Here is a 65,886-nt window from a genome sequence, read left to right on the forward strand (position 1 = left end):
TTTGGTTGGATAAAACTGACGTAGAACTTGAACAGGCCAAACTGCTGAAGCCATCGTCTACCATCCGAGAGCTGGAACAAAGAGTGAAAGTGCTCAAGGTAGATAAGTTTATAATCGTATAGGATTTATAGGAACATTTATTGATCAGCTGAAATTCTCCCTGATACAATCTCTCAGTAAGGCCTTATTCACACAAACGGACCGCACACTGACCCATGCAATTCAATGGGGCTGTTCACACGTCTGTTTCTTTTCACGGAGCTCTTGTCTGTTGCAAGAAACTCACGACATGTTCTAGTCTGGTCCGTTTTTGCAGACCAGACTCACCCATTAAAGTCTGTGGGTGCGTGAAAATCAAAAATGGATATCACAAGGACAACATCCGGGGGCTGTCAGTTTTTCACGGATCAGTTGCTAAAGAAATGCAGAAAAAAAGTGAAACCCGGAAGTGCTTGCAGATGAGAAAAACAACTGAAAAAATAGATGACGCACACAACAAACCTCACTGACGCAACACAGACCTTCATATGCAGAAAAAATAGTCCATCTTTTGCACAAGCAAATCTGACACGCTCGTGTGAATACGGCCTAAATATACTCTGGTAGACACTTGATATCGTCCTGTTTAGTCATGTATGGGTACAAAGTGCTGGTAACCTCTACGATCTGGTTTTTAATTGGTTTAGTTGATGGTAAAGACTTTGACATTAATGTAACAAGCTTGGCATTTATAGTCTCGGCATTGTGCAGGTGTATTGTGAGCGTTGTGGCCATATTTCTATAGGGCATCTGACAAAAGCCTTAAACTGGTTGTCCTGACCCATTATTTCGATGCCCTGTTAAACTACTAGGAATCCCCCAAACAACTGAACAGAACTACTGAGCTGAGTTTGTGTTACCGGCAATGCCTCTGTAAGATACAATGATGCTTTTAATGGTCCATCTATAGTTAATCCATCGAACCATAATTGTCCATTTGGTGTAATATGGACAGACTTTACACAGACTTAGGCCTCATGCACGCGACCGGGTTTGGTCCAGGATATACGGACCGTATGTCGGACGAGTTTCCCAGACCGAAGACCGTTCAGGGAGCCGGGCTCCTAGCGTCATGGTTATGTATAATGCTAGGAGTCCCTGCCTCTCGGCAGAAATACTACCCCGTACTGTAATCATGTATTCTGTACGGGAAGGCAGGGACTCCTAGCATCATAGATAACTATGATACTAGTAGTATGGCTCCCTGAACTGGAAATGCGGCCAACATATCATAGACCAAATAGTAGTTGTGTGCATGATGCCTAAGTCCTTTAAAATAGTGCCACTGTTGTACATACGGTTGAGTGTGTCTGGTATTGCCGCTCAACGGCGCTCCATGTCACTTAAATTCTGCAATACCACACAGAGCCTTTAGACAAAACGGGAGGCGGTTCTTTCATTTTATTAAGTGACCTCTTTTAAGGGTGTCTTATAGGGACACTAAAGTTGAAATAAATAAAAAGAAGGAACATTTGCCCTATCGCAATGCAAGTCTCCTCTATGTGACCCAGGAAGCATTCTTTTGGGAGAAGAGGTGGTACTCGGACCACTTTATCTCTGACTGGGAGGCAGCTTGCTGCAGCAGAAACCTCACCACTGCTCTAATTCAGTAAAGACCAGGCAAGCTAAACCCTGCCTCCTTGGCCATTTCCTAGCTGTGGATGGAAGTAACTAAGAGGAGACCGGCCTATGCTGTTTCTGCCAGATTTCTACCAGACTACATACGCATTTTATATAATCTTCTTCAAATTGTTCCTAGGTTTAGTGTCCCTTTAAAACTGATCCTCTAAAAATATAATTTATTACAAAGCCATGCTGAGAATCCTCTATACGTTTTTTGTTTTTTTTCACAATTCCTTGTTTATCATTATTTTAGAACTTTTTAAAAGAGTTTGATAATTATAAAGCCGTGGTTATATCTGCAAACCTGAACAGTAAAGAGTTCCAGCCTGAGGAGGATGAGACCGAAGCTCGGGATGTCCTGAATCGACTTCACATGGTGAATGTGCGCTGGGAGCGAGCGTGCTGTGAACGAGATGGCTGGAGGGAGACATTACAGAGTGACCTGCTTCAGTGTGAGGTGAGCTTTATTGTCCACCAAGAAATCATTACCATCATTTGCCACTTGTATATGTTCCCTAAAATTTTTATGCCCAGGCTGCAGGGCAGCTACAGCCACATTTTCCCAATTGAAGAGGACTGTGTCACCAGATTCATGTGATACAGTTTTTGAGAAGCCCCTCCACCAGTTAGGCTGCTCTACAGATGTAGCAGAGCACGTTTTTACCATTTTTTTGGGTGGCATTGTTAATGTATTCGGGCACATGACCGATCCCGAATATGGTGCCCATACTGTTCCTCCCTATGCCTCCAATTTTCCAGAGAATCTGTGAGGAAAATATTTATGGCATGGGCTTATACTTATCATATTCCACATGTATTCTGTATACTTCTAGAGTAGAATATGTTGCCTCACTAAAGGGCCAAAACCTAGATCAGTAAGCACTCCGTGTGCAGCCGTACAGGTCCATGTACATGACGTTGCAGCTTTAGGCTCTGTTCACACCTGCGTCCTGGTTCATAACGGAAACCAGGACCCAGTGTAGGATCCTGATGGACTCCATTGACTTATAGTAAGGACTTTGTTTTGACGGGAAAAATAGCGTTACAGATGTGAACCTAGTCTTGCCTGAAGTCCTATGTGAAACCACATAAAACAAAAATCTATCACAAGTTGTGCTAAATGACACTCTACTCTACTACATCTATAGGTCATCCTGATGTGACGTCTTCGAGTGCGACCAGGTTAAAATAAATGTTCCGTTTCTTACATACTAATCTTCGCATTACATGTTATGTAGGAATTCCAAGAGAGGAGCGATCAATTGTTGTGGTTGACTGAAGCTGAAGAACGTAGACTCCAATACCGTGTGACCGATCTCCATGCAGACCCGCATGTCTTTCTGGAGAGTCAGAAGAATCTAATGGTAAGAGTCCTAATATAGGATGTATAAACCCAAACACCTCATAGATTTCTCCCTTAAAGAGTTATTCCCCTCATCTTACAAAGTAATGGCATATGGTTAGGGTATGCCATAACTTTGGTTGTTGGGGGTCCTACTGATTGTGAGAAGGGGCTGCAGCGCTAATCTAGAGCCACGTCCCCTTCTAAGTTTTCTCTGCACATCGGCCGTCCACTTGACTGGTGCCGTGCTGCCGTCGTTTGCACTGCGGGTGACCAGACTGTTCAGGGAGACAGTAAATGGGACGCAGCACTAAACCAGTGCTGCAGCCCCTCCGATCTCTGGATTGGTGGGGGTCCCTGAGGTCAGGTCTCCACCCATCATAAAGTGATGGCATCCTAGCGATATTACGCGGGTTTTGTGTCTCAAAGACACACACGCAGTACCCGCTCTTTTAGCAGAGCCGTCCGTTCAGCTGAACTGACGGAATCCGTTGGGAGACTGATACAGCTTCTATATATACAGGACACATAGAAAATGTATTGTAAAAAGTAAAAATTTTTAAAAAAAGTCCTTAACACAAAAACATTGAATTTATAAAAAATCCCATTCAATGGTGTACGGAGACTTCGGGCATTTTTTTGTACTCTGTAGAGTTTGTGTGTGGTCCTCAGTGATGGTTCTCCAGGCCAGAGTTGGTGAGATGACTGCGCCAGCCCCATTACTGGATGACACATGAGAAGATTGTCTTTTAATAAGCTTTGTAATCGTATGAGAGTAAGAACTGTCAGGCCATGCTGGAATAGATGTAATCTCTTCCGTACACTGTAAGTCCTGCACACACACTGCTCGCTTTATATTCATACTGGTATTGCTGCAGAAGACATGACATTACATCCGCTATACTCATTACTGCTTCTCCTGGACATCGGGCACCCCCTGTGATTCAGCCTATTGAGGGAAACATGAATGCATATCTGGTCGCAGCGGGCACATCTTCACAATACATGTATAATAGATGGTCTGCAGACGAGCCGCCATATCCGGATGTCGCACTCTGATTCTCATTGACTTTAGGGGGTGTTCTCTCCAGTGTAAATGTTACAAATGAACATTGTCAAATCTATGACCAAAAGGTCTTACCAACTTTTTGCTTGATACAGCTCCAGTCGTTTTTTCACGGTTAGTAGGTTTTCAGCTGGTGATTGGGGGGGTAGCCAAAGTCAGAAGAGCCATTCAAGTATATTACTGGTGCATGCCAAGGCTGGGACAAGGGGTCGGCAGCAGCCTATATCACGATGGGGTGTATGTATTCTACAAAATGCTACCGCTTAATAGGAAGAGAGGACGCGAAGAAGAGTGAATAAATGGATTGCTCATCGGATGGTCTCTTGTGATAAATCTGCAGTTTATAGATTGTTCGCTGTCTAGGACTAAAAGAGCAAACACTTAGAGCTTGTCCACACGTAGCTGAATTGCAGATGGAAAATACGCAGCAGAATCCAGTAGCAGCAAAGTGGGTGACATTTAACAAATCTCATCCACACGCTGTGGAAAAATTCCGACCAGAAATTCACCTGCGGTGCGTATTTTTCATACCGCAGCATATCAAGTCCTGCTGCGGAAAGTGGACTGAATTGCTGTGTTTTTTAGAGATGTCACCATCCCCCAGCACTGGGAAAAACGCCGCAAAATCCGCCCCATTTTCTGCAGCGGAATGTCTGGTAGTTTCAACGGAATTGCTGCAGAAGTTTTCTGTGGACAAGCCCTTATTGTGTGAACATCGCAGGTAGAAAATTTTGCAAAGGTGGCAGTGTTACTCGCAAGGTTACAGGACTAGTAGACATCACATTGGGACCCCCAGTTTTCGTGTGTGTAGCAGAGCTGGATATGGATTGTGGATATTTACAGAGAACGATTTGTCGTTGATAATTCAGTAATAAACTGGTTTTATTCTATTATTCAGCAACTGAAGGAGCAGCTACTGGAGAGACAAATCGAAGCGACCTCCCTGGAGGGTTTGTCTAGCACCTTGTTGAGTAGTACGTCCGCTGCTGGTTACGTGGAGGCAGAAGAGAGAATCCACGTCACCGAAACCAAACTAAGACGGCTGCTACTAGACGTTTCACAAGACTTGTCTGCAGTTCAGGAAGCGCTGGTGAGTACACCGGGACAATACGTTTATAGCTTTCCCTTCATACACACCTAAAACTCTTCACAGCTGTGGTTATGCTACAATGTTCTGTTCCAGCCTAAGCAATCCTCTGGGAGCTAAATACGTCAGCAACACAAATCTCTCATCCCAGGTTTGCTGCAATGTATCGGTGTAGATAGTGTATTCGCCTGTAGTCCGGGCTGTTGGGTACAGGCTCACAGATGCGAGTGAAAACCATGTGGATGTGCTGCTCGGCTGAATGGCCGCACGGTTTTCCGAGTAAAACTGCCGTGTAACTGCGAAGTTGTGCATCCATTAATGAAAAGACCCTGAACATGACAAAATTGTGCGCCTATTAACACCAGATTTACTCGCAAAACCGCACCAAATAACATGACCACGCGGTCTTCAGCTGCATTGCGGCCGCTACGTAAGACCGTACCCTCCCGCTCAGTGGTTGCTAAGTATTATGTTCGTGAGGGTTTTCATCCGCTGAATAGTGGACTGTTCTTGTTCACATCCAGACAGCAAGCAGAGATCTTACTTTGGTTTGAATTCACTATTTTATGTCTAAAGTCGCAGAACTTTTTTTTTATACAGTGATTGGGCTTCATTTACATAAGACTGGACTGCCCCTTAGAGGAATAATACAGTTAATCATATACCGGCCAAAAATCCTGAAAATGTTTGCAGTCCCGTTCTTTAGGCTAGAGCTCCACATGGTCACGGTGTCGTAGTTCAATGATGAGATGACCATGTCGGCTTTTCTGCATGGAGGTTGCAGCTGTCCCATAATTTTATGATTGTCCCAGTCTTAGACAGCGCCCCTGCCGGCACTGATACCTGCAAGCTGCTGTACCACTTCATTATGTATCCGATTACAGAGATCTGCATCTTATGTAGGTTTTCCTCTGAATGAGTTGTGTTTTTTTAATCTTTCCTCCCGTACAGGACACTTCTGAAGCTGATGAGGTGGATTCTCGTATCTTCTCAACCACTCACAAACAGGTAGGACCTCAATATCCTTCATTATAGTACGGCCATTGGTTGTTGTATCCTTTACTAGCAATACATTAAAGTGCAACTAAACTTTAAAAAAACTTCTTACGTGGCAGAAGTTTTGATCGGTGGAGGTCTGAGCACGGAGACTCCCACCGATCGCTAAAACAAAGCGGCAGATGCGCTGAGCTGACTGCTGAACCGCTTTTCTCGGCTCACCTAAGCGCTTCTGCTGCTTCGTTTTAGTGATCGGTGGGAGTCTCCGTGTTCAGACCCCCACCGATCAAAACTTCTGACGTCTGAAATATTAAAGGGGAACTAAACTTTCAAAAAAATTATATGACCTATTAAATACAGAAGATCATTGTTCATAATGTAAAAACATTGTAGAAGTCAAACCTTAAACTAATGTTCTTTACTTCTTACAGACTGCAGCTGGAGGAGCGTCCAAAGACTCTACCAGGTACATTGATTTGGGTAAAATGTCCTGTATTCTAGATCCTGGTCCTTTATACCTTATTAAAGGAGTTCTTCATTTCGGACCCTCTTGGGTTTAACTTGGATGGGGCGTCCTCTGTAGGGCTGATCTTACACAGCTGCATTCCTGCCTGAGGAAGCCCCCCCCTGATCTCATAATAAGGGGGTAAGAGGATGTCCATGGGTGAACTACGACATAAATCAGTGTATTGCAATGAGGGTTACCCAGTAGACAGCAGCTGTTGCCATCTTTACAGTAGGGATAGCTGAATTTTTTTCAGCTTGGCCTGGGAAAAAGGCACAACTGTCATCAAACCATATCCAGACTGTAGATGATAGAAGAATTTAGCTACTTGAACACAAAGTTTAGAATGGGAGTACAAATTTGGTTTCGGGGGTTCCCCTATGACGATGGTGGGAACGACTGACGTGCATGTAAACCTCCTGTAGGACACTGTTTTGACTCCTCATTAGTGAGTGCGACTGTTCAAGCCATGAAATATGTAAAGGAAAAAAAAACCTAAGTGATTGAATTCATATTTTATTTTTAACTCCTGTTTTTTGATCACAGGACGAGAAGACAAGACACCGCCCAGGAGGCATCTAAGAGGTCTTTCTTCTACAGAGTGTTGCGAGCCGCTTTCCCTCTACAACTTCTCCTGCTTCTCTTGCTCTTCTTCGCCTGCATGATTCCCGTCTCCGAGGAGGACTTCAGCTGTGCCCAAGCTAACAATTTTGCCAGGTCTTTTTACCCAATGCTGAGATATACTAATGGCCCACCTCCGACATAGTTACAATTCCTGTATATTTCTGCCCCAACCAAATAACATTCCAATTCTGTGTCCAGAGTAACGCACCAGCAAATCACAGGATAGATCTAGTGTAGGGGTGCACAACCCTCAACTCCCATGATCCTTCATTTCACTTTGACGGTTTAAAGCCCTGCCCTTAATAGCGTCAAAGCTGCAGGTTGGTGCTTCACGAAACGGGTTGCAGGAAGTTCCCTCATTTGCATGCACATAGTAACTTTATATCTATGTACTTGGTGGAAGTTTATAAAGATATAGCCATTTTAAATATTTTTAGATTAAGCAATAATGTGTTTCCTTTCCTATTTTTACTTCCGACTGGAGAAAATTTTATCGCATGGCTGTGGCTTTTATTATTTTTTTTTATTTATGTGAAATTTAATTGTTAATTACTATGTAAATTAGCACATTTCGTAAAATTAAGGGCCCATTCCTATTCAGAATAATTCATAATGTTGTACAGAGCAATTTGGTTTTCTACAGATTTCTGGGCGAATGTCTTTGTTGTACAGTCAGATTTTTTGGGCTTTTTTTTAATGTTTCCTTTTTAAGCCATTTTTGGAAATCACGAAAAACACTGAAGTGTTGGACTGAAGGTCATTTATTGTTCAAGATGTATCTTAAAAGGGATTCTAATATATTCTGTAAGATAGTATTACACGTCCCACCAGCTGCAAATGTTAAAGGTGCGGTGGGATATTGACTCAATAAACTTCATATGACCTTTATAATTCATGGCCCGTTTTTCATCATTGTGTATTTGTTTTTAAAGTTGGACAGACTTTTTAATGGTATTTTTCTCCAATGTGGTAAGGAACGCAACTATTGATCGTTTGATTGTCTGAGGAGTCCTTCTATTTTAAACAAGTAACGGCATATCACTAGGATCAGTGGAGGTCCGACAGCTGGGGGCCCCCACCGATCCTGAAAATGAGTGGGCCGAAGCCCCATTGGCATTTTCTCTACACATCAATGTTCTTGTCAAGGCGCTGTGCAGAGAACTGGCTCCATTTAAGTGAATGGGGATGAGTTGCAGTACCTGTGTAGCGCCTGGATTGGAGTAGAGTTGTGCAAAGAAAAATCAGGAGTTGTCGCGGTGCTTCGGAGAGCTGCAGTCACTTGCTTAAACAAGATTGTACAGGATTAGATAAACATGGTTACTTTCTTTTAGAAATGGCGCCACACCTGTCCACTCCATTGAATGGGGCCAAGCTGCACTACCACCGACAACCTGTGGGCAAGCATGGCACTGTTCTTGGGAAAGAAAACAACAGCTGTTTTTCTAATCCAGTACAATCTTCTTGAAGTAGGATATTAAATATTTGACACTTGGCACGACAAAGCCACCTTCCTTTTTACAGACTTCATGAACATGGCGTTTACACCAAAGATCTTGTTTTATGCATTTTCTAATCACCCTCATTGTCCAGACAAAACAGAATTTACGAACATGCAGCAAAACAAAGCATATGTCTACCCTGGAACACTATGAATTACAGTTTAGAAAGCTGCTTAATTCCATATGTTGATTGTAAATCTTTTACTGGTCTTAAGTTCTAGAATGGGGCTGCATTCAAAATTCTGCCGGCTTCAGAGCTGAAATTTCCCAACGTTCCTTGCTGGCTCAGGGACTGCACAGAATTTGCATTCAGGGAAGTGTCTTTTACACCAGGCACTGTAGGGAAATCTGAAAAACTAACATTTTCACAGCATTACAGAAGCTCTGTTCAGTCTGATGACAAATTTGTTGACTTTTTCCAATAGCAACCAGCAGAATTATGAAGGCAGCTCTTGGCTTATAATACAGGCTTTAACTCTGTACCAGATGAGCATCACAATGTGCTTTAAAAATTAACTATAGCTATATATTAGATATACACTATGTAGGACAGCGCTCACTGCCATTCCCATCCTTCCTGTAATAAAATGTTTTATTATAGTAATATAATGGCCTTGCACTAGATATAAAGGATTTACAATTCAATTATTCCTGCTTGTCGCCTTTAAGGCCACGTACCCACAAATATGCAGGCGACAAACACAACATTTGTTTTTGTGTGAAAACTGAGCTATGATCAGGTAAATTGCTTAGTCCAGTCCTATGTAAACAAAGGTAAAATCGCTGCAATGAGAAATTATGCAACTTTCTAATATACCTTGTGGTTCAATTCTTCACCATTTTCATTCTTTATCCATATTTCTTCTTGCTGTCAATATATGGAAGGATTCTTGCTCATTCAGAGGCTAAAAACTGCTTACTCTGAACTAGTGTAGCACTGCGAATGCGACACATTGGTGACAAACCCTCAGCAAAAGCATAACGATCACAATTGGTTTTCCACCTGTAAACCGAAATGTTGCAATTCACTGGTAGCAAGCAGAGATCTTAGCCTCTGTTCACACTGGGGTGGTATGTTTCCATTGAAATTTCTAGTAGCCTACTTAAGACTTCTACTTTCATTTGACATTGAACTACACTATGTAGGTTTCATTTCATAGTTAAATACCTTGAATATGATACAGCTGGCGCCAGTTCACACTAGAATCCTCAAGCGTTCGTCTCTGCAGAGCACAGGCACCTTTTTGGACACCATTTATTTTTTTTGAATGTAAGAGACACTGGAAAAAAAAATCTAAAAACAGTTCAAAGAAAAGCTAAAGACAAATTCAGACAAAAAGCTTTTAATTTCTTTACACAACCCACAGATCCACTGATATCCAAATGATCGGCACCAATTTATAAAATGAAAAATACAAAAGTCCTATTCAAAATGAATCCTATTTATGCAGTCCTTTCTCACTGTAGTAGTAGACAATTGTTTTATGAAAAAGTCATTTATCAGGACTGCTCCCTTTACAAGTATCACACAGGATTGTAGTATTAGGCATCAAATAATATAGACTACTAGAACTGGCGCCGGCAGGGATAGAGCGGAGAATTAAGTCATTACCATTGCTCCCATTATGAGCATCAGTGACCTTATATACTATGGGATCGCTCATAATACAATTTCCTAGTGCAATAGTTAAGGTGGCTCCAAACTGGATCTTTACTTTGAAGGGAGTGTCCACCCTTGAACGCCATCTTGTGCCAATTAATTGTAATCATTTCTTTCTGCATACGGTTTAGGCTTCGTTCACATCTGCGTCAGGGCTCTATTCTGATGTTCATAGTTTTGAGTTAAATGGTGACGGATCCGGTGCCAATGGTTTCCGTTTGTCTCAGTTGTGCAAGCGTCTTGATGGAATCAATACCGTAGTAGACTGCGCTATTCATTCCGTCAAAACGACGGAACCCTTACACAACTGAGACAAACTGAAGACTAACGGTACATTCACACGAGTGTGTGCGCAAAAAACGGACCATATTTCCTACATTTCATGTCAGTGTGCCATCATTGTGCTTTACGTGTGGCAACGGTTTTTCACATATGTGGTTACCCTCTGCAAGCACTTTTTTTTTTTTTATAAGAAAAAGTTGTTAGAAAGTTATCCCATTTATGGGTTAAAAAAAAAACAACAGTAGTTTAGCAGAAAGTATATTAGCAGTAAAAAGAATATTCTACCTCCAAACTGTGCAGGAAAATAAAAAATTCTCCCGCATAAAACAAGGCCCCATAGCCACATCAATGAAAAAATAAAGTTATGGCTGCTGAAAGGGAAAGAGGCAAAAATGAAAACATTTAGCTGGTTATTAAGGGGTTAAAGTGGAGATTCACCTAAACAGTACAGGATGATAAAAAGTGAAATTCTGTGCGGATTTATTTTTTAATATATCTTTATAGTGGCCAGAGTTTTAATTTCTGATTCAGGGCTACAAATCCACTGCATAGAAAGTTTTAGAAGATAATATGTTGGTTACCTGCAGCCGCCACTAGAGGGAGCTTATTGTATATTGTTTTATTATTGAGTTCAATGTATTAAACCGTATGCTGTAAATTTCTTAGCTCCCTCTAGTGGCTGCTGCAGGTAGCCAGCATATCCTTTAAAACTGTTTATACAAGTGATTTGGAGCTCTATAAAAGCCTAATGAAAATCTTAATTTGAATTAATTTAGAATTTTTAACTAGTTTAGAGTAAAAAAAAAAACAAAAAACAAACTGGCGCTCAAGGGTAGACCTTCACTTTAAGGATCAAAAGGCACAATTCAGTTAAGCATAATAATATTAAAGGGGACCGTTCACCTGCCCAAAAAAACCAAAACGCAGTTGACATCGATTTCAGGCACCTCACAGATTCTGCTGCTTTTTATTTTTTTCTTCTAGCCCCCACCGTTCCTTTTCGTTCTGATGTCCAATGTTCAATTGAGGCCTTTGACTGTCAAGTGGGCAGTTACCCCTTATCAAGTGACAGGTGTTACCCACCCACTTAACTGTCAAAGGCCTCATTTGAATATGGGACATCAGAATCAACGGTCCCGATATCTCCGAAACGGTGGGGGGTAGAAAAAAAACAAAAAACGGCAGAATCTCTGAGGCGCCTCCAATCTAACAGAGGCCAGCAGCAGTGGGCAGGTTCTCTTTAAACATACGGTAAGTGTGTGTGTGTGTGTGTGTGTGAGATAGAGATATATATATATATATATATATACATATACACACACACACACACACACACACACACACACACATATATAATTATGCACATCCACTTTTTATAACTTGAATATACTTTTAACATTCACCAAAAATGACAAAAAGCAATACAAAAAAAAACCAAACATAATTGATATTTTTGCTCCTTGTCCCCAAAAAGCAGCTGAATCGAACATTTGTTCTGTACAATAGAGGTAGATTTGTCACAGCTGTTTTAGACATTCAATTAAAAACTAGTCTCAAATAAACTGCATTCTTTTAAATGTCTTTCACAATACAGTGTACAGTCTGCTAGAATCTCCAAAAAGCCGAGCATAATGCATCCTGATTGTTTAGGCAAAGTATCACCTGCTGGCAAGAGAAAATGCTTCTACAACCACTACCGCTTCTAAAGATATTCTTTCATGCGGTTGTCTTTGGGTATTTCAAGGCTTTCTGCCAAAAAAACATGTACGGTACATCATCTGAACACACTGACTCTCTACGTAATGGATTTCCAAATAGAAGGGAGACCAAAAAAAAAAAACAACAACAAAATGTCTGTACATTAGAAAATAAATAAATCCAAAATTGGCACAAAAAAATCTCCGTGAAGCTCTACTTTTTCTGATTTTTTTTTTTGTTATTTATAAGAGCTTTCAGCCCTTACACCCATACTCACCAGGGGGCAGGCTGGGCAGGGACGCACGTGCCCCTCCGGGCTGTTACCCCCGGTAGAAGTGTAGGGCCGCAGACGGCTATTGCTGTATATTTTAGAAAAAAAAAAAAAAACTTAGGGTAGCGCAGGGGACAAGGAACGGGAGCCGTTTAATGTAATCCTCTGTGTTCTCCTGCAGAGGCAGTGCGTGTCCTCCAGGTGGCTGCATTATACATCAGATGTGATGTCATGATGCAGCCGGCTGTTGGTCACACACACTGTACCTCTGCAGGAGAACATCATGGATTGTGTTGAAGTGTTTGGCCTCCTATTTATCTGGCAGGCAGCAGGGATGGAGGAAGAAAGTACAGCTCCTCTATTGCCCTAGACACAGCTTTCCTGCCCTCCTGCCAGCAACTTGTATAAGGGGGACTTTACTGAAACTGTTTTGTGAGGGAGGGGATTCTGTATAAATTGTTTTTCGGGGAGGGGGTATTTGACTGTAAATGCTATGTGCAGGGGAGGGGCACTTCTTAATTTATTATTTTTGGGAGGATAGGGGGACTTAGGCTGTGAATGCTGTGGGTGTGGGGGTATTTTTTTTTTTTATAGCATCCATTCATAGGTTACTGTGATATCGTATTTTTTTTAAGGGGTTTTTGCAAAACTGCGGCCAATGACATGGCTTTAAAGCAATTGCCCAAAAAACACTGCACAAATCATAGTGTGTCGCGTGAGAAGAGATCCTTATAGTTCATAGGATTGGGGCTTTACTGTAAACGTTATGTGGGGGAGAAGTTTAGTTATAGTTTTTGTGTGGGGGGGGGGATGGCTTAACTATTTTGTTCCCTTAGGGTATATTTACACATACCGGTTAATGTGCAATTAAAAAAAAATAATAATCTGAAAAAACGCACATGGTTTTTATCATGATTTGTTGTAATCTTGTGATGCAGTAATTGGGCACAGTTTTCATAGGTGAAACATATAAAATAAATGTTTCATTGAAAAAAAATGAGCAGCTAGTTATCGCATAGTAAAACCGCATGTGTTTTTTCAAATGCGGTTTTCAACCGCTAAATTGAAAAACGTGGCAAAACGCTGTGTGTGAAACAAGCCTCAGAGAAATACGGCTGCATTTCTGTTAGGGTATGTTCACACGGCCTATTTACGGACGTAAGTCGGGCGTTTTTGCCCCGAATTACGTCTGAAAATAGCGCCTCAATAGCGCTGACAAACATCTGCCCATTGAAAGCAATGGGCAGACGTTTGTCTGTTCACACGAGACGTATATTTACGCGCCGCTGTCAAATGACGGCGCGTAATAAAGACGCCCGCGTAGAAGAAGTGACCTGTCACTTCTTTGGCCGTAATTGGAGCCGCTATTCATTGACTCCAATGAATAGCAGCGCTAATTACGGCCGTAATTGACGCGGCGTTCAAGCGCCTGCACATGCCGGTACGGCTGAAATTACGGGGATGTTTTCAGGCTGAAACATCCCCGTAATTTCAGCCGTTACGGACCCCCGCCGTGTGAACATACCCTCAGGCTGGGTTCACACGACCTATTTTCAGACGTAAACGAGGCGTATTATGCCTCGTTTTACGTCTGAAAATAAGGCTACAATACGTCGGCAAACATCTGCCCATTCATTTGAATGGGTTTGCCGACGTATTGTGCAGACGACCTGTCATTTACGCGTCGTCGTTTGACAGCTGTCAAACGACGACGCGTAAAAATACAGCCTCGTCAAAAGAAGTGCAGGACACTTCTTTGGACGTTTTTGGAGCCGTTTTCTCATAGACTCCAATGAAAACAGCTCCAAAAACGGACGTAAAAAACGGCGCGAAAAACGCAAGTTGCTCAAAAAACGTCTGAAAATCAGGGGCTGTTTTCCCTTGAAAACAGCTCCGTATTTTCAGACGTTTTTGGTCACTACGTGTGCACATACCCTAACTCACAAACCAGCAGGTGTCGTTTTGGAGTCCTAGCCTAGATGCCCTGTGTCAGGAGAAAATTCTGTGTCAGTGGTGGGGGCTAGAGGTCCTTTGCGTATCATAGAATTTGAAAAATGCCTTGTATCGGGGTGAAAAAGGTTATATTGGGGCCTTGAACATTGAAGTGTATGGGGCACAAAATGTTATCATGGCAGCCCTGTCCCCAACATTCAATTTGTTGGAACAGGTTTAAAGAAAATCTCCAGTGGAAACACAACTTTCCATGTCTGTGCACCCCCCCCCCCTCTACACTTCTCTTATGTATACTGTACATACTTTGAACTGCTGCCTTGTTTGTGCTTTAAAAAGTCTCGATCTTGATTCTTAGATTTCCACAGCTTTCTCTTCCTCTCTGCTTTGCTATCAATCCCATGATGCTTCAGCACAGCATTACATGACCAGCTAAAGACCATAACATTTCTGCATGCTGGGGGACACTGTGATTATCATTCTCTCTATATTCTATAAATAAGCTGAGAAACCATAAGTATACAGACAGGGAGGCTACACTATATTCTTCTACATTATACCTGTGTGACAGAAGTATCAGTGGTAGCTGATGATAGAAGTTCCTGTCCACATTACACTGCGTGACTGGTCCCTTACCTTCTGCTGCCACAGTGGGATCTGCAATGGGCTGTAAAATACTCTCCAATTTACTGTACGAAAATTCCGTCAGGAAAGAGGTGAGAAGCCATCACCAAAATGTATGTGTGAAGTGTATACAGTATGTGTTCAGCATGTATATATGTCTGTCTGTATGTATATATGTATGTATAATGTGTAAATGCATTTAGGTAGTGAGTGTGCGTTTGTCTGCTTGTATTATGCAGTGACCACATATGTGTGTATTGTGTACGGTTGTATTATTTAGGCACTTTTTTAAAATTCTTCTAGCGCAATTTTTTGAAAGAAATCACCAACCAGTTTTAAAGGCTACGTAAGCCTTTGAAGACTTTTTTTATTATTATGTTTTTACTAAAAAGGGTATTTTAGCGCAACTTTGTCATTTGTTTTTAATTAAAACATTTTTGGGAAAAATCTGTTTTCAGGTACAACTCCTTTGTATTCTGAATACATAGAAGCTTTATCTTTTGCTGAAGCCCGAATCTTTCAGGTCAGCGGGACTGACTACTTCAGTGACTGCGGGTCCTGCGTGGATCTAGCGGTTATCGATCATATCTATGTTCATAACCTGTGCAGTCTGATCCTGCGATCACTCGTCTGTCCCCTACTTTTTACGAATCTTTTGAATGTATCTTTCCTTACCTATAAACATATGCAGGATCACCTAATGATACATTATAGGGATTGACTGAACCTTATCAAATAGCAAAAAGCAACTCCACATAATAGACTTTTTACACGCCGCAAGATAAACCCTCAAATAAATTAGATGAATCTGCCCTACAGGTTGTATGTTTCTATTCCTTCATAATTTTTTTTAAAAATAATACCTTTGTAACCAAGATTTAATGAGAATTCTAGCAAATCTTACTACTTGTTCATCAACTTGAAAACAGAATCTGCAGAATAAGAAAACAATTAAACACCAGGGGGCAAAAAAAAAAACCAAAAAAACAGGTCAAACTGTTACTGCAGCTATAGTGGGTGCAGAGTTAGACCCCCTCAAGCGCCACGGCCTGGGGGCAACTGCTAAGGGCCTTACTACCACATAAGACGACACCAGTATTATAAACTGCACATGGTAGTTGGGGGGCTGTTAAGGATTTTGCATTGGGTCAGGGGCTTCAAGTTACGCCTCTGGGTCAAACATTTGCATGATAATGGACAAATCTTGGGGCATACGCTAAGTAAGAGCGCTTCATAGCGGAGACAAAATACCTCCTTCCCCCTCCTTTGGCTGACTTACATCCTCAAAATCCCCAAATCCTGGGACTTCAGGGGTAGAAATACGAATCAACATCTCAAGGAGAGGTTGTGGGGCACTTGGGCCACTTCAAATTGGATGCTATAGCAAGTAGCCCACTGGACATACCCCTGGAATGTATTCTTCAAAGTTGTAGCATCACGTCACAATACACAGTGCAGACATACGTATAAGGCTTGGTGCTGCCAGTCAAATATATACATAAAAAATGCAAATTAAGCAAATCACCTGAGAATCCCTAAAAAAATGTTATCCTTTCAAAGTGACTATACAAAGTGTATTTCGGTTTAATTGGAATTTCATCAGTTCTGCTTGCATTCCCCAGAATAGAAATTGTGTCCATCATCTCCTGTAAGGAGGAGCTTGTAAACAGGTACAGGCTTTGTTCTACAACATCATTTCATATTACGCCAATACCTTGCTGGATTATTGAGGTGGCTGTGTCACAGCGTCCCTACCGTCACTTTGTGCTTTGGCACTATAGCTTGCTGGTGGCATCGGCTTCCTGTGGTCCCGCAGAGTATGTGCGTTCAGCATTTCCAGCAGTAGATCGTATACGGGCACCACGTTCTTACACTTCATGCTAAGTAGATGCTCCATTCCTTTGTTGCTAATAAAAAAAAACATATTGGCCCACATTTACTAAGAATGCTTTTTTTTTATGCCAGTGTATGTGGAAAAATAGTTGGTGATTTGCGCCGTAAAAAAATACACGCTTTGGCACATTTTTACCTGTCAGACAATTAAAGGCTATGTAAACCTTTGAAAAGGATTTTTTTTAAATAAAAAGGTCAATTAGTGTGATTGGTGCAACTTTATAATTAGTTATTAAAAAAGATTTTTAGTCTTTGGGATACAGCTGCTTTGTATTCTTTATACAGAGCAGCTGTATCTTATGCTGAATCCGTCAGGTCCGCGGGACTGACGGGTCCAGTGTCAGCAGGTCCTGCATGTGTCTGACACGCAGGATCGAGCTGTTATCGATCACATCTAAGTTCATAATTTAGATGTGATTGACACACGGGATCCACCTGTAATCTGAGACACGCAGGACCCGCTGACACTGAACCAGTCAGGTCGATGGGACTGACAGATTCATGATATAGCGAAAGATGCAGCTGCTCTGTATACAGGATACAAAGCATCTGTATCTCAAAAAGTTAAAATCATTTTTAATATAAACTATTTATAAAGTTGCACCAATCACACGGATTGACCTTTTTATTTAAAAAAAATCCTACATAATCTACACCTGCTATGAGCCACCCCCTTTCTTCTAGTGATAGGGGTCCCAGTTGTTGCCCCAACACCTGTTGTATATTCTAGGATTATACCATCAATGTTGAATCTCGGAAAAGCCCCTTTAACATATTTGTATTATTTGCGAGCGTCCATTAAGCCCAGTATATATAAATTAATTAGGGGTATTCGGTAGTAAGAAATACTTAATTTTTTTAATTAACATCCATCCAATAGAACGTGTTCAGATTGAACATAATCTTTGCCATTCAGAAATAACATTTTGTTCGATAAAACCCACTTCTTAGCAACTAATTCTAAAGAGCTGCTGCCTCAGCGCACGCGGGGTGATTACTGGAGATACAGACACCATTCAACTCTACGGATCGGTAAGACAAGAAATGTATTCATCTACTACTGACTGCAGGTCCATGGAGTTCAACCAAAGCCAGGAGTGTACCTGGGGAAGCAGGTGGCCAGGGGGGCATCACTGACACCAGCAGAAAGAGTTAATAAAGTCCTAATAATCATTCTAGATATATAATGGAAAAGGTCAGGTTGAAGACTGGGTCGCTGAACTAGAAACCCCTGTATTACTTTATGGGTCGTTCCAGACATTGTTCTGATAAAAAACGGACTTTGATTAAAAAGTTGATTGGAGATGGAAAAACATACAGAGAAGTGCAGCAAATTAATGGCTGCTCAGCTAAAAGGATTTCAAATGGCTTGAAGTGGCAACCAAAACATGAGAGACGCGGAAGGAAGTGGGGGAACTACTGTTCAAATGGAACGAAGAATAGTCAAAATGGCAAAGGCTCAGCCAATGATCTCCTCCAGAAAACCAAAGAAGATCTGAAGTTACCACTGAGAACTGCTACAATCAGAAGACGATTTAGTGAAGCCAAGTTACCAGCAAGAACTCCCCGCAAAAAAAAAAAGACATGTCCTGAATAGGTTAAAATTTGCCAAGGAACACATTAACTGGCCCAAAGAACAATGGCGCAATATTTTGTGGACTGATGAAAGCAAAATTGTTCTTTTTGGGTCTAGTGGCCGCAGACAGTATGTCAGACGACCCCCGAGAACTGAATTCAAGCCACAGTACACTGTGAAGACAGTAAAGCGTGGTGCTGCAACAATCATGATATGGGGATGATGCTCATAACCTGGTGTTGGGCCTATTTATCGCATACAAGGGATCATGGATCAGTTTGAATATATCAAAATACTTGAGATCATGTTGCCTTATGCCGAAGAAGAAATGCCCTTTGAAATGGGTGTTTTAACACGACAATTGACACTCCATTACCTCAACCGGATTGATGTAACAGAGTGGCAGCCCAATCGCCTGACCTCAATCCCATAGAGAATTTGTGGGGTGATATAAGAAATGCGGTTTATCAGGCAAAACCCAAAAATGCAGAAAAACTGTGGAATGTCGCCCAATCTTCCTGGACTGGAATACATGTTCACAGGTGCCAGAAGTTGGTCGACTCCATGCAATACAGATGTCAAGCAGTTCTCAGAAACAATGGCTATGCCACAAAATGTTAGTTCCGTAAAATGAAATCTGAAACTTTTTTTCAGTTTATATACATCTTTGAGCCCCCTGAACTGTGTTCAGTTCGGGAAATACGGCCATGTGAATCCGGCCTTACTTGGTAAGGTTAGCAGCCCATATAACAGCTGGATGAGATAGGAAGCATGTTAAAAACGGGTTGTCTTTTGGAGACAGCCCCTGTCCACATTAGTTAGGACAAATGGACGACATGGGGAGGGCACCCCTTCTGTCTATGAGCCAGAATGGAGAGCACTGTAAAAGTAGCTCATGCTCTGGTGGACTCGAGCTGTCCATGGACAGCCATTCATCTGCCATGTAATACAACATTTCTCCTGCAGTGGCCGCTGTATTATGGTCTCTTAATTAGATTCCATTGTGTACATACCTGGCATGTCTGACATGTGATAGGAGCATCAGTAAATTAGCCAGCCGGGTGGACTGTTGACGGAAAGGGATTCCACTCTTAGCGATGACCCAGACAAGTCCATCAGTGACTGTATTTAATAACTGGTGCAACTTCCGACTGCTCTCCGATTCCTCCTCTGAAGTGGATAGTGGAAACATGTCTGAAGGAAACACATAGAAGAAAGTGTGCAATAAACTATTAGTATAGATATCCCATTATAAAAACATGGCGTCGTTTGATTTATACTATGAAGCAGCTGTATACAATGGAAAACATGGAAAGTTGCACCAAGCTGGAGGACCTAACAAGGCTAAATTAAAGGGATTGTCCAGTTAAGAAAACCCTTATTCATTTAACCGGTTAGCGAATTCTGAGTTAATAGAGGGGAGGGGGGTCCTCTGTTCAGGATCCTCATATCCTGGTGAGAGTGGAGAGCGACTACAAAGAGTGTGCAATACAGGACAGAACATGTCCTCCAGATTAAGAGACAGACAGCCCATTCATATGAATGAGAACAGTGTAATGCTTCATTTCTCCTGTGGTGGCGCTGCAGGGAAATTAAACACTTACTGACAGGTTTTCCCACAGATTAAAGCTGATCTGTAGGGATCCCAGCAGAGGGACACTTTGTGATCAGCTTATTTTCAAAAGGACCCTTCCAACAAGTAGGGATTGTCCAAAATGGAGAACCTCTTTAAAGCAACCCACCGGTCCTGGGACAACGTTTTAAATACGATGGTGTATACAGAGTAATATTACCTCGTGTCCCCTAGTTGGGCCCCTCTACTGTGGATCCACCGTTTTATGGTCTCCTCTGTGCTGTCACAAAATGGCTGCAGCGCTTCTTGGACTACGAATCTGGGATACTCCCACTGTTCTCGGATTGGCCGGAGCTGCTCACGTGAGCAGTTCTGTCCAATCAGAGAACAGAGGGAGTTTTTTAGACTCCGTCTGAAAAGCGCTGTGGACATTTTAAGACAACACAGGACTCTAAAACAGCGAATCCACGGCATAGGGGGGCAACTGGAAGGCACCAGGTAATACTGCTCCATATACAGCATATTTATAATTTTGTCCTAAGACCAGAGGGTCGCTTTAAGAGCAAACAAAATGCTCCGAGCTCACCAGAAGGACTTACAGAAAGTCTGACACATACATGTGTGGTACAGATCTTAAATGCTCCTGTGCGTATAAGCCCTTAGGGTTATTTAGTATGTTTATCTGCAGTACTGCATATTTGAGTTAAACAAGATGACAAACTCAGCTCTGCTCCATCTGTATGTACACATTCTAATCTGACCTGTTCTTCAGTTCAGCCATATAACCAGCCTCATATGGTCCGGACATGGGTGATTTATAAAGAAATGTGAATGCAGTCTATTTTTTGCCATAAACAGTATGATCAGAGGAAAGACGGAAGGGAAGCCTCTACTATAGCATTGATTTCCATTGTAAATGATGCCAGGCCAGGGTTATTATTTGCTCATGATCTTTTCCATGCAATATGGACAGCTAAATCTGAGGGTCTACATTATTTGCTGAACTCATATCGAATACAAAAAGTGTCACAAAAAAAGGGCATAACTAGAAATAAGCAAAGTCAGAACTGGGGCCTCCACCTTATTGACAGTAAAGCGAACTGCAGCAATGCAAACAGCAGAACAACTATTTTATGCCAAGGCCCACTTGGCTTGGGGGCGATGGCAAACTGCTCTACACTTGCTAAGCTATGGTTGGGCTAGATATTGGGTCCAACTGTGACACTATCCCCCAAGTACCCACATAGAGCCGGGCGATAGCAGAAAGCCACAGCTTTGTTTTTTCCCCACTGACTTTCTGCTGGGCTTCTGCTTATACACAGCAGCCAATCTAAATAGGAAGAGCTGCAGTGTAAAACATGGGGAGCAGGACGGGGCAGGACGTGAATGTCAGACTACCTCAGACTCATATTAGACAATATAGCCAAGCTGAAGTCATTAGTCATAGTGGTGACATAATGGAGCAGAGCTAAAAAGCAACCAAGACCGAAGAAAATAAGCAAATACCTAAATGTACTATTTTTAAGACTTGAAGATCGGCTTTAATCTCATATATCCTCATTGTTCAGGACGCATGCTCCAGGTGCTCGTGAAAAAGTACAAGGTGGGTAGAGCTCCTCAACTGCTGGGAAGATTATCCCATACATAATGCCCTGAGTCAGCGCCCCAAGCGCTATACCTGGATCCTCGCAGATCTACTGAACATTTAGATGCTCATACAGTTCTATGGGGTTGGGGGGCTCCTATAAAACAGACTTACATCATTTTTCAACCCTACCAATAAAAACAGTTTGACCCAAAAACTTCTTTCTACCTCCTTGTACGCCGCATTCGATGGGTTGGACACACTCTATTTTGTCTGATTTTTCGACACAAGAATATTGGTGCAAGTTTAATGAAAGCTCCGACATGACATTAGGGATAATTTATACAAATACTCACTGGAATTAAGCAGGATGAGAACCTTCAGGCAGAGATATTCTCGGTGTTGAAGTTTTAACTCTCTGAATCTTGAAGTTGTAGCTAGCAGCATATCAAAGATTTCTAATATTCCCTCCACACATTTGCCTTCATCCCTGTAAATACACAGAACATATTTCAGCCATATCTACAGCGCACTATGATGGCAAAAGATATGGACAATTAGTGAATGAAATGATTATTAGCACATAAATAAAAAATGGGGAAACCTCCCAGACTCCCTAAAGAGAGCAGCCAAATCTCCCAGGTGCCCTATGTCCTCTGTAAAATATACTCATCTCTCCTCGTTCCCCCAGTCTTCTTCTATTCCCGCCACAGGCAACAACGTGATGCAGGAGTCAGGACGCGGTCTGTGGCGCCCGAGATTGAAGAGGAACGCAGGAACGGGGAGAGGGGACTATCTGCCCGTCTGGCAGGAGGTCTGTATCTTTAGAATTTCTAGAATCCATATTTATAAGGTCTTGGCTAGGGCCTGTATTCATTTTGGGGTGTGATGAATAGGATTCATATGCACTATTTGTGATGAGTAGGTTCTGGATTGTGTCCTGTAGAAGTGTGCAGCACATAAGGTAAAAAATTCTTCCCTGATGTCTCTTCTCAAAAGTTGTGATATGGATTTATAGTAGAGTAGGAGTAAAGTTTAAAAAAAAAAAAAGCCAAAAGTGATACGTTTTAGATTTTTTGTTAAAGGGGTTATACCAGAATCAACAATATCAACTATCTACAGGATAGGTGATAATGGTCTGATCGCTGGGGGCCCCACCGCTGTGACTTCCACCGATCACAAGTCTCGAACCCCCTGTTCTTCCATACTGATGGACCGCAGCGAGAAGGAAAATTAAATGGAGCAACGCTCAAGCATGCGCTGCCACTCCACTCAAAGTCTATGGGAATCACTGAAATAACGGAGTACAGCGCTTGACTGTTTTTCTCAGTCCCATAGACATTAAATGGAACGGCGGACACCTGCGGATAGGTGATAATTGTCGATTCTGGTACAACTCCTTTAAAAAGGGGTTATGTGGGGGACCAAAATGTATTAACAGTGTACTTACTGCAGTATGTGAGTACACCCGCTAATATACATTCTGGTCCCCCGTCGTGCGAATTCTGAGATTTTTTTATAGATCTTTATAGCGCTGGCGGGGGGACCGGAAGTCTAGATGCACAGCCTTCTTTAAGGACGATACAATTCTTCGTCATGTGACCGGCCCCGCTATCCTGTGCATGCAGGAGCAGTAGTAGTAGTAGTAGTAGTAGTAAAGTGGAGTACAGCGGGTCAGTCATGTGATGAAGTGTGTGTCGTCATAAAGGAAAACTGTGCAACTAGACTTCCGGTCCCCTGCCAGCGCTATAAAAATCTATGAAAATCTCAGAATCAGAGCGACGGGGGACCGGAATGTATATTAGCGAGTGTAATCACATACTGCAGTAAGCACACTGCTAGTCATTTTTGGCCCCACATAACCACTTTACGTCTGTTGCTCCGGAGTCAAACCACAATGTAATGGATAAAGCTTTTACAAGAGCTTGAAGCTCTGAGCTTCCCTTTAATAATTTAGTATTTGTAACATATTGGGCACTGTACCCTGTTCTGGCAGGAATCTACTCGTCTTAGCCTGGCCATAGACATTATATAATGGTTGGCTATAAGTCGATCTGTTGGCAGGTATTACATCCAATCTCCCCTTTAACATACATGTGATACTTACAATGTCATAGGGGTTTTCTGGGATTTTACATTGATGGCCTATCCTTATAATTTAGAGGGATTTTCTGAGATTCTCTTATTTCTCACAGCGATGGAGAAGCGAATAACATCCCAAATAAGTCATATTGGTAGAGCAATTGGAGGAATCAACCACAAACAATTCATGTCAATTATTCCTATTTCCCTTCCCAGAATGAATATCCAGTCGGGTCTAGATTGTGGTCAGATCCTGACAGAAATGATGGCATCTGCCTAAGAAAAAGTTTATGTAGAGCTTTATAGACTTGACAAGGCTCAACATGGGGTTTGCATGTTCTTCCCGCTTTTGATGGGTTTCCACTAAAACTCCCAAAACATGCGAAAAGGAAATTAGAAACCTCTGCATCCCCTGTATCACCACCCCAGATTCAAAATATACATTTACAGAAAAGATATGATAAGCAACGTCTACGTCCTGTGTACCCACATATCTCGGTAAACCAAGGATTGTACATCAGGGTTATGGTTGGGAGGATTGGCAATATGATGGTTTTATATTTGCACAAGATTCGTATCAGTGTCATTTAGCAAAACCAGAACTTCAATATCTAATACAGCTTAGTTGTTAAATCGGGAAGATTCCAAAATGATATCTATCAAAAAAGTTATAGTGTAGGGATGTAATCCAGGGACTGTATCTGGCACTAAACTGAACGTATGATAGAGTAGGGTGATTACCATGGAGCTTCGGTTTTAAACCACATTTTATATAAAGAATTACCAATTGTGAGATTCTAAATATAGTCAATGTAACATTATAAAAAAATAAATATATATGGCGTATTATAAAGGCGTATTATTGGATCACTCCTGCGTATACCATTAAAGATGAACAGGGTGGCAGTCCTTTATCAATGAGATCCCATGAATGTTCAGTATTGATGAATACCGCCTATGAAGGATATGGATGTTTAGGAGTGGTCACTTTCCCTTCAAATAAACCTAAGATATAGAGTCCGTGGCGGAACTACCACTATAGCAGCCATCGGGGGCCCGTGCCACCCTACACATAACATTTATGTGCTGGCTGGGCGTCACGGGCCCAGTCATGCCTGGTGGCGTCGCTAGCACCAGGCATCCAGGGTCCCGGCGACTGCCACATTCAATTGTATCTGCATCATTAGGATGCAGATACAATTGAATACTATAACGGAGCAGGGAGCTAGCTCCCTCTCTGCCATTCACTAGGCTACAAGCCACGTAAGGCCTGCAGCCTATAAGGATCTCTACACAGGCTGGCGCGATTATGTCACTGGATCACGCCCACCTACGCAAGGGTCCCGTCTCGGCATCTCATAGGCTGCTGAGCAGGCTGTGGAGCAACTCAGTTTGTTGCAGGAATGGGTCTAGGTGAGTACAATTTTTTTGGGGGGGCACTATCTACATGTGGGGGGGGGGCTGTGTGACACTATCAACAAGGGGGTGACTAGATCAGTGTGTGGCACCATCTACAAGGGGGGCTGTGTGTGGTACTATCTTCAGGGGGCTGTGGGATCATTATTAATGGTATCTCATACAATGGGGGGGGGGGGTAGATCTAGAACTTGGCTGCCTAGCTGTATTTTTACATTGAACACACAACTGATAAATGCGCATTGTCAGGAGGGCATGGGTAAGAGGGGCCCAGTTAAAAGTTTGCTATGCGGTATGGGGCCCAGTCTTTCCTAGTTACACCCCTGTATGGAGTGGGGGCTTGGTAAAAAAAAAACCACACCCTTTCTCCTACCCAAGATCTGCAAGGTTGGGGGGCTGGAATTGAAATGTCCCTAACCTAAGCTCCAATTCTACTGCTTAAGGAAGGGACTGTGCAGCGCCTCTATGGTAGGTATACAACTACAAGAGGTTCCTAGGTCTTTAAGAAAAAGTTTAAACAAAAATTTAAATAAACTGAGACAAGTAACAAGTGTTCACAATAAGAACCTGCACTGAGATTTCCCAAATGTTCCCTTTTATGGATGTTTTTTTAATAAATATTTACTGAAACAACAGCTGCCGAATCCGTATTGACCTGCTTGTTAACACAATGCCGAGAATGAAGAATATTTTACATAATTCCCAATCACAAAAGGGTTCACGGGAGGAAACAGTCGTTAAACTTAAAAGACGAAAGAAAACTATAATTTGCAAGTCATTCAAAGGGAATTGGAATATATTCGGAAACGTAGAAGAAGCTGCAGTACATTTAGGAGCAAATTAAGAAATAACGAGTTGGCTTGTGCATACTTGTTGGTTCAAAAGTCTTTGAAGATTTTGTTATCCTGACATGGAGCTCAGGGTTTTGTCGCGCGGAGCTCAGAATCTACTTTCTAGATGAATCTTTTGGAGCCGAGTGGTGGCGAGGATTTTAACAAGTGTCGTTTTGAGCAAAAAATGATTTAATAGGGTGTTTGTCTGGTAAACAAGTATCGGCTAATCAGAAGAATAAGTCACAAGGAAGACAACAAGAAATCTTAAAGTCGAAAAATACTTCAATTCATCGTTTTAGAATTGTCAACTTATTCCATCCTTATCTAAAGCATACATTTTGCAAATAGTAAAGAATTTCTAGCCCTACTTAGATTGTTTTGTCTTCTAGCCATCCTCTCTCCATCCTTATCTTACGCAACGACGGACGCCACATTACCACTTATTACGTACCATGGATAGTCTTATGTCCTGTTCAGAATTTATACCGGTGACCATAAATATATATATATTAAATACAGAAAAACTTCACCAAAGACCACCTCATTGAGAAGACTACCCGATATAGACCAGATTTATCCTATGTACATCGGCTTTCTTCTTTGAGAGGACCACCCCGTAGAACTTTTTTCACTGAAATGTTGGGTGGTCATCTTGAACCGGGTACTTTCGACATACTTGCAATACTTTCCTTAGTTTTATTGTTTACGAACAAGAAAACATTGGGACAATGAGCACAATTGAAATGTACATATAATTTTAACATCCAGACTTGTCAAATTAGACCCATCTTAAACAGAATGATTTTCTTAGAAGGCTTGATGTAGACTAAATCATTAGCACCATTCAAGAAGTTGTGATATTGAGATTTCAGAAAACCAAAGCTTTCTCGGCACTCTTGAGAAGCATTAGGCACTTTTAGAGACATGCTTCTTCTTGTAAGGGTCTTAACGCAGACAAGGAGCTAGAGAGGCTTCACACCTTCCCTAATCGTATCAGCGGAAAATCACAAGTTGACTAATTTTCCATGAAATTTAAAAAAAGAGTTGTCCAATTTGGAAACTTGGACTACCATGGCATTATGTTTCACACTACACATTATATGCTAACCAGTCGATAAGCTAAAAAAATAAAAAAGATTAATGTGAATATATTAGAACTTACCGGTCAAGAGCTAGATCTGGGGCAAAGATAAGCTTGCCAGGCTGATCAATGGACCGCCACATCAATCCCATCATCAAAACCTCCAGCCAACAGCTTTCTAGTAGTCGCACTTGATCATACAGACTCAGCTCTATAAAACCTGCAAAAACAACAAGTCTTTTTCACCAGACCTTTAACTAAAATATACAATTTCTTCTCATACACGTTCTGTCCCTTTCAAATGGGCACTTTCTATTACCCCGTACCACCACATATGTAACTTGGTTGGCCGTATGTCAGCATACTAGTTAGATTATCTTATGGGTATGGGCTATGAAATTAAACTAGATCCTGTTCTTCTATATATAGGCACCAAACAGGCAAATCCTGTTAATGTTATGGTGAGCATGAAGCGGGATAAAATACAGTAGGGCTGACGTACTAATGTAAATGCGCCTAGAATAATGCACCAAAATGTGGTACATTTCTGGCACATAAAGTAGTGTATAGTTTTAGACATCTTTATTAAGCAAATGCACCAAAAAGAACAGATCTTCGTGCCTCACTAGACACTTTTAAAAAATTGGCCTCGAAAAGCCGTCATGACTAAAATGTGAAAAAGTTTGCCAAAATTTTCCAAATCAAAGATGGTAAAACAAACAGAAAAGTGTCTAACAGGTCAAGCAAGAGTAATCTGGCGTATCTTTTAACTGCCTGGTCTAAATTGACGCTGTCTAAATCCTATACAGCATAGTTCTATCTGCCCCAGTTTGTGTTGGCCCACATCCCTTCCCCATGGGTTGCCCCAGAGTCAGACTATGGTTCCTTGAGCTCACCAGATGAGATGATTCATAAGACTCATCCTGAGTCTATACAGAACATGTGCACGTCCACTGTTAATTGAATTGTAAACATTGTAGTTATTATTGTACACACAGGACGTCAACAAGATCTAATAGGTTATTTGCGAATCATCTCAGAAGAAATAGATCCTAGGATCTATAGCAATGGGGTCGGTAGAGCCTGGGCCCATCGAAGGATCCTCTAGCACTCCAGTGGGCTATTCCAACCCTGGGTAGGTCCAAGCATTCTATAGCCCAACCTCTGCACAGGAGCTCCAATTTTATCAAACAATGGCAACGTTCTGTACTGAGGACTATGCAAACCATACGTCCCACAAGCTATGCGTAGGTGTGTAGGGCACATATTGCTTAGAAACCAAATGGTGTTATCCCTTTAATGGTTGCCTGCGCTATTTGTCAATGACAAGTCCACGTTAATTTAGACCAAAGCATTCTAGTCTAATACGAGACTTTAGTACATACCTGGAATTTTCTTAGCCCAAGCGATCATGTGAACCAGTTCCTTGTCAGCGAGTTTAGTTAGTGACATCATCATAGAAGCCTCAGTGAAGGGCTTACAGGGACGGTTCATTACTAGAACATTTGGCGGTTCAGCTTCAATAAGAGATAAAACAAACTGTTCTGGCCCCATGGAACAGGGAAGAACTTCTTTTACAAGGCCTATAGTTTCAATAACTTTTTTGTTTTTTCCAAAGCAATGCATCTGTTCCTCAGAGTGACGCCGATGACGTATGATACGGTACCCACACCGCTCACGTCTGGTTCCTGGTAAGAAAATTGAAACACACATTTATTTATTTTTTTAAATGGTATAAAAACATTTGTTGTGAAACTCGTCATTCGGCCAAGATGAGCTGCAGGAGAAGGGTAGGCCAAAAGTACCCCACGTGTCAACCCTCAAAAATATGTGGAACTGTAAGTTCAGGTAGTCCTATACGCAGTCTCAGAGAGTTTATTGAATTATTTTTTTATTGGGCTTTGACAAGCTGTAGGGCTCGGAACCTGCAGAGACAGAATACTTTTAGAATTGGAAAAAAGTTAAAGGGGTTATGTGGGAACCGAAAATTATTAACAGCGTACTCACTTCAGTATGTGACTACACTCGATAATATACATTCCGGTACACAGTCGCACGGATTATAATATTTTAATAGATTTTACAGCGTTGCCGGGGGGACCGGAAGTCTAGTAACACAGTCTAACTTCATGATGACACGACTTGTCGTCATGTGACCGACCCCGCTTTATGCTATGTAAGCACTGTGCTATTGCCATAGCGATTACATGGCGTACAGCGGGGCCGGTCACACAAGTCATGTCGTCATGAAGTTAGACTGTGCCACTAGAATACCGGTCCCCCAGGCAGCGCTGTAAAAATCTATTAAAATATCATAATCAGTGCGACTGTGTACCGGAATGTATATTATCGAGTGTAGTCACATACTGAAGTGAGTACGCGGTTAATAATTTTCGGTCCCCACATAACCCTGTTAAAAGCATGGATATTGTAAATTGGATATCAATTTCGCAGCAAACTCTCAGGTTACATTAGTGTACACTTGTGTAGAATGGTAATTCGGCCCTTTTAAGCATGTCAGGTAGCAAGAAATGCTCATCTGGGCATGTGTTTATCCGTTAACTGTAGGTTTTGCCAGCGGTGTACACAAAGGCATGCCAGTGGAGGGCCCCATAGCAAAGTTCAAACTGGGCCCCCCCTATATTGGTGTTAGGTTTTGCCACCCAGGTCACTGGGGCCTGGTGTTTATTTCCTTCTCACCCTCTTTCCCAGACCCTTGGGCCAATTCCCCACTTTATTGCTTGCTAACAGTGCAGTTCCTCGGGAGAGGGAAGTCCTTCAAATGGTTCTCCCAACCCCATAGTAATGGTATAAGACCAATCAGGAATGGGTACCCACTCTCCAAGGGCTCTATAGCCCTTGCAAGGGCTGCCTCTATTGGACTTATGCCCTCAGGTTTTGTATTATCTAGGGTAAGAGCCACTTGGGGAAAGATGCATAAAATAGGTGCAATAAATATTTTCCCATTTTAGTTCTGTACTAAAATATGTTCTTGTGGGAAATATAAGAGAGATCATAAATTCACAAGAAAAGCCTCACCACATTTCATCATCCCTACTTCAAAGCACTTGCGCAGGCGACATGCTTGGCAGCTCTTGCGCCTGTTTTTGTCTATCGTGCACTGGTTTGTAGCGGGGCAGATGTAATCATTGTGTCCTACAAGGAAAAGAAAAAAAAGTGTAAAACTTATCACCAGTATCAGAATACGTGAAAGCACAAAGTCACAAAGCAAAAAGGTCAAGGTTTTTGTAGTCATTCCCCCTTGTTTTGAAATTGAAATGGATCACTGACGATCATCTGTAAAGAACGGGTTGTCATCGGTTTATCTGCGGCTCAGGTAGGTTTTATCTGGGGTCTGCGTTGAGATATATTGTGAACCCAGATAAATTATGGGCAGACAAACCACATGGACAGCTGCAGAGGGACCCCGAAGACAAGTAGATTGCACTAATGATTCCCATGGCTGACAAATATGGTCACACTAGTGAGGAATTAGCTGGACAGGCAGGAGGCACATGGTGCGCACCATTTTATCTGTTGGAGATCATGGTGCCCACATACAGTTCTAACATAAAGGCCCGCTGCTGTCTATGTCCTCCTCTCTCTCCGTTAGCTTTGATCATTTATTTGTAGGATCACCAGGAGCTTATAATTCAGCACCTGACATCTGGACTGCATCTTTCTACATGTCCTGAGCTGCAGATTTATCCTTAGGTTGCTGCTAGCACACAATGTCTGAATGCGCAGAAGAATTATCTGTGTACGATTTCAGATGTTCCAGTCTAAAGTCGAAAATCAGGCCATGATGTTGCTAATTACGGCTCTTGGAAGTTTAGAGAAATCCACAGGTATTTCTAAATGCTACAGCCAGAAACATGAACTACAGATGATGTCATCGCATCTGCCCTTTCAAAGGGTTTCATTGCCAGAGCTTTTAAAGTGCAAGATGCTTTTCTTCTAATGCAAGACTTCCATATACTTCAGATACAAGGCAAATAATCAGCCACATATCAAATCATATATTACATTTTTATTAGCAATGTAAATATTTATAATTAGAACTTATTCATTATACACAGTAGTCCCTGGATCCCAATGCAAAAGTCCGCTACATAACTGCCAATGATAATTTGTCGCTGTGTGCCGCACAGTACACAGCTAAAAATCAGCGCCTGCAGCTTAGAGGATGGATTTTAGATAACCTCCGTCTTCCATCAGGCGATGAAACGCTCTCTACAGCAGCTCAGGCCGCTACTTTATCTTAATTTTAATGATTTAGGCTGCAGCTCTGCTTTTTATGATAAGCTGCTGTGTATGAACACAAGCCCATCCCAAAAATCAGAGAGAATTCAGAGGAGAAAAGGCCAAAAAAATATTATACATTTTAGGCAACTACTTTTAGTATTGGTTTTGCAAAGTAAGAGGGGATCTGAGATCCTAAGGTTTTGTACTTTATAGTTGCCAGAGAACAGAGGTCTGTACGGTGTAGTTACAGAAGTTAGGCTGTTGCACAGGAGCCTTCCATAAAACATTCGGACAACTGACCACCAGAAATTCTGAATATATAGTGGTCACCAGAATATGCTAAGCATATCATATAGTAAAGACTATATGAAATATCCTATGTGTTATAGACCAGCTAGTAGAATATACAATATGTCCATGATGGGAATGAACTGTAGTATCTAAAATCTCCCGTTCCCCAAGTTTCATTGCACCACAGACAGCTGCCTATTGTGGCTTACCTCTGGGCTCATTTCCACTATCAATTTTTCATAGCCTTCTTATAACTCATTATAATCCATTATGAAGATTTCTGTTTGTTACAGCAAATTATTTGATCAACTGAAATGAACTAAATTATAAATAAAATGGTCTAAACTCCAGATATGAGGTGAACCTTCTAAACAACAAGCCAAACGAACACGGTGGCTGGTATACTGAAATACAACATCAATGGAAGAATCTGGCTTTTGACCATTTTTCACATAACACTTGCAAAGAACGGGAGACGTTCACCTAGCACAAATCGTTATTAAGCCTGGCTAATAATCTGAATACATTAATCATAGCAGAACGCTTGACTCCACGCAACGTCCTAAATCAACCTCAGCAGCGACGATTTACATGAATGCAAAACAGCAACAAACAGACCTTGAATGCTTCTCTTGAAAAAAGCCTTGCAGCCCTCACAAGACCATACGCCATAGTGGTAGCCGGAGGCGTAGTCGCTGCACACTGCACAGAAGTGAGTGTCTCTCTTAGACCCGGGGTTACTCCCAACATTGTTTGTGCACTCCGCTCCTACAGACTTTCTCTTCATGGTTTCTCTGCAAGAAAATTAAAGTTAGAGGGGCAACAAGGTCTCCTGCAGAAGGTGACATCGAAGGTCAAGGATAATAGAAATGCCACCAAAACTCGCTTCACCTTATTAATATAGTCAACCCTTTGTTTTGTATCTGCAATGTCCTTTTCTTGTTTGGTAAGTGACTTCTCAGCATCCAGCACGGCCACCGCTTGCAGCAAAACAGGGTTCTCTGTGGTCCAAAGTTCAGAAGACATAATGCCAACTTAGGCGTGGCCAAGGAAGGCGCCCTCATGCCAACGTCAGCCTGGAAACTTTGGAAGTAGTGCAATGTATCCACTGATTTAATGGGAATCTATTATTCATTCACTTTTCGTTTTATTTAAGGCCTCTTTCACATGACAGTATTTTAGACAGTGTTTGGAAGCCAAAAACTAGGAACGAAACAGATTGCACCTCATTCTGTATTTTGGACACACTCCTGGATTTGGCTTCGGCTTCTAAATACTGCTGCAAAATGCTGACTTAATACGATCGTGTGAAAGTGGTCCAAGTATGTGAAAATTAGTATCTTTACTAACTATTGAAAGTATTTTCTTTTTAAAAATTTAGTGGGTCCACTGTAGGAGTGCGATGTACATCAGCAGCAATAAATAGGGGCACATGGGACAAAATTAGTTTTATAACCAGTCTCCAGGAAGACTAAAGGCCCTCTTACAGCGGCCAATGTTCAGGGCAAACAAGCATTTATATAGACGCTCGTTCTCGATAATTTTCTTGTGTAAAACAGGGTAACGATCAGTTGATGATCGAGCAAAAGCTTATTTGTTGACTGATCCGATCTTTTATGCAGCACTAAATATTATCGTTGTCCGCAGCCCATCTCCCCATGTATACAGGGAGATGTGCTGCCGAAATGATGGAAATGTATAGGAACGAAAGTCTGTAGCAATGATCACTCATCCTCATACATAACCAAGCATTGCTCCTTGTGGAAGAAGCAAACGATCGCCGATCAACGAGCTGGTGTAAAATGACCGTGGTGTAATGCTGCCTATCTTGTCTTCCGCAGTGTCACAAAATGGTCATTAACTCTTCATAACTCCACCGTATGGTGACAAAGGGATTTCCTTGCGGATAACATGGAGTCAACCTCCCTTCTTTTCTGGACAACTGAACTAAAAATCAGGACAGTTATTTTCCTGATGATGGATTTCCTTTAAATAGCATTCTTTGGGGCATCCGCAGGCCTGGACAAGTGAGAAAAAAAATAAAATCGTCAAGTCACGCAAATGCCAACACTATGCAGTGAATGCGGTCAAGCTGCAATACCAGATACAACCCATAGACAGGAATGGCGTTGTTTCTGATATATATATATATATATATCTGTGTTGAATATAATGTCAAGGATTTTCTTTTTATATGTTACCCCATCTTTCTGAAACTACTTGTATTCCTGCTGCCTGTGTGCCTTGAATTAGCGATAGTTCAGTGTTGTCATACAGGGACGGACTTGCCCACCAAAAGATCATAAAATATCAGAGACAAGTAAATGGCTCCAAGTTGTATTGCCCAGATGTATCAATAATTGGCCCCAAATACAACAGAGGCGGGCAACCCCAATTTGAGCCAATTACTTGCCATTATGGTCTATTTCTCATGGGTTGATGCCCAAAATAACCGGTTAGACCTTATTGACGATATGTCCTGTGTATACAAGGATAACAAAATTTGTGACGTACTTTAAAGTGGACATGCATATGTTCTGTATAAATTATGTTCCTACAATCATTTCCTCTGGTGGCCCCAAGGAACCAATACGGTTGTCATCTGTGCATTCAGTGGGTCGCAAACCACTCATTCCTCTTTCTTTACTTAGCCATCGACATGAAATCACTGCCTCCCAGATCCATTACCCTCATCAGATCTTCTGCTGTTTAAGCATATTAGGTGGTGTAGAATTCATAGGGTCCAGTAGAGTAAGATAACAAAAATGTCACCACCACATTTTTTTTCCACACAAAATGGATCAATGATCCCGCACCTTAGTCAGCCCCTCAGCCACATCGCAGCTATTAGAGCTGTTGCGATGACAACCATGAAAATGCTAGGGAACACATATAGAATTGATATCACTAGGAAAGCACGAGATGACCCGTTGACATGAAGTGTATAAAGTCTATGGTTGACTATAGAGAAAGCTGGGGTAATATAGGAGATATATGCTACCATGTTACTAACACAGTATTAGGGATCTATGATAGGAGCATACACAGGAGTTCTCCTTTAACAAAGGGCTGGGCATCAATGGGCAACAAATCAAAAAATGTGTTAATCCAGGCAGATTGGACTATGTTTCCTGATGTTTTTGATGATAAGAGTAGCTGCGTAAGCCTGTAATGGGGGTGCGAGATGGGTAATACAAATTTTCACCAAGTGGCTGGTTCTGACAGAGACGTAGCTAAGGGGTGGTTACTGGAGCATGAGCCCCAGGTGCTGGGTGCCAAGCGGGATGCCATTAAACAACTTTGCTTTGGGTATTTAGATACATACTAGAGCAGTAAACTAAACATTTGCCCCAGGTGAAGGAAAACCTAGCTACGTCTCTAGGTTCGGATACCAACATATAGGCACTAATGGCGTTTTTCCTACCTGTTAAGTGGTAGTATGTGTTCTTCTGGTTTGGCTTCAAACCATGGACTCCTTGGTGGCTCTGCATATAGCATTGACGATTGGCAGTGTAAAGTCACAGGAGACATATGTTCTGGAGCCGTCCATAGTACACTTGGACTCATGGTCTGTCTCATAACCGAGCCCTCTGAATCGCTAGAATTTCCAGGAACATTGTAGTTGATAACAGACGGGCTGCAGAACGCCAGTGAGGAGAAGTCGTGCCGATTATCCATGTATGAAGAGGGAATGTACACGGGACTCTGGTCAACTGGCATGATGTTCTGATTGCCATTGTACTCGAGAGCGGATGGTAGACCAGATGGGGAACTTTTAAGATCTACTTTTGAGTGTCCAATATGCTGCATTGGCTGCAACTGAGAGAATTCCTTGTGCATGTATGTCGACATGTTGATTGATGGTTAGAGTGTGTTACTCAATACAACATAGTTTCCTAGAATAAATGAGGAACATAATATAAAAGCTTTAGTTAGATGCCATCAATATCCAGAGTATTTTCCCACCAGTCTTTTTGCGGAAAAACTCATCATCATATAGGCAAACTAGGCACCTGCCTTGGAAACATGCAAGAATAAACTAAGGCTTCCCAACACCGGGCCTCTACCATGCATCAGACAGTTTTGGAGTAATCGGCACTGCTTCATTAGGAGATGTCTCCCGTTTCACACATCTATTATTTTATTGCCTTTATGTTATGATTTTAGTATACAATATACTACTTATTTATTTAAAAAAATAAAAAATAAGACTTGATTTATGTCCAAAACAACCTTGTGCCTGTGGATTTATGACCGTCATTCAACTGGACAGAAGCCAAATGGAGGAATCATCTAGATATTAGATACGGGTGACTATTTAACTCATACAGGTGAGACCACAGATAACAGCATATGGACCCTTATCGATTCTATTCAACTAGTAATTTCTCTAGAAAAGCCCTCACCTGTCTGCTTATCCACTAGTCCAGAGGGACTCAACTGGTGGTCAGGCATGGCGAGAACGCTATTGCAGTGGGGCAAGAACCACCTACCACAATGTCAGTGCCCATCCTTGTTTTCTGTGTGGGGCACTAAAAAGGTAAGAATATTTAAAAAAAAAAAAAAAATAATGCATGGGATTACTAATGTAAGGCACATAGGGTTGCTAGGCTATGTTCCCACCGTGCAGAAAAATCATGGTTTATTGCCATGATTAACACAAAATTCTGGCAAAATCAACCACTATCTGACTATACCTTGTAAACGTAGCCCAAATATGCAGTACAAGGGGTTGTTAATTTAGTAACCCCTTGTGCCTCAAATTATATCCATGTGCCTCACATTAAGAACCCTAATGCGCCTCATCTTAACATAATGCATCTTACATTAGTAACACGATTGTGAGGCACTTTGTGGTTACTTGTGAGGCACATAGGGTTACTTACTTTTCATGTGAGACACATATGGTTACCAGTTTAGTAACCCCATGTGCCTCACACTATGGGTAACCCCATGTGCCTCACATTAAGGGTAACCCCATGTGCCTCACATTAAGGGTAACCCCATGTGCCTCACATGAATAGTAACCCCATGTACCTCACATTAATAGTAACCCCAGTTACATAGTTCGTACGTGTAAAGGATTTGCCAGACACAGCTTCTGTGTCGACGCCCGTGGGCAATCAGTCTGCACCTGCTCCTATGTCTGTGTGACTGACTCCATGTTCCACCACTCAGGGTGGCAGGCTTAGGAGTGGGAGAGCCTATCACAGCCTGGCCAGACGGAGCTAGCTCCTGCCCACTGTCTATTTATACCTGCCTTTCCTGTTCCTCCTTTGCCTGTGAATCTTCTAGGCTTGTTTCCTGGCTTGCTGCAGCTGCTTGTACTACTCATCCTCTGCTTGTTATTGACCTTGGCTTTCTGACCACTCTCCTGCTCAGCGTTTTGTACCTCGTTCTCTCCTGGTTTGACTCGGCTCGTTCACTACTCTTGTTGCTCATGATGTCTCTGAGGACAGCTGCCCTGTTTCCCTAGCTTCTGTGTACCCTTGTCTGTTTGTCTGTCTTGCACTTACGGAGCTTAGGGACCGTCGCCCAGTTGTACCCCGTCGCTTAGGACGGGTCGTTGCAAGTAGGCAGGGACTGAGTGGCGGGTAGATTAGGGCTCACCTGTCTGTCTCCCTAACCTTTCATTACAGTACGGTTGAAAAAAGACATATGTCCATCTCAACCAAGGGATGGGAAAAAGGGAAGGGATGAAACAAAAATTATACACATTCACATAGGAGCTGATATTTTTTAGTTCTAGGAAATTATCTATGCCGCTTTTAAAGCCATCTACTCTCCCTGCTGTGACCGGCTCCTGCGGCCGGCTATTGCACAGATTGACAGTGAAGAAGGCTTGTCGCCTCTGGAGATTGAACCATTTTTTCTCCAGACGGAGGGAGTGCCCCCAAGTCTTTTGAGGGGGTTTTACATGGAATAGGTTTTTTCTATATTTCTTGTATGGGCCATTCATATATTTATATAAGTTAATCATGTCCCCCCTTAGTTGTGTTTTTTCAAGGCTAAATAGGTTTCATTCTTTTAATATCTTAGATTCTCCATGCCCCTTATTAGCTTAGTTGCTCTTCTTTGTATTTTTTCCAACTCCAGGGCATCCTTTCTATGAACTGGAGCCCAGAACTGAACTGCATATTCTAGATGAGGCCTCACTAATGCTTTGTAAAGTGGTAATATTACATCCCTGTCCCGTGAGTTCATGCCTCTTAATACACGACAATATCTTGCTGGCCTTAGAAGCAGCTGATTGACATTGTGCTGTTATTTCGTTTATGATCTGCAAGTTCAACCAGATTCTTCTCAACAAGTGACTCCCCCAGTGTAGCTCCCCCTAGGACATATGATACATGCAGGTTGTCGGTACCCAGATGCATAACTTTACATTTATCTACATTATAATGTTTGGGCATCCACTTGGCAAATGAGGTTTAGGGTGTCCAAATCTGCTTGTAATTTAGGAACATCTTCCATAGACTGAACATTACTACATAGCTTGGTGTCACCTGCGAAAATAGAAATAGTGCTATTAATTCCATCCTCTATATCATGAATAAATAAGTTGAATAATAGTGGCCCCAGCACTGAACCCTGGGGTCACCACTTATAACTGGGGACCATTCAGAGTAGGAATCATTGACCACAACCCTCTGGATACGGTCCTTGAGCCAATTTTCAATCCAATTACTAACTACTTTCTAAACCTATAGTCCTTAATTTAAATGCATTTGCAAAGTCCAAAATCACTATATCCACAGCGGCCCCTCTGTCTAGACTTCTGCTCACCTCTTCATAAAAACAAATCAGGCTGGTTTGACAGCTTCGGTCCTTAGTAAAACCGTGCTGGCTGTCACTTATGATACTATTTTTTGTCACATACTCCTGTATATAGTCCCTCAACAGCCCCTCAAATATTTTTCCCACGATTGATGTTAAGCTTACTGGTCTATAATTACCCGGCGAAGACCTAGAGCCCTTTTTGAAAACAAGCACCACATTAGCCCTGCGCCAGTCCCTTGGTACTATACCAGTCACTAGAGAATCTCTGAATATTATGAAGAGGGGGACAGAAATAACTGGACTAAGCTCTTTAAAGAACTCTAGGGTATAACCCATCTGGTCCCGGGGCCTTGTGTACATTTATTTTATTTAACTTAGCTTGGACCATATCTACATTCAGCCAATTCAGTTTATTAATTTATGTATTAACAGCACTGGCACCGGCTACATCAGCTGCTCTTTCTTCTGTTGTATATACAGAGCTAAAGAACCCATTTAGTTACTCTGCCTTATCTTGATCCCCTGTGACCAACTCCCCATTACCACTTTCTAGGGGTCCTACATGTTCAGACCTTGGCTTTTTTTGCATTTTTATACTTGAAGAATATTTTGGGATTCGTTTTACTATCCTTGGCCACCTGCCTTTCATTTTGTATTTTTGCTGATTTTATTACAGATGTTATTAAGCTCTTTATATTTTACAAAGGCTACAGCTGTACCCTCAGATTTGTATTTTCCAAATGCCCTTTTTACAGAAGGTGTAAGCCATGTGGGGTTTAATTTTAGTTGTTTATTCTTGTTACCTATAGGAATAAATTTTGCAGTATAATTACCCAAAGCAGATTTGAAAATCTCCAATTTATCATTTGTACCATTATTTGACACTAGTTCTTCCCAGTCTATGTCCTGAATTGCAGCCCTCATCCTGGGGAAATTGGCCTTCTTAAAATGAAGTGTTTTTGCCCTCCCAGCCTGTGTTTGTTTTTTACAGTATAGGTAAAATGTAACTATATTACTGTTACTGAGGTTTTCAATGTACCTCAGATGAATAGTAACTAAGCCCATATGACAGCCACCAAGCCCACGAAGTGTCCAAAGGACTTCTAATAGTGGAAGACACAGACAGACTGCCTATGTGTTTGCTTCCAGCCTCCCACCGCAGCTAACACCTGAGGTATACATACAAAACATTGATAAGACGACATCTTTACCGTTGGTGTTGAGCTCGGACCTTCACCAGGTATGCGGGCCAGTGTTCCCTATAAGGTGAGCGGCTGCGCACCTTCCACGTTCCGCCCGTTCACTAAACTTTAAAGCCCGCGCACTGTCACAGGCAGCTGGAGTGGCGTCGCTAGCACCGAAGGGGGCTCCGGTGCTAGCGACAGCCACATTCACTTGTATATGCGTCCTCAGGACGCACATACAAATGAATACTATAGGCGGCAGGTCACATTAGGCCTACAGCCTATAAGGCGCTGGGAGTCGCGCAGGCCAGCGTGAATGATGACATCACATCCTCACGCCGGTCTGCGCAAGCGTCCCGCCGGAGAGGCAGTGTAGCTCCCCGTCTCTCGCGGGAACGGGGCAAGGTAAGCACAATCTTATTATTTTTTTTAAGGAACGGTGTCGCAATATATACAAGGGAAGGAGGGGGGCTGTGTAGCGCTATATACAGGGAGAGGGGGCTGTGTAGCGCTATATACAGGGAGGGGGGGCTATGTAGCGCTATATACAAGGGAAGAGGGGGGCTGTGTAGCATTATATACAGGGGAGAAAATTGCTGTGTAGCACTATCTACAGGGGGAATTGCTGTGTAGCACTATCTACAGGGGGAAATTGCTGTGTAGCACTATCTACAGGGGGAAATTGCTGTGTAGCACTATCTACAGGGGGGGAATTGCTGTGTAGCACTATCTACAGGGGGGGAATTGCTGTGTAGCACTATCTACAGGGGGGGAATTGCTGTGTAGCACTATCTACAGGGGGGAATTGCTGTGTAGCACTATCTACAGGGGGCTCTGTGTGGCACTATCTACAGGGGGGGTCTGCATGTGGTGCTATCTGCAAGGGGATGTGTGTGACACTATCTACAGGGGCGGCTGTGTGTCGCTATCTACAGGGGAGGTGAAGCTGTCTACAGGGGGATGTGTGTGTCGCTATCTACAGGGTGTGTGCGCGCGGCGCTATCTACAGGCGGTCTGTGTGGCGCTATCTATAGGGGCAGTGGTGTAATGAGGGATTCTTTCATTGATGCCTATAATTGGCGTTTATAAATGTCTATTTTACTGCTGGGCTTGTAATATTATAGTATTTAAAAAATTTAAAACTAATTTAAAATAAGTTTTCTTATTCTCTTATTTAGTGTTTACTGGGGGTTTTACTTTTGATCATCAGATCGCCCACCATTGATGGAGACTCCCTAACTGCCCCACTCAGGAGCTGCCAAGACTTAGAGGGAACATTGATGCAGACCTTAACTAAAAGTACTGCACTAGAACTTGTGAGCCATGGATGAAAATCATTAGCACATTCTGTTCCATGTAAGGAGCCATATTATTCTTTTACAGTAGCAGTAGCCCCTTGCCTACTAGTACACAAGGTGCACATATGGTATGTCTGCCTCTGAAGCCATATGTGGGTTTCAAGTCCTGAATAATTCCTCATAACTGTGAGCGCAGTTCTCAAAAATTTTTATACATGATAATTCGTATTGGAACCACTCCACTAGAAAGGCGTGGGTGCACTTATTCTCTTATATTTTAGCAGTATTTGGACCTCCTGTTACACACTCAGCAACCTCTAATAAGATGATACCAGAGTATATACACAGTGGGGGTGCACCAAACAGCCCAGAGCAGCATTCACAATTCTGGTTGATTTTGGAACCGGTCAAGCGCTCATTGACAGACACATCTCTAACAACGAAGGCTTCGGAGTTTTCCATCGGAACGGAGGCCTGACAGACACAAATGGAAACCATATGCTATGGATTCTATCAAAACGACGGAACCCTAGCACTACTGAGACAAACAGAAACCATTGGCACTGGATCCGTCACCATTGAGATCAATGGTGATGGAAACGGAAACCGATGGAAAGCTCAGTCGGAACGGAGCCCTAGCGAAGATGTGAACGAAGCCTTAGATAAGCTCCAATAATGCAATGAAGTCAGAATCACTGCTTTCTGTGGGACTACACATCAGATTACTGTACAGTGCCTGATATAAAGGATCTTATCTCTCAGAATACAAATCAGCAATGCAAGCTCTGCACAGCCACTGAACAAGCAGGGAAAGCTTTGAGCTTTTAACTCCGTAGCCTGTAAATGCTACTGTTAAAGGGGTATTTCCATCTAAGACATTTATGACATATTCATGGGAGCTGCGCACCTTTCTCCAGGAAGGGGGTCACCCATCCCCCTTTCCAGCCTGGTGAGGCAGATGCCAGCCGCCACATCCAGGCGGAGAATCAATAGAGAGAGGCGGCCACGAATGCGCGCAGCTTTCTCTATTGATTCCTATGAGAGTTACGAAAACAGCCGAGAATGTCTTAGATGGGAATACCCCTTTAACAGTAGTATTTACAGATCTACAAGCCATGGAATTTAGTGCAAACCTAATGGTAAAACAAATGCGAGTAGCAATAGAAAAAAAGTCAATTATTTTATAAATAGACACGTTACTGTTTTCTATGGCAGTAAAACCCAGATATATTCTGGTACAAGCCTCTTATACTCCTAACAACGCATTTAAACTAAGTGCCTGTACCATCATACCTTTAGCAATAACATATTCATATTAATGGAATCTTAATATTGTAGGGAGGAAAACGAAGAATGGTAAATAACGACTGTAAAGCAAGACTAAAAAAAAAAAAAGGGGCTTCAAAAAACACCAAACAAACAAGAGCAGTAAACAAAAATTCCTCCTCTATCAATGTATTAACAATTCTGTGCCGCTATTTCTTAGAAATATGTATTTTGAGAGAATTGGGTGACTACAGCTACGGCTCGTGGTATTGGAGCTACAGATGCATCACTAACTCTGCAGATTTGCCATCTAGGAGTCCAAGAAAGCAGAGTGACTACTTATGTGTGAGCCAAAATGATGGCAATATTGTGCAGATCTTGATCTTGATTCCAGCTCCACCTAGAATGCAAAGGGGGATGAAGTGTCATTTACACCCAGTAGTAGGTAGAAGAGAGAGGGCCCCATAATAAATATTAAAATAAGCCTCTCAATATGATACACGGTTTTCCTACCCAGTACAAAAGGGCCTGGTGGGTTTTTTCCATGACCCTTGAGTCAATTCCCCTTTTTTTTTGCTAAAAATGCAGTTCCCCTGCACAGGCTCTCACCACTCCATAGCAAAAGGGATAGAGCAACCAGGACCGAGCCCCCCCCCCCCCTTTGCCAAGGGCCCCATAGTAGACGCATGGACTGTCACTTTGGCACATATGCCTTTTACCCACTCCAGAGCGGATACTAAAGAATTAGATGGCTAATCTGGTTGGCTTTCTAAGCCAGCAGGAGATTGAGGGGGGGGGGGGGGGGGAAGGAGGCTCTTTTTTTCCGGACAATAGGATTAACGTGGTTGGCACCATTTTTGGGTGGCTCAAGATCTTAAGGGCTGGTTTTAAATCCCTTTGCATGATCAGAGTGTTGTGGGAAATGTTGAGTAGAATAAGGATTTATGAGTCTCCGAAGAGAACTGGATTAACCCACCATGCCTACTGAAGAATTTATTTCTTCTTCCTGCTCAACATGAAAATGTATTCTACATAACACATCCGGTGGAGGGAGAGGAAAAGTCCTTGAGATGCATCCTTTTAGAAGTCTATGGATGGTCTATCTCCAGGTCAAAGTCATCTGTCTGACCCAACATGTCATTGAGTATCTTAATCACATTGGGCTTTGGCTCAGCAAGTGGCACGTTCTAGGATGCCACAAAGTTTCAAGTTAATCCTCGGATATTGGTTGTCAAGGTTTAATACACCTGCTTGGTTAAATGATATCGGATTGAATTCGGGATGCTCAAGTCTGTCTAAGCTGTGTACGGCATCCGTGTTCAGAGGCAGAGACCTGGGTAGACAATGTGTGATACTCAGCTTTAATATTTGCAACGACTTCTTTACGAGAGGACTCGTTGATAACCATCAACTGGATTAGATCTGACCTGGTTGGCAAGGCACTCTCCAGAAACGTGTTGTTGACTGGGCTCATTGAGAAGTGGTCAATGCATTTTCCATGGTCTCAAGCTGGGTATCAGCCATGGGAGCCCAACTGGTGATATGCAGCATACCTAAAGACATTGATGGACTTGACTGTGAGAGCTTGCTTGCATCATAACACACCTCAGGTATCCAGTGCCATCTTGACTGTGAGAGCTTGCTTGCATCATAACACACCTCAGGTATCCAGTGCCATCTTGGCTGCGAGTATAGGAATCGGTCCATATCCGACCCAGATCATTTTAGAGCTATGTTTGCATTCCCCCCATCACATTGTCTTAAAGAGATATCCTAAATGCTCTAAAGAAAGTTTAGTGACAAATTCAGCCCTGCTACTTCCGTTCATGTAAATTTGGTACCATAAGCTTTCTACAGCAGCATGACCAAAACCTGACATTCGTCTATGCTTTCGGAGAAAGGAGGGAGGCTGTTTCTTCCATTAGCTTATCCGCATCATAGTCATTGTCAACCTTCCCAAATATCACATCACATCATTGGCCGTCACACACGTCTGTCCTTAATAATGGAAAAACATGAATGGACAGGCGGTTGCTTTCCCCAACACAACCCACTGAACTAGGACTGTAGTGACGTCACTGATTACTCTTTGTTGTATCATAACCAGGGGACATGCACCAGCAGGAGATAAAGTACCGTCATGGCAAGAAACTTTTGCATGGGTTAAGATTCTCTTCCATGTATTATCAATATTTTAAAATAATACTTCATAATTGAAGATTGAAAAAAAGCTCACCCTATAGGATGCAATTTACAGGTGCTCATAAATGTGAAGTAGCAGTTTGTGCTCCAGAGCTGCTCTTCCTACTGTAACGGAGTCCACAGAAAGGATTCAACCATACTCGGATATTTTGGAGTTATGGAGTCGTGCCTGTTCAACAGTCATCCCACCTGTTAACAAGTATACAGAAACTCTTCCGTGCACTCGCCTCCTTCCTCAGTCTTCTCGGTAGGAACTTGCCCTTTGAGTGCTTACTTACTAATAAACAAGGTCCACTCTTCGGTAGGTACACCCATAGCCCACATGCCCATCTCAGAAGCTAGCAATGTACATGCGTTCTCTAAGGGTCGATGCAGTGTAATACAGTACCAGCAAAGTAAATACGATTTCAAGAAATCTCATCTACACGGTGCAGGTGCGGTTTTATCTGCGTAATTACGTGCGTACACCTGCAGTTTTGCTGCGGATTTTCCGCATCAAATTACGCAACATGCGCATGTAGCCTTAGGACTCGTCAGAACGCTGCAGAATTGCTGCGTTTTTTACAGACAGACTTTCGGGCGGAAAAAAACGCTGCAGAATACAGTAGCAGCAGGGTGGATGAGATTTAACAAATCTCATCCATACGCTGCGTAAAAATTTCTAGCAGAAATTGACCAGCAGTGCATATTTTCCGGACCACAGCATGTCAATTCTTGCGACGGAAAGGGGACAGAATTGCTGCGTTTTTCAGAGAAGATGTCACATCTCCCAACATTGAAAAAAACGCAGCAATTTACGCACCATTTTCTGCCGTAAAAACGGCAAGAAACTGTGCATTTTTGCTGCAGCGGAAACGGCGTTTTTCAACGGAATTGTTGCAGAAATTTTCTGCAGCAATTCCATTGTGCGTGGGTAAACCCTTAGGGTTCTTATTCATTTCAATCCAGGTACCAGTCTGTGAAAAACCCGCTATAAAATCTGGGAAGATATAGAATGAAAAAAAGATTTTAATAGTGCCCAGTCGTATCTCTAAAACATACACGAGGTCTTAATAATAGACTCTTCCTACATAAGTATATTGTCTCCAACTCAAGTGTGACCTTTTTATATTGCCACTGAAGTTTGTGCCGGAGAAAACTGAATATGGATGCTCAATGATGTGAATAATGTTTGCTTCATTAAGAGAACTCTGCAGTCAAGTCAAGAACATTTGTGTATTTAGAAACCCGAGTTCCTCTCATCTAAAACAGGCATTACGTACTGAAAATGTCACTTATGGCCTGCGATAGGGACATTAGAAGTTGGAACCCTACTGGGGACAGGAAGGACCAAGGTAATAGATACATTACATGTGCCGCTCTGCAGACTATGCAGGTTCGAGATGACAAGTTATAAACCAACAAAGCACAAGTATTTTTGTTTTAGGATTGGTGACCACATTCACTTGGCCCTAGTCTCCAATGTACTTCCAATTTGCTCACACGTAGATCGGCTAGATCTTCTGATCATATTAAATGATCATCTGGTATAGAGCTCTACAGACCATGACCGTATTGAGACAATGGTCATGAGAAGATGACCACAATGTTAACATCAGGCGTGATAGGTTGTAAGCTCAATAGTAATGCTGAAATGGAAATTGATGGAAAATATAGTCCTCAACTACAACTCCCTTGCCATTTGGAGAACATTGCACTCCTTGGATATATTTCAAACAAATGCCTCCTTAGATGCAACTATCCTCAAAACACTTAAATTATCGGGGAATTTACTACGTGCCGAGCACCTTGTGGATTATTACATCTAGTAATAACAGCAACGTAGTTAATAGTTTTACTACACAACAGATAATATCAAACCTTTTCAGCTTTGCTTATGTAAAATGTCGATTTCTCTTCTATAAAATTGGACTTATGGAGTTCACATGACGGAGACTACTTCTAACTGGAGATGTAAATGTCAAGTTCACCATGGAGCTCAAGAATTTTTACTTCTCCTCTGAATGGAAAGATATTCTGGAAATCACAGGTTGGATACTTCTGAGCTACCACATAGGGATGTGAAAGCTACAACATCCTTGAGCACAGTGGTCTCCAAACTATTTCTCTCCAGAAGTGGCAAAAGTCTGGTGACCAATGTCTTAAAAAATGGCTTCTCTCTAACCTACATCTAGAAATAAGACAACTGGGGCAGCCTCATTCTGTAGAACTCCTTTCCAGTGCACATGTAGATGGAAATGTGACTGGTGTCTTCTGCTCCATCTATATCAGAAGAGAAGACTCCAACCACCTGAAGCTCAAATACTTCAGACGATACCGGTCCTTCTGCTTTATCTACAAGTAGAAATATGATCATCTACCAGATGAGGAGTTCTCTCCTGGTCAGATTGCAACTTTGGGTTTACAACATTCGAGAACTTTCTTCTTTGCTACATCTAGATAATTCTTAAAAATCAATCTTCTTTCTCAACTCTGCTTGAAAGCGTGACTTCTACAAGAGCTTAGAACTCACATTCGGAAGATGTCAGTAATCGGGCAGCACCGGAACATGGGAGGAAGAAGCTCAGATGTTCAAGTCTATTGCGAATAGACTTCACCATAGCTCGTGCTTTTACTGCAGCTCCGTTCCTCAAAGTATTTCAAACATCAGTCAAACATAATTTACTTTTCTCCAAGACGGAACTCTCTACAATGCATTTTATTCCCATTTTCCGTTACTGGCAAAATCACTGTCTACGCAATTTCCTGGCCTTTCCATATTATTTGTCACATTGTGTTAATTTCATGAAGTCGGACCCACGTTTCCTATTAAGTGTCCCATATTTCACATAATCAGAAAATGTCAATGTCCATACAATCAGTCTAGTGGTTTAGGTCACATAACACCACATATGCTTTATGTAAGACGCGCAAACTAAAGCAAGTTATAGTGCGACCTTGGCTTTTATTTTATTATTGTGTCATTTTCAGGTGTAGAAAAACTGTTCGGCTCCAGGAAACCTTCAACCTCTTCAGAATATTGTCCCCCGTTACTTTAGCAGCTGAGCCAGCGGACAACCTCGATACTGGCTTTAGTCTAGCAGATAGTTCAGAATTTGGACATTGCTGCAACTATAACTGGTCATAACAACAGATGTTTTTGGTCACATTGTGCTCAGAAATACAGTAATTTAGAAATGTTCTCTTGTCACTCCACCTTCAAATATTGCTGCTATCTCCAGGATGTATACCAGAAATCCTTCAATGTGATAATAAAAGGTTTTCTGAAATCCTATGTAGAATACAATATTCTAATCAAGAGGTTAGATATAAGGTCTATATCCACCTATAAGAGATAAAACTTTTTCACAGTTACTGATCTTAAGATAATTAGAAACCCAAGCATGTATGGATTACGGTCAGTCCCAACACTAGGTTTAGGAGAGCTAATTTGCATACTCATTTCCCATGTAGCATTGACCTAAGGACTTCCTACTAGCTGGATCTCCGCAAGGAGAATCAGTTCCTCTCTAAACTAATAATATGATTTCCCATCTAAAAAAATCCCTTATAGGAAAGTTCACCTTTACACATCCTCCGACATGTCATTGAGACACGTCAGAAGAGGTCATCAGTGGGGGGGGGGGGGCAAAGTCCTACAAAGAAGGAGATACAGTGATCCCCCGAATGCCATGCCGCTTCCTTTTCTGACAGTGTTCACATTTAGGTCAATGGGACTGCATGCAACAAAAGACTAGATCTGAAGATAAAAGGGGTACAGCACTCAGGAGTGCCACAGAACATTCATTCAAGTGATTGGTGTGGGTCACATGGAACTTGCCCCCACCAAAGTCAGGTCAGAAGCTGTGAACCTTACAATTGAGCGAGCGTTGAAAAAATTATACAAGCACCCCAGCATAGAAAAGCGGAGTTTGTCATATGGCACAACTCATCGCAAGAGTTATCTCTGGTTTGGTTTTTCATAAATCTCATGGTGCATGAAAGAGTTAAACGACCGTTTCAGCTCAGAAATATAGAAATTGCAGACAGTTGGCAGATTGCTAGATTATGGGTTTTTATTGCACAGGGGGTAATCTAGTGGGCACATCTCCAGGAAAGAAAAGGAGAGGGATTTATTTTCCTACACACATACCCACTGCTCTATTACCCCCTCTGCGGCAAAAATCTGGCTACTATTACAGCTATGCCCGGATTGCCAACAGTCTCATTTCTAGGGACCGTTCCAAGATTAAAAGATTTATCCCCAGATTGTTTTTATTCTTGGATATGGCCATTGGTTTTCTGCTCCGACCCCATAATTCAATTATTTTGGATATGGAATGGGTTCCTAGTATCCATTTCCCTTTTCCGTCCCTCCTTATTCAATACGGACTCATGGCAAAATTGTAGCACTGAGGTTCACATCCGACCAGCTCAACATCTGCAGGAGTTTACATGTTCTGCTGGTGTGGGTTACCTCAAACCCATCCGAAAAATGACCAATATGTTAATTGGCATTATATGAAATTTGCCCTAGAATATGGGGTGTGAGGATGATGAGAGTGATTACTTGTACCGCTCTGTATAATAGGTTTGTGCTATTTCAATACTGTAATATAATTATTATAATATAAAACACGTCCTATGAACATCTTATAACTGAACTGTGGATCGCGATACAGAATCATACATGAGCTGATGCAACACGACTGAAGAAATCCTGAAACCATGTTCCTTTAAGAAATATAAAAGGTTCTTTGGAGAATGTCAGATGTAATGGCAGGACACAGGCAGTAATAATACATTGGACCTATTAAATGCTCAGGTGCAGGTAGTCATCAGATGTTGGAGGTGGAAAATAAACTTTGGCATCAGTGGTCAGCAACGCTGTTGTTAAACTACATCTCCCAACATGTCATGGCTATGCTGAGAATCGTAGTCTCACAAGAGCTGGACGGTTATAGGTTGTTGACGACTGATCGTAAAGTTTATTTTCTACCTCCATGTATCTCTCTGGCTGTTGTGAAACTACATCAACCAGTAAGTATGTCACGGTTATGCTGAGACTTGTAGTTTCACAACATTCTTATATGGCAAAATAATAGGTCCTACAAGAAAACATGCAACGTGTAGACTTTGATCAGTCAGTATCTTCAGTCTATATTGAGATAAGGAAAGTTTTATAGTCATAACACTGGATCATTAACACTAATCATTCTATGTATGAGCAAATATTCAAGAAAAAAAGGGAATACGATTCAGACACAACTGGCGGAAGTAGATTTGTCAGACACTTCTCCCCATAACGTGCCGCCAGTCAGACATTAAGGATTTATTTTCCCTAGAAGCTGGGCTTGCCATAGACCACTGCGGTCATTCTAGCTGCTGTAGTACTACAAGTCTCAGCATGTTCGCTGGCTATGCTCCAGCTTATAACCTTACAGCTACTACTCAGTCTCTGGATACCCTATAATTTAACATTAAAATTACATTTGTAAAAGACAGTAATCCAGTGATAGACTAGGTGAGAAATATAATGACTATGTGTATATATATATATATATATATATATATATATATATATATATATATATCAGTAAGACAAGTTCAAAGTTCTAGAGCCACAGGCGGTTGGTTAGCCGGAGGTTATTCAACGGATATTTAGTTCTTGATTCTTAGCCAACTTCATCTAGAATAACCCATGCCTAGCAGCTTAACAATAAAAAAAAACACCATATTGAATAGTTCTTCCACATACAGATGTAGCAGAGCCGAGTTTGTTGGAACACACCCAAATATCACGACGTGTTTGTTATCGGCAGTTTAGCACAATATATAAATCAAACGACACATTCAGCTCTGCTACATGTCTCCATGTCTTAACATTTTTAAAATCAACACGGCTTGATGAACGAGTAAAAAAAATTTCAGCAGGTGCAAAACGACGACATTGAAATAGATCTAAAATCAAGTCATATCAGATTTCTAAACACTTTTTATAAGGACAACTACACGGACAGAATAAAAAAAAAAAAAAACATACCAACCTTATTCCTTGCAAAATCTAATAGTAGCTATTGAAGTTGAGCGAGCGGTCCTCAGAGTACGACATGCTATGCAATGTTTAAATATTTGACATTTTCCTTTCCATCACTCTGTGCGGAATTTTACAATCACCTGTATACCACCACAGCGGAGGGCTGCATCTTTTGTGGGTGGTCACTCATATGGCTATTGCTATTTACATCAAGTGACCACAGCACCACCTAGTGGTCATTTCGAGTAACTGAAGGTATAATAGTTGGCACTTCTAGGATCACTTCTTGGAGACACACAGCTATGGAATATTCTTTGGAAAAACGACATAAATGTGTTGTCTGGTGCGTGATTTATTATTTTACATTGGCCGAATAGTCAGCCCAGAAGTCTGAAAATGATATCTGCGCTTATTTTGCTTCATTTCCTATGAAAGATCTTTTTTTTGATCTGTTGAGTAATCCTACCGCACGCCCTTGTAATATTGGACCTATTGATTGGGGGATCAGACACTCGCGTACAAGAGAGATTTTTACACGGTGTACTATTTGGACGATATCAATCATTTTGGAATTCGGAAAAGCCATTGAAAAGCTGCTGTGATGTGCAGTATAATAGTCAGGATTCAGATGTATTTAATGATCTTATTCCAGAACCTCTCCCTTCTATTTACAGTCAGATTTGGACCGATTAACCTGCTATTACTTCAGAAATCGTCTGTTTAAAGCGAGCTGGACATATCTTTTCGAGGGAACCGTATAAATAAAGTTTATCAAATGTCTCAAGACTCATTAAAAATGGTCTCATAATATCCACTGCTCTGATATAGGCACAAGCTCTCGGTCAGATGTAATAGCTCATACATGTGGTCGTATTACAGCTTTGTACAACCTCCGGAGATGCAATACGGCACCAATACAAGCGTATGTTCTTATTGTACCTCCATACGCCTTTGATATCAGATGGAGAAAAACTGCATTTTTGTTCTGTCAGATTTGCAAAAACATTGGGGCATGCTGAATCAGATGCCACATGTAGGGAAGTATTCTTCCCTACAAGTATAGGTGAGAATATCTGACATATGGCGCTCCCATAGCACAGAGGCCATACGGCTCCATACTAGGGAGCCTTAGGCCTAGTTCACATTGCGTTTTTTTCCTTCCCTCCCAGGTATACACCAGAAGGACTTCCGACGGAAGGCTGCAACGTATCTTACTGTATAGGCATATAGTGGGATACGTCGCCCGAACCCCCCTGGGCAGAGCGCTGTGCCCGGGGAAACTCCTGACATCAGTAAACATCAGAAGCGCTCTAGCCGGGGACTCAAGACACCACACAAACCGCAGCCCTATATCCCCCGTACCCGCAAGAACATTTAAGCAGCCGGAGCCGCTATCTCTGTCTGGGGAAGCTGCGTCACTGGGGCTTCCCTGTAAGGGTATGTTCACATAGCCTATTTTGTAAACGCCCGAAAAATCGGAAGCAGAACGCCACCAAACATCTGCCCATTGATTTCAATGGGAAAACGGTGTTCTGTTCCGACGGAGCGTTTTTCGCGTAGTTTTTTACTCATAAAAAAACGGCCACGAAAAAGAAGTACAGGACACTTCTTGGGACGTTTTTGGAGCCGTTTTCCATAGACTATTGAAAAAAGCTCCAAAAACGCCCCCATAAAAAACGCAGCGAAAAAAACAGCGAAAATCGCAAGTGCCACAAAAAACGTCTGAAAATCAGGAGCTGTTTTCTCTTGAAAACAGCTCCGTATTTTGACTCTGCGTGTGAACATACCCTAATAGCACCAGTGACATAACGTCAATTATCGCTAGAGCTTCCCGACGTAGCAAAGGCCGCCCTGTCTGCCCGCCCGTGGCCCGGCTATTCCCCACAACTGAAAGACCTTTGCAGCCGGAGTCCCCCAAACATGGACAGTTACATCACTGGTGCTTCCCAACGCATACGTTTAACAGAGGCATGCAGTGGTATTCGACCCACATAGTCATGCAGTTTAAGTTTTTTTGCAGGATCTGGCGGGATGGAAAAGCGTAGTCTAGGCTATTCCATTCTTCAAAGAAAAAGTATACTGACGCATACCAGCCTGATGGAGGCCAAAAGGATTCTTTATTGGCCTCCTTTGGGCTAATGGAGCCCTATGAAAATAATAAAAGCTTCCAGCTTTCCGGACATACATGGTAAACGTAGGGCCAAAACACAATTTGTTCAAGGCCTTAGGATATGCTTACACAGCTGATTTTTATGCATATTACAAACAGCGCCCTATTGATTTTTTTATAGAAAACCCCCCGGTATTCATATGGAGCAAAATTTACCACGTGCGGAATTGAAAATCTGAACACATTCTATGCGAAACGCGTCGTGTAGCGGCATTACACTGCTATAAAACTGCAAATCTACAGCAGAAATCCCACTGTCAGCGTCAGACTTGTGCCTCAGTTTTTCATTTAAATCCGTGTCAAATTGTTAGGGTATGTGCACACACAAACTCAAAAAAACTTCTGAAAATACAGAGCTGTTTTGAAGGAAAACAGCTCCTGATTTTCAGAAGTTTTTTAAGCCACTCACGTTTTTCACGTCCATTTTTTGAGCTGTTTTTCTATAGAGTTTATGAAAAACGACTGAAAAAGTGACATTCACTTCTTTTTCATGGCTGTTTTGAAAAACGGACGCGAAAAAAAAACGGCCCGTCGGAACAGAACGCCGTTTTTCCATTTGAAATCAATAGGCAGATGTTTGTAGGCGTTCTGCTTCCGATTTTTCAGACGTTTTTCAGGAAGTTTACGGCTCGAAAAATGGCTGAAAACACTCCGTGTGAACATACCCTTGCACGCTGTGTGAACATAGCTTTACAGCTCGTGTATGTCGTGTGCATAAAAGGTTTTTCTCCCACAAATAACATGTTAATTTGAAAATACGCTACCTACTATAGACCCGAATAGAGAGTGTGAGGTCCGGGCTGTGCTGTAAAAATCTATTAAAATCTCATAATCAGCGTGACGGGGGACCGGAACGTATATCAGCGAGTGTACTCACATACCGCAGTGACTACACTGCTAATCATTTTTGATCCCCACATAACCCCTTTCGAACATCCACTGTATATATATATATATATATATATATATATATATGTCGCACGCCGGGTGGGAGAATATGGAGCGGGCTCACGGGCTGAGCCTGCTCCATAGAATGAATGTGTCGGCTGTGTGTTACAACCTGTTAAATGCCTAGGTCAATAGTGACTACTAAAAACAGGGGAGCAGCCCCCTGTAACGTTTCAACGGCCCCCGACATGATCGTGGGGTGCCATTGGTTGGCATGGCAGCCTGATGAAGTCCCCCGGTCTACCATCTTTGTACTCCTATGATGCCCTGCCTCCTCCTTCATAGGAGAGTGTCAGTAGAACGATACTGCAATACATTAGTATATCATGCAAAAGTTCAAAACCCCCCCCCCCCCCATTTTCCCTAAAGCACAATGTTTCTCAGGTGTCATTGGCGATCTTATAAAACGAATGTGTTCCATCAACGTGTCGTCTGTAAGAGTCTGAACTATTACAATATATCATTATTTAGTCCGCACGGTGAACACTGCAAAAAATAAAAAATTGAAACCTCCAGAATTGCTGTTTTTTTAGTCACGTCATGTCCCACAAAAAAAAAAATGGAACAACAAATGATCAAAAAGTCTCATGTACCCCAAAATGGTACCAATAAAAAAGACAGCTCACCCCGCAAAAAATAAGCCCCCACACCGCTCAATCGATGGAAAATTAAAAAAGTTATGGCTCTCAGAATGTGGTGACAAAACTCATTTTATTTTTAACAATTAGTTTTTTCCATGTAAAAGTAGTAAAACATAAAAAAAACTATATAAATTTGGTATCGCTGTAATCGTATTGACCCGCAGAATAAAGTTAACATGATGTTTTTACCGCACGGTGAACGCCGTAAAAACCAAACCCCCCAAAAGATTGAGGAATCGCTGTTTTTTTCCTATTCCAACCCACAAATATTTTTCCCCAGTTTCTCACTACATTATATATACAAGAGGCTGTTACCAGCAGGACAATTCCACTAACTCCAACTACCATTGATAATTGCATAAACAAATAAATTTGAATTTTATTAGGCTCCTTGGAGCAAAAATAAAGAAGAAAACTAACTACACTAGTTCATTTAAAATGTCACCTCCATTTAACATTTGAACAGACTGTGCACCAAGTGTATGTATCTCAGTTGCAGTGCCGCTCCTGGCTGCAGCTCAGCGAGTCAGACACTCTGCATATATGATAGGCAATGGAGGTAAGTATTTAGATTAAAAGGTGAGTATTAGAGCCACCCCGACATGTTTCGCTGTGCTACACAGCGTCCTCAGGGGTTCAGGGGCTTTGTGAGATCGCGCCGAAAAAGACACGCTGTTTTAAGCTGTCACGGCGGAACAGCTGGAAAATCACTGTCACCAATCACAATGCATCATGGTGGGCCGAGCCCCCATGACGCTATGATTGACAGTTTTTCGGCCACTCGGTGATTTGACACCGAAGGCCAATGGGAGGGAGACCTATTCCTCCAGCTAACGCCATGCAAGGAGGAGGGACCCAGACTCCACCCCCCTCTCACGCCGTAACTGACATCCATAGTGGGGCTAACTGGTGGGCGACGGAGGCATATGTTGGATAGTGCAGGGAGCCAAGAGCGGCTTGCTCAGTGCGGCACCGCAGACAATGGACATGTCGACATCTGCCACGTCAAAACATGGAACCAGAGACTGTATTTACTTACCAACTTTATTGTAGGGTATGGTGCCCTTTTTGCATAACTGACACTATATACTATATATTAATGAGAAAACGTTTTCTACTCTGTGTCTTTTTATTATCTTATTTTTTAAAATGTATTGTGAGATTGCGACATTTATATTTATATTGACATGGGAGAGATATATGCATATATATTGACCTTTTGATAACCAGTGGGAGATATAATGTTCGAATCGGAGCTGGGTCCCTTTGGATCCCATACACAGTTGTGCATCCAATTGGCGTCTGTTTACACCACGCGATTCTATAAACATTTGAGCATATAGTGGGTGCCTGTTCACATCGTGCGACTTTGTGAGAGTGGCGATGTATGGTAGCAGCCTTGCTCTTCTACTTATCGCTAAGCATTACAAGCCCCTTTGGATATAGATGTATGTGAGCAGAGCACTGCACGGGTTCCATGTTTTGACGTGGCAGATGTCGACATGTCCATTGTCTGCGGTGCCGCACTGAGCAAGCCGCTCTTGGCTCCCTGCACTATCCAACATATGCCTCCGTCGCCCACCAGTTAGCCCCACTATGGATGTCAGTTACGGCGTGAGAGGGGGGTGGAGTCTGGGTCCCTCCTCCTTGCATGGCGTTAGCTGGAGGAATAGGTCTCCCTCCCATTGGCCTTCGGTGTCAAATCACCGAGTGGCCGAAAAACTGTCAATCATAGCGTCATGGGGGCTCGGCCCACCATGATGCATTGTGATTGGTGACAGTGATTTTCCAGCTGTTCCGCCGTGACAGCTTAAAACAGCGTGTCTTTTTCGGCGCGATCTCACAAAGCCCCTGAACCCCTGAGGACGCTGTGTAGCACAGCGAAACATGTCGGGGGGGCTCTAATACTCACCTTTTAATCTAAATACTTACCTCCATTGCCTATCATATATGCAGAGTGTCTGACTCGCTGAGCTGCAGCCAGGAGCGGCACTGCAACTGAGATACATACACTTGGTGCACAGTCTGTTCAAATGTTAAATGGAGGTGACATTTTAAATGAACTAGTGTAGTTAGTTTTCTTCTTTATTTTTGCTCCAAGGAGCCTAATAAAATTCAAATTTATTTGTTTATGCAATTATCAATGGTAGTTGGAGTTAGTGGAATTGTCCTGCTGGTAACAGCCTCTTGTATATATATTGCTAATAATTCCTACCAACTGCCTGGGGTCTTCCTCTTTTGTGTTTCACTACATTATATAGTACAATAAATGGTGGCGTGAAATTCTACAACTCGTCCTGCAAAAAACAAACCCTCATATGGTAATATTGATGGGGGGGGGGGGGGGAAGAGTTATGGCTTTTGGAAGGCGGGGAGGATAAACCGAAAGTGAAAATCCAAAAAAATGGCTGTGGTGGAAGAGGGTTAAACGGACATGTCATAAATATTACATGTGATAAAATCTCTTTACATAATTGTCAAGCAAAAGTTTGCAAAGTCTAACAATAGGACCTCACGGACCAGAGCCATCTGCATCCAGCACCGACTGCGGCAAAACTTCTGGTGCCCGGAGGCAGCCGGAGCAGCTGATCGGTGCAGGGTCCGGGTGACGGACCCCCACCGATCACATACTGATGACCTATCCCGTGGATAGGTCTTCGAAAAAAACCGCTCTGTACCTGGACAACCCCTTTAAGGCTGTTGTAAGTTCAGTAAACAAAAAAAGTGAGGATCCAGGTGTTACATCTGGAATACGGTACAGGTACGATACACTTGTCTGAATGAGGCCTTATATGTTGTTCCACAGAAACAGGGGAGATAAGCGTCTGGCAGACTCCCCCCTTGGATGAAACAGTAGAACGATGCAGTCAATTTCCAACCCCCCACAACACCAGGTGTTAGCAAAGGGTCTGGTAACCTCCATAGACATAAGGGTACATTTACATGTGCAGATGTCACATTTTTTGTGTGTTTTGTTTTCTGGTAAAAATTACAGGAAAATGCAGGCTGTCATTTAAAAAAAAAAAAACGCGATAAAACCAAGGCAAAAAAATGCATCAAAACCTGCACGTGTGAACAACACCCTATGCTTCCAGGAAAAAAAATACATACGGTATATGACTGAACATGGCACGTTTTTTCTTTCCTGTTGGATATGTACGAATCTGACATAAAAACCCCTTTGTGTGAAATTAGAGGTATACGGCGGTACAGTAAGGCCCTTAGTACTTGTATAGACGCTGTATTATGGCTCCATACAATTTGGAAGTTATAGAAAGCCACAATACGGCTCTGTACACGAGGCCTAAAGATACATTCACATTTAGGCTGAATTCACACGACCATCTTACGTCCGTAATGGACGGAACGTATTTCGGCCGCAAGTCCCGGACCAAACACACTGCAGGGAGCCGGGCTCCTAGCATCATAGTTATGTACGACGCTAGGAGTCCCTGCCTCTCCGTGGAACTACTGTCCCGTACTGAAAACATGATTACAGTACGGGACAGTTGTCCTGCAGCAAGGCAGGGACTCCTAGCGTCGTACATAACTATGATGCTAGGAGCCCGGCTCCCTGCACTGTGTTCGGTCCGGGACTTGCGGCCGAAATATGTTCCGTCCATTACTGACCGAATATGCTCGTGTGAATCCAGCCTTAGCAGTAATGATGCAGTAAAAAAAAAAACAACGCATAGATTTACAAGTGGCGGAGAGGCTTCATAAATACAATGTTTATCTTATACTCCATGTTTATCAGGGGGCTCACCCCAGAAAAACGTCCTGAATACATTGATAAATCTACCCGAATAGTCAAAAGTTTCTCAGGTGTTATTGGCGGTCTTATAAAACGGTGCAAATGTTCGATCAATGTGTGCGTTTTCATCTTACAAGATACTGAAGACCTAGGGGGTTTATCTATTTATTAAGATTATAACTCAGCCTAATTAAAATGGCGCATCACTTTAACAAAAATATTACATTCTGAGCGAATACGTCCCTTTCTAATGACAAAAAAATGAAATATTTCACAAACACGCAAGACAAGCGACAATATTTCCACCTGCAACAGAATTCAAAACAATCATCCTACTCACAGCATTGTGATTGTTTGGTTCTCCAAGAACTTCAGCCCGTCCCACATTCACAGCGACGTCAGCATTATGGCACTTGTAGTTCCACAGGTCCAGAGTATGATAATTGCAGCATTCTGACTTGTATCGTCCCGCTGGCAAGGAGCGTGGCAGTAACCGCAGAGCTGGGGGACTCATCCTGTGGACACATCTCATTGTCTAGCACCTGTGTCTATTCACAAACCTGGACTGAGGAATCAATGTGGGGAAATAACCCTTTCCCTGCCAAAATACTCGTCGGTAACATAAATCTAAAAATACACATAAGTTATCGCCGCATTGTATATCCCCCTTCCACACAATGGCAAAAGATATGTTTTAGGCCAGGGCTCCACGGCGACACATTGATTTGTCCCTTTTTATTGTGATGCGATCTTATGCGACATCACATTTTAGAGGAGGGGTCACTTGTAATTTCAGATATTTAAAAAATTCGAACCCTGTTTTACACATGCGATGTCATGCATCCCGATTTAGAGACAAAATCCCGCACTATAGTAAAACGTGCTTGTGCGATGATGGCCGAGATATCTCGCGGTGGAGCCTTGTGCGGTCAAGTCGATATTTTTTTATCAAGGCTGCCGTGAAAATTCAGCGGGTCTACATAGATATAGCAAGAAACAGAATTTTGAAGCATTTTAGCGGAATAAAACGTTAATTGATCGCACCGTCTGCATATAGCCTAATTTTATTGCTCCAATTCATCTGAAATAAGAAACGTGAAGAGATTTTAAAAATACTATCAATTAAAAATCTTCTATCGTTATGTTTATTCTGCTCCTATGTAGACCGATGTGTCTCCATGGTGACAGACTACTAACAATCCCTGTGTGTAGTCTGATCCTGCAGTCATACTGCCTACCATCACTCCCCCACTTCTTACATTTAGTAGGTTAACAGTAGAAGTAGTGGACAAATGGGAGTATAACTGGAGGATCAGACCACACAGGGTTTGTTTGTCGTTTGTAACCATGGAGACGCATAAATATGCATAGCTGTATACACAAAACGGTTGGATATTTTTAACCGAGATTATTTGCAAAGTTTTATTCATTTTTTTTAGCCATTGGAGCAATAAATAAAATTATTGCGAGGGTGTACATAGCCTTTATGTGCAAATTAAAACAATATTGGGCAAAATACTGGGTATACTTTTATTTATGCATCGCATACTGCTATACATTGCCATGTATAGCAGTATGCGATGTATATACTGCATTCTCCCATGCAGTACATTGGCTCACAATCTCTGCTCCATTGTACTGCATGGGAGAATCTGTGTGGGCATTATACTGTATGGGGACATCTGTGTTGGCTTTATACTGTATGGGTGCATCTATGGGGGCATTATACTGTATGGTGGCAGCTAGGAGGAATTATACTGTGTGGGAGCCACTATAGGAGCATGATACTGTGTGGGCTGAACCAGGTGTGTATGGGCGGGGATTGGGTGGGATTAGAGGCGTGGCTTAAAAGAAAAAAAATTGCAGCTACACGCGCCGCAGCGGTTTTCCCTCTTTATGTTACTTGAAAGTTGGAAGGTATACGTAAATACATTTTATGAAGATCCGGGCGAACAGTTCTAGCGCTGATGTCTCTTCCAGTGGCAGCTTGGAACTCGTAGTGAGTCATACAACAGAGGAGGGTTGAATTTTACGCGTCACTGGCTTCAACACTCCGCAGCCCTGTGGGGTGTCCACATACTTTTGGCCGTATAGTGTGTTTATACATCAGTATGGACTATGCACTGCTTAGTTCTCTATTGTGTATCTGCTGAATGACTGACTGCTGTATGAATGATCCACCTCTTACCAAACAACCTTCATGAACTGACATGACGCATACCTATATGGCTTCTCCATCGTACATTATGACTTCATTCTCTTCCGACTTGGACAGTTATTAAATACTTTCCTCAATCCAGGGAGGAAGCATGTGGGAGGAAGCAAAGTGCTTGGGATAAATTGATCTCCCCTGAGTGAACTGGTTTCCAATGTTAACTCTTGCCTTTTATTAGACACATGGGGAAGATTTACTAAGGCCCCATGCACACGACCGTAGATTTCGTCTGTAATTACAGACCCATTTATTTCTATGGCTGACGAACACCTTCCCATATATTTATGGTAAGGTGTCCGGGCTATAGAAAGCTTCCGACATGTCCTATTTTTTTATTTTACGGACCGTGCTCCCATACTTTATAATAGGAGCACGGCCCGCAAATGTGGACGGCTTTCTGCGGCAGTCCGTGCCCGTAATCACGGATCGTGATTATGGGCACAGTCGTGTGCATGGGGCCATTTCCTACGCCAGTCTTAAACTGAAGTTTGGTGGAGTAAATTGCTGGTTTTGGCTTAAAAAATAAATGCAAAATGAGGCCAAAGGTAGAAACAGGAAAAATTGTTCCTATGAGGGTATGTTCACACGCTTAACCAAAAACGTCTGAAAATACGGATCTGTTTTCAAGGGAAAACAGCCCCTGATTTTCAGACTTTTTTTAGCAACTCGCGTTTTTCAGGGTGTTTTTTTACGGCCGTTTTTGGAGCTGTTTTTCTATAGAGTCTATGAAAAACGGCTCCAAAAACGGCTGAAGAAGTGACATGCACTTCTTTTTCGCGGCCGTTTTTTTAAACTTATACTGTAGCTAAATAAAACTTGCTATTTCCCATACTGGATGGCCTCCTCCAATTACATAATACTATAGTAGCGATAACAGTGATTGGATCTAGAACATTATTATCACCTTAATGCAATGTCACGCACATGTACATGACAAGTGTTAAGGGAAAGTATAGAGCGCGCTCATGGGCTGAGAACGCTCCATATTGAGCGGGTGTCGGCTGTATGTAACAGCCGAAACCTCACTGCAACGGCCAAAATCAAAGATCACTTTGATTCTGGCCGTTTAACCTTAGATGCCATGGTCAATAGCGACCGCGGCATCTAAGGCGTTAGGGGGGAGGTCCCCTCCAACAATAAAAAGTGATGAAGTCGCATGTACCCCAAAATAGTACCAATAAAAACTACAGCTCGCCCGCAAAAAATAAGCCCAAATACCGTTCGATCGAGAAAAAAATAAACATTTTTATAGCTCTCAGAATGTGACGACAAAAAACATATTTCTTTTAACAACGTTTTTTCTTTGTAAATGTGGTAACATATGAAAAAAAAACATATAAATTTCATATCGCCGCAAACATATCAACCCGGATAGTAAAGTTGACATGTTGTTTTAACGCTCGATGAACGATGTAAAAACAAAACCCAAAAGGCAGAATTGCATTTTTTTGCCCATTTCACCCCACAAACAATTTTATTTCTAGTTTCCCAGTACATTATATGGTCCATTAATTGGAGCCATGAAAAACTACAACTCGTCCCACAAAAAGGAAGTCCTCATATGGCAGCCGAGAAATAAAAAAGTTAGGGCTTTTTCGAAGGCCGGGAGGAGATGAAAATCAATAACCGGAAATTGGCCTGGTCATTAAAGGGATCCTGTCATCAACATCTTACCTGTTAAACTCACCTGACCCCTCAATGGCCGCAGCTGTCCAGAGTTCATTCCTGTTCTCTTCTTTCCTGAAGTCCTCCTCTGTCTGTAAATATCATCGTTTAAACTCTTCCTGCCTTTTATGGTAATTATTTTTCCCTCTGGGAAGCAGCTTCTTAACCCCGCCCACCATTGCCACCTCTCTGGCCCTGACTGGCTAAGGAGCTGCCAATCAAAAAGAAGGAGGTGGAGTCCACTCTGAAATGCTGGAGGAATGAAAATCTGACTCTTTTCAGATGAAGATTTGACTCTTTTCTGCTCATTTGCATACGGCGTGGGACCACTGAAAAATGGAATACTAAAGCTACAGAGCTTACTTAGAACATATTTATAGCTTAGATGACAATGATTTTTCACCCACTTTCACCAGGTATTGCTGGCTTTATAGCTAAAATGCTGGTGACAGGTTCCCTTTAAGGGGTTATGCAGGTCCAATAATAATCAGTACCAATAAATTGCAAGATCTGACATGTGTAATCTCAACTTAAAAAAAAAAGTTCTGTGTGTGGCATATGCAAATGTAAGTTTAATTTTTGGGGTTTTTAGGATGTAAATGAGGTATGATATGGAACTCGACTTGAAAAGAAACAACATTAGATACACATACAAGAGTTTGTAAACTAAACATGAAGGCCCCAAGAAGAGGTTGGCCTTTTGCAAATCAATGAAATATGTGCAAATGGGTTTTACAATGAGAATTCAAGAGGCCAAATGCATAACGCCATTGTAAGGATGTTCATATAAATTTGCTCATTTTACAAGAAAATGACCCTCAGCCGTTACTTATTCAGGGGAGAAATGAACCCTCTAACTTACAGGATACTACATTTTCTCTCAAATTGAATATCATCCGGAGTAATTGAGGATCTTTTGTGCGCTGCCATCTTTTTTTCACATTTTTGTGATACGATTTTGTGATATTTTTGCCTAATAATTTTTTGGTCAGAATAAAATATCACTATTATAGTTAGAACATTTTCTTGTCAGAGGCGATCAATTTAGCAAATTAGATAGTAAATTACGGCACCAGCAAATCACTGCTAACAACTTTTTGAAAAAAAATATCTAGCAAGTTTTTTTTTTCAATCCTAGAACTTTACTATGACCATATTAAATCAGCCAGTATAATGTGACGAACTAGGTTCTCAACGTTTCAGAGAAATTTCTGTCCTGGTACCTGGAAAAATAATAGTTGGTGATTGTTGCCAAAATCGCCCCTCCAGCCCAATTCAATGTTTTTGGTTTTTATTTAGAATTTTGAAAAATACCGAAGAGCAATACAACAGGAAACACATTTGGAAGCCAATGAAAGAAAAGTGATATAATGCCCAACACAATACCAATAAGTTGCCCATTTTAATGTTTTGTTTTTTTTCTAGATTTTTTTCATATATAGATATTATATTGGTCATTCAAGTTTTTAGCCTTAGGCCTAATTCACATGAGCGTGTTCGGTCTGTGATATACGGTCTGTGTGTCGGCTGCATTTCCCGGACTAAACACACTGCAGGGAGCCGGGCTCCTAGCATCATAGTTATGTACGACGCTAGGAGTCTCTGCCTCTCCGTGAAACTACTGTCCCGTACTGAACACATGATTACAGTACGGGACAGTTGTCCTGCAGCGAGGCAGGGACTCCTAGCGTCGTACATAAGTATGATGCTAGGAGCCCAGCTCCCTGCAGTGTGTTTAGTCCGGGAAATGCGGCTGACACACAGACCGTATATCACAGACCGAACATGCTCGTGTGAATTAGGCCTTATAGTGTTTGTTTTTGTACCTGTCACTTTGACTCCCCTAGATCCAGATGTAGCAAACTTTTCCACCGCAGATTTGCTATTGATTTCACCACCTTGCTGTGCAAAGAATAAAATCCATGAAATGTATGGCATTTCCATGACAAAATTGACAAAGTGCAGATTTGAAAAAGTGCCCTGATTTTTTTCCGCAACATGTGAATGGAGTTTCAAAAACTTCATCCACGTGTATTGTACTGTAATTTGTTGCAGATTTTCGTTGCAGAATCCGCACGTAAAATTCATAAACTATAAAATCACCATAAGTTAAAAAAACAAAATAAAATACACAAAAGAAAAAAAAAAAAATTGCAGGATTTCGTGGCTTACCTTGACTCTGGGTACCAGCAGCCATTTTCCTCTCTGAGAAACGTACTAATTGATCATAATATAACTATGCGCCCGCAGCACTTCTGAAGACTGGCAGGTGGCAACGCTGGAATGAAGGTGATTAGGTTTTGTTAACCGCTCCTGTTGCGCCTGCTGCTAGGCAACAACCCGACATATTCAGATGCTGCTTTACAAACAGAGGCCATATAAACTATTTGTTGGAGTCTGAAGTAAATCCTAATGAATAACCACAATGGAAAACTGATTTTTTTTTACTATGTTGCGGGTACGGATCGGTCCTTTAATGTGCTATATCCTATATTCCATAAATATCCATAATAAATAATTGATTAAATAAAAATGTTTACATTTTTTATATTTCTTGATATTGTTTTAAGACAGAAGTAGTAAGAAATATACAAATAGACTTTCTTGAATAGCATAGCTTGTGCTTATTTGACAAAAATGGGACGACTATGATGTACGTTGGGCTAGGTTCACCCCATGTCCAGACGTGTACTGTGCAACCATACACCCTTATGTTTGGATATGTCTGCCATCGACTTCCATAATAAAAAATATATATTTTAAAAATCATTAGGAGGTCTAGATAAGGTAGGATAGTAACACTATGAATACAGATAAGGCTCTGTATACAGCTCCCCTGCCACTCATTGCTCTCTGGTGGATGGGCTGTACACCATCTCTCTGGGGACTATAATATTCTATTGACACTTTCTGCCCATTAACTCACATTTATTGCAACTTGCCATAAAGCACACACTCCCTGCTGCACTGTCTGTTCAGACAATACAGGAAGTGTGTGTCTCCAATATGGCCGCCCACAGGGAAGTTGTGTAAAAATAAAAAAACAAATAGCTACAACATTTACAGGAAATATTAAACATTTTTCTTCACCTACTGAACATCCTCATACATTAAATTAATAAAACTATAATAACATGATAGTGAGTAGAAAGCTGCTTACCTAGAAACCAGTGCAAGCATCCTCATAGTCACGAGAAGTTTCCGCTCCCTTATGAACCATTGTCTCCCAGGACTATTCTCAACAAAAACATTTTGACAACATGTTTACGATAAAGTGTGAGCACTATAACTATTTAGAGGCATTTCTTATTAGTGAAAGACCCCTTTAAGACGGCTATCGAAAGGACAATTTTTACAATCCTTATATTAATAGTAATAAAAAATGCACAAAATCTAAAATTGTGTTAACAAATGTTCCAATAAAACAGGTTGTGTGAGATTAGAAAGAAATGGCTGCTTTCCTCCAGGAACAGCGCCACTCTTGTCCATAGCCTGTATCCAGTATTGCAGCTCAGATGCATTAACTTCAATGGGGGATGAGCTGCAATTCCACACACAGCCAAGTGTGGTGCTGTTCCTGGAAGAAAGTTTTATAGAAATCTTACTCAAAGCTTATAGAGGAATTCAAAGCAGAGGATCCGGTGGTTTGATACAAGGACACCATGGGAATATTGAATTTGGGCAGGTAGAATAACAATTCATTCATATAAGATTCTTGTACATAAGTGTTTTATTAAACCATTGATTTATCCAGAAGCAACAGTTGTACTTGTAAAATATTATAAATTATTATTGCAAAAATTAAAAAAAATAATTAAGTTACAAAGTTCGATTTCTCATACTTTTATAAATCATTGATATATTGACAGTGTAGTGTTTACAGTCTGCAGGTATTTTGAAGAATTG

General features: G+C 41.8%; 2 protein-coding genes across 4 annotated transcripts in view; one reads left to right on the forward strand and one right to left on the reverse strand.

The window, feature by feature from the left end:
* SYNE2 (spectrin repeat containing nuclear envelope protein 2) overlaps window positions 1-8,175 on the forward strand; it is a 257,014-nt gene extending 248,839 nt beyond the window's left edge. For all 3 annotated transcript variants that reach the window (XM_075843762.1, XM_075843764.1, XM_075843763.1), the window contains 7 exons: window positions 1-98; window positions 1,916-2,119; window positions 2,901-3,026; window positions 4,969-5,160; window positions 6,109-6,165; window positions 6,585-6,619; window positions 7,205-8,175. The exon at window positions 1-98 is cut by the window's left edge and continues 114 nt beyond it. In XM_075843762.1, coding sequence (XP_075699877.1) covers window positions 1-98; window positions 1,916-2,119; window positions 2,901-3,026; window positions 4,969-5,160; window positions 6,109-6,165; window positions 6,585-6,619; window positions 7,205-7,424 — 932 coding nt within the window. In that variant the 3' untranslated portion in view covers window positions 7,425-8,175. The remainder of the gene's footprint in view (window positions 99-1,915; window positions 2,120-2,900; window positions 3,027-4,968; window positions 5,161-6,108; window positions 6,166-6,584; window positions 6,620-7,204) is intronic.
* A 6,347-nt stretch (window positions 8,176-14,522) lies between these two features.
* Window positions 14,523-50,730, reverse strand: ESR2 (estrogen receptor 2). The gene is made up of 9 exons (XM_075844836.1): window positions 50,598-50,730; window positions 35,266-35,737; window positions 32,460-32,635; window positions 30,345-30,461; window positions 28,691-28,993; window positions 27,387-27,525; window positions 22,250-22,383; window positions 19,749-19,929; window positions 14,523-17,173 (listed from the first exon to the last, which is right to left on the reverse strand). The coding sequence occupies exons 2-9, from the start codon at window positions 35,691-35,693 to the stop codon at window positions 16,990-16,992; spliced, it is 1,662 nt and encodes a 553-aa protein (XP_075700951.1). The 5' UTR covers window positions 35,694-35,737; window positions 50,598-50,730; the 3' UTR covers window positions 14,523-16,989.
* Window positions 50,731-65,886: the final 15,156 nt, after the last annotated feature.

The sequence above is a fragment of the Rhinoderma darwinii genome, chromosome 12, assembly GCF_050947455.1.
Source record: "Rhinoderma darwinii isolate aRhiDar2 chromosome 12, aRhiDar2.hap1, whole genome shotgun sequence".
NCBI classification, from domain to species: Eukaryota; Metazoa; Chordata; class Amphibia; order Anura; family Rhinodermatidae; genus Rhinoderma; species Rhinoderma darwinii.

Excerpts from the sequence above, each read along its gene's own strand:
- ESR2 (XM_075844836.1), bottom strand. The coding sequence starts at position 35,693 with ATGTCGACATACATGCACAAGGAATTCTCTCAGTTGCAGCCAATGCAG. Across the intron at positions 28,994-30,344 it reads AGTAGGGATGATGAAATGTG|GAACCAGACGTGAGCGGTGT; the intron begins GTGAGGCTTTTC and ends TTTTCTTACCAG. Across the intron at positions 19,930-22,249 it reads TCTCATCCTGCTTAATTCCA|ACATGTTTCCACTATCCACT; the intron begins GTGAGTATTTGT and ends TGTTTCCTTCAG.